General features: G+C 36.2%; 1 protein-coding gene and 1 pseudogene across 1 annotated transcript; both read right to left on the minus strand.

The window, feature by feature from the left end:
* Positions 1-12,722: 12,722 nt before the first annotated feature.
* Positions 12,723-13,933, minus strand: LOC149206700 (ethylene-responsive transcription factor ERF024-like; annotated as a pseudogene).
* Positions 13,934-46,853: 32,920 nt separating this feature from the next.
* On the minus strand, positions 46,854-48,213 carry LOC149206701 (dehydration-responsive element-binding protein 1F-like). The gene has a single exon (XM_089393780.1). It carries the CDS (start codon positions 48,192-48,194, stop codon positions 47,424-47,426), a length of 771 nt encoding a protein of 256 aa, XP_089249906.1. The 5' UTR covers positions 48,195-48,213; the 3' UTR covers positions 46,854-47,423.
* Positions 48,214-72,089: the final 23,876 nt, after the last annotated feature.

A 72,089-nucleotide genomic window follows, 5' to 3' on the forward strand; every position in this document is an offset into this window, starting at 1 on the left:
TTTTGCATGGTAATTTTACCCATCATAATGTCTGCAATTTTTCCAACTAGATGTATCCTTTTGGTGTCTCTGGTTCTTTTTATTGTTTTTTTCAAACTCATCTCCTTTATTGTCTTTGCTAGAATGGGAATCTCTTTAATGGCTGTTAACAAGGGAATCTTGATACAGACATTTTTCAATTCATCTAGAAAGCTATAGTCAGGCAACCAAATCTGCTTCTCCACTCTTTTATCAATTTGCAATCTTTCAGGAAAAGGAGGAATAGCTGAAGATGTGGGTTGCTCTACTAAGGGAGTTGATTCTTTTTCTTTTTCTTTAATGCTTGGGTTTTGAAGGGATACTTCAGAACCCTTATTGGCCTTGAGAGATTCTTCCTCAGAAATGCTTGGTTGTTGAGCACTTGTAGAAGGTTGGTCTAAGATTCTACCTGATCTGAGTTGGACCTCATTGAGAGGGACAACCATATAGGTAGGGAATGGTTGACCTTCCATAAGTGGTTGACCTTCCATCACATAAGCACTTTGAGGGTTCCTATTATTGGGGTTTGGTTGAGGTTGAGAGGGAAGTTGATTTGGCCTCTGCTGAGATTGTAACAAGAGTTGAGAGTTTTGATTTTGATTTTGTGGAAGAGGTTGTTGTTGTTGAGGGAATGGTAATGACAATTGTTGACCTTGATTTGGAAGTTGGGGAGCTTGCTGATTCTGAAAGGATTGAGGATATTGATAGAATTGGGCAAATCTCCCATAATGATTTTGCATTTGCATGCTTTGCAACCATGCTTGGAAAGGATTTTGTGGTTGTGACCAAGGTTGTTGCCAAGGATTCCAATTTGGTGGGGGCTGAAAATTCATAGAGTTATTAAACCCTTGATTTTGCTGCCCCTGCCAAGGTCTTCTTGCAACAAAACAAAGGGATTCAAGCGTACTTGGATCTTCTTGAAAGACTGCTTTGAGGCCAGGGATTGAAGGACATTCCTTGGTCTCATGGGTTTCTGAGCAAATTACACAGGTTTCCACAACTTGTGCTTCCAAGGGACATTCCCTTAAAGCATGCTTCTTTCTACACTTCGGGCAAAAGATGGTCATAGCCTCGGCTTCTGCTTTTTGTTTATTCTGAATCTTAAGGGTATCAATTTGTTCACTAAGACTCCCTAAGATGTCAGTTTTAAATTCATCTAGCATATTACCGATTTCAGCGCTACTCACTGATCCTGTTGCAGATTTATTTGCCCTAAGGAGAGAAGGATCTCTAGGCCCTTTTTGAGTTTTTGATTTGCCCCTTGAGAGATGGATACAAAGTTCTGCTATATCATTGAGAGAAAGTTGAGAAATATCCCCTTTCCCCATCATGTTTAAGATATCTATCCATTCATCCCTAATGGCTTTTAATAAGAGGGCTTTTAAGGTCTCTTCATCCAGGCTGCTCATCTTTGCTCTTTTTAAGTTATATTGAAACCTTTCAAGCAAATCTTCTAAGCTCTCATCTTCTTTTTGCATCATTTTAAAAACCTCATCCTTATGATTAGTAGGCATACAATAGTCCAAATACCTATCCAAAAAGGTCTGTTTCATTTCATCCCAGGTCCTAATGGATTGAGTAAGTAACCCCATGAACCATTTCAAAGCTTGATCTTTTAACGTTGATGGGAACAGTTTGAGTTTCTGAGTATCATCCAGATAGTCATAAGTTCGACACACAACTTCAAATTCAAACAAGAATGTTTCAGGGTCCTCAGTTCTTAATCCATGAAAATTTGGGAGGACGGATGGTGATATGTTTTTCATGGTGGCTCGAGAGTCCTCATCAACAATGGGAAACCCAAATGTGTTATCCCCATCTCTATTTCCTCCAATGGGACCTCTACCTCCTCCATTGTTATTGTTATTTCCTCCTCCTCCTCTACCTCTACCTCTACCGCCTCCTTCTTCCTCTGCCATGATGATTCTCCTAGGGATTTCAAAATCTTCTGGTTCTTCTACAAAGGGTGAATGAGAAGAGATTTCTCCTTCCTCTTCAGGTGAGTCTATTTCCTCAATTACAATTGGTTTTCTGGTCGGAGAAAGAGAAGAGTCTCTTCCTAGTTCAAACTCAATAGAAGGTATAGGAGAGTCAACTCTTGGCTCTTGAATTTCAGGACTAGGAGTTTCAGTTGGAGATAAGGGAGGTGTCTCTTGTCTATCTCTTGAAGCAGATGGACTTGTAAAAATTGAACTTCGAGCTCTAGCTAAAAACCTTCCCCTAGAATCTCTAGCTCTATGCATGTCAGTTTTTTATTTTATCTTCAAGTCAAGTTAATAGCTCTTTTTCTGATCTTCCAGTTCACTCTAGGTGCAAGAAGAGAGCATACTCAAGAGACTACTAAATTAATAACTTTCTCCTTTCTGATCCTCCAGATCACTCTAAAGTGCAAGAGGAGAGCATACTTAGATAGGCTATTAACTTCTTTCCTTGAAATTTTTTTATATTTTTTTTCTTCTAAGAATATGGCTACTTAATTTCACTTCCCCGGCAACGGCGCCAAAATGTTTAGTCAATTTAGTGTTATCTAAATTGCTAGTATTTATTGTCAACCCGGGGCTCGTAAGCTGATGAAGTGAGGGTGTACTATATGTACTTAAGTAACCTCTTAGAGTTTTTCTTATCGTTGGGGGTGTTGTTGTGGTTAATTATGTTCCTAAGATGGAGTGAGAATTTATAAACAAGTGAGTGATGGTGTGTGTGTAGAGTGAATCCTAAATGAGTGAAAGTGTGTGTTGAGTGATCTCTAACTATTTGCTTGAAAGGAAATGCTTGAAAAGAAGAAGTGAACTGAAATGACTTGAAATAAACTTGAAAGCAAATGACCACTACCAATGGCACTAGACACCGTTCAAGTTGCTGCTAATAAAAGAAAAGAGAGTCACTTTTAAAACCCAAGAATAAAGATTATCTCTCTATAACTCGATACTTCAAAGCACATGTACTGTGTAAAGCACGGAAAGAAAGTAGCTTAAGTGGAATTAGAAAAGTGAGAAAAATATGCTTGAAAGACTAATGATAATGATTTGCTATTTCTAATTCTCTACTTCAGCCATATGTACTATGGAAAGCATGATTAGAAAGTAGTGAGGAAATAGTCTAGGAAGCACTTTAAAATCAAAACTTCTACTTTAAAGACTAGTGGTAATGATTTACTCTTTCTAACTCGATGCTTCAAAGCACATGTACTGTGTAAAGCACGGATAGAAAGTAGTGAAAGAACAGTCCAAAAAGCACCCAAACTAGCTGCAAATTAGTGATATTTTGATCTTAAAAGATAATAGTTTATGATGAAGATCATTCATGTATGTTAACAGCTCTTTGAGAAATAAGATTAAAAATCAACTATAAAGACAAAGGCAGCACTTGAATTGTCAACTTCAAATACCATTAGCTGTAAAGCAAACACACACATGTAAAAATAAATCCCGGGCTAAAAGAAACCTGCAAAGAAATAACACTGATCAGCTTGAAAGAAAGGAAAACAAGTAAATGAAACTATACATGCTTAAGGAAATAAATAAGAAAATAACGAAATACTGCACATAAAATACTTTACAAAGGCTGAGATGAGCAGGGGCCCTCTGTTCATTCAGCCACAAGAAAACTCAGAGATCTGGAAACTTCAAAACGGTGCTATGTCTATTCCTCCATTTGCAAAAAGTATACAAAACAGAGTGCTGGAATAGCACTAGAAAACAGAGTTCACAAAGCTCTTAAATTCCATACAAGTTCAGAAAATTACAACTAATAAAAAGTTCCTTGAGCGTACGCAGACGCAGCAATTTATAGGAGTTTCTAAGATAGCCTACTCGTACAGCTAATTAACAGAAAAACAATAAACAGTCATGCGTATTTATGGTCCCTTGACACATCACGGCTGCGTGGACGAGTTTAGTGGTTCTGTCGTCATGGATAATAAATCCCATGTTGGATTGCGTCCCCTGCCACCTGTAGAACATGGACAAATCACCATTTAAGATGACGTGACCAAGCAGCTCTCAATCACCGTTTAAACAGCCTTGAGTTGACCGTAACTTAACCAGCTTTGACCATGGGTGAAGATGACGTGGATGGCTGGAACAATGGGACAGGAACCTCGAGCACGTTGATACCTGAGTGCCCATGTGGCTCATCTAGCAAACCGACACGTGGATCATTGTGTTTAACAAAAAGGCTGCAGGATCTTCAGATAGCTGCGGGATCATCAGATAGCTGCGGGATTCCTGCAAGTAAGTCAAAATCTAAACAAATAGTCATCCATTAGCAAAACTTGCTTGATCATGCTTATTGACACCTAATGTAATGATCTGAGAGGTTTCATGGTGAAAATGAGGCAAAAGTGAAGGAAAGATAAGGAAGAACTGAGGAAAATGGTAGACAAGTAGGTGTAGAATAGAGGCTCTACATGAACTGTTAGATCTGGTGGAGAGAGATCGACGGTTGACAGGAAAGGAGCATGTTTCCAAGTCGGGAAGTGTTGTGACCGTTGGATCTTGAATAGATCAACAGTGTAGAAGTACTGATGAATCTTTTGAAAGGTGGATCTCAAACTTTTTAAATTGTGGTTTGTGTTATCATCGGGTCTAGATTAGTGGAAGTTTAGCGGAATTCTACGACTTTTGGAGGGGTCTGTTAGCTTAGCGATCTAAAGTTGTCAGTGGATGATAGAGAGCCCTTTGGATTTTAACACTCCTTCCTGTTTAAAATTTTTTGGAAGTCTGTGAGAATTGGTTTGATCCTGGATTTTGTTTTTCTTGTTGATGGCATTCCCACAACAGGCTGGTTCTTGTTTGGGTCTTTGCACTTGCAAAGACGTGTAATATATGTAATGCATTTGTACGGTTAATAGAAGGCTCCATTCTTACTTGATCAAAAAAAAGAGGAAATTTTATACCACAAAAAAAATGTCATTTGATGCCTCAAAATGCTCCTGAAGGGTTTTAAACCCTAGTTTTCCAAACTAAGTCTTACTAGTCAAAATGGGCCTATGAGTTGATTCCTCCACTTTTCCACTTTGATAACATCAATATGGGTGGAACAAAATATAATGATCTAATCCATATCACTTGGAAAGCCCATGAAAATGTAAAGTAAATATGAGTACATGGTCCCATATTCAAATCTATGGTTTCTTACCCGTGGCCACATGCTAGCAAGAAGCATGGTTTACCTAGGGGTTATAGTGATAGTGGTCATAATCAACCCTTTTCATGCTAGTATGAGATTGGCCCAATTGTCGATCCCACTAGATAATTAAAAAAAAATAAAAACAATAAAGGCATCACAAAGCTATTAGTTTGAGTGATTCTTTGGTTATTATAAACTAGAGGATTCGAAGATATAGGATGCTTTTTTTGGTTTAGTTGTAATATTTGAACAATTTAAAACACTAGAAAATGTGTCCATGACCATCTCATTTGATCATATTGTTAGGCAACTTAATACTACTACTATAATTTTATTAAATATGGTCCTAAAGAAGAAGTTGGGTCTTTAATATCGTAGGAAACAAATGATGGGGTCACTCCACCTGAATTATTTTCTTTCTTTTATGATGATTAGGAAGCTTTTACATTATATTTATTGATGGATTCAAGTTATCCTTTGCCATGTTTATATATGGTTCATGGTTCCCAAAGATTGGTGATCGCTATGTCCACAAAATATTTTTACCGAGCAGATCTTCTCAAAAGGACCACTCCTTGTCAGCTCAACCATTGAGCCTGAACTTGATAGTGTTGAGAGAATTAAACCCAACCTTTGTCCTTTTTTGTTAGTACATGAATACATTTTGTATTAGTACATGGATAACTTCATTCAAATACTATGCAGAAATTGTATTTATGAATCACCATCTTAGTCATATGTATATATAATTATTTTTATAGGTTATGAGGTATTAGAATAAGTTATCTGTATATATAATGATTTTTATAGGTTATGAGGTATTAGAACAGGTGATCCAATTGCAAGTTTTTTAAATAAGTATTTTTTCAATAAATTGTGTAGATTTTTTGCGTAGAGTTATATAAAATGTATTTAAAGAATAACATTGAGAATATAATAAAATATATGCAATAAGTAATTTCCCATTTTTTATAGCTAAGAGGAGAAAAATAAATTTAATATTAAATTATTTTATTGTTAATTTATTTAAGGTTGTAATTATTTTTTAAATGTGATTATCTCTCAATTTCTTTATGCTCCAGTGAATGTCGTGAATGTTATATACAAAGAAGTGGAGATATTATAATTTAATATTAAATTATTTTAATGTTAGTTTATTGAAGGTTGTAATTATTTTTTAAATGTCGTGAATGTTATATACAAAGAAGTGGAGATATTATAATTTAATATTAAATTATTTTAATGAGTTTATTTAAGGTTGTAATTATTTTTTAAATGTGATTCTCTCTCAATTTCTTTATGCTTCATGCCCGAGTGAATGTCGTGAATGTTGTATACAAAGAAGTGGAGATATTTATTTGTCAGGGGAGTAAAGAAAAAATATTATTTAAATATAGCACGGAAAAATTAGAATTTGTTATAATAAGGTTGGGATTAATCTTAATATAAATTATTGATCAAAGTCTTACATTTATTTTCTTTATCTATTATGTCATTTCCCTCATTACACACTTTATCTCTTAATCTAGTATACACATTTCTTTAAATAACTTAATGATGAATTTAATTCAATTATTAAAGTTATTTTATACATGTACCTAACATACTAATAATATGTTTATCTACCATGATTGGCCTATCAGCACCACTCTACAACACACTACTATCCATGTGTAAGGGAAAGTGTGATACTCTCTCTTTTTCTTGTTTCTTTTTTATATATTAAGTATTTCTTACATGATTGAGTTGTTGATAGAACCATTAGATCTCCTAATATCTCAATCTAATACTTACATGCCATTTCTCACTTTTTTTATATCTCTGTGAAATCATAATGTTGTTATTGAGTGTGACTTCATTTCCTCCTTACCTTCATTCACATTCTTTTGCATACCTACTTGCTTGCATCAATACACCTACATGCAATGGCACACAAATAGTTCAATCCCACCCCTTTATAAGGGAAACTAGGCCTTCATGTAGCTTTATAGAACTAGCTTTCTTACATGATAATTTGTTGGGGAATTATAGCTTATTTCCTTTTCCACAGTTCTACAAACATCTCAATCGACCCCTTTCTCAATGTCACTTATTATAAGGAACTAGTTTTTCTTATCTCTTATTTTAGTTTGAATTTTTTTAATTATTACTATTATCCCCTTCTTTCCTTTAGATTATCATCTTCCATTGTCTTAGCTACTTATGAGGCCTTAATTTGTCTTTATGTTAATTCATAACTCTTCGATTTCACTATATCACTACTTTTTCGACCGAGAAAAATGTAATATATAAAATTTTCACATCACACATTTTATACGTATACACCCTTGCTATATGCATCATGGGGTAATTACAAATGTTGAAGAGAGAGAGAGAAAGAGAGAGAGAGAGAGGAACAAGTTATTTACTAGAAACTAGTTGTTAGGGAATGCTCCTATATTGTAAGCATCAAGCAATCAAGATGGAACTCAATAGCATTGTTAGTAATTATATGTATAGAAATAATAAACATCTTGTTTAGATCATTACAAAGATGACATGCCTTGGTGGTATCTAAATACCCCATGAAGATGCACTTTCAAGTCCTTGAATCGAGCTTTCTTCTTTGTTTCTTGGGAATCAAGGCATAAAAGGTGAAACAAAAGACCTTGAGATGCCTTACCAAAGGAATGTGACTATACCACATTTCAGGAGTCATATTTCTGAGAACATGAAATGGATATCTATTTTCCACATCTACTGTACAATAAAACCACAACATCCCAAAGCATTAACTTTATATTTTCCCAAGGACTTTTTACAACATGTTAACTTTACATTTTCCCAAGGATTTATTAAGTTTTAATAAGAAAATAAAGTAAATATAAGTGAAAGAGTTCAAAGAGAAGTAAATTCAATCAAAGAAAATGAGATCAAACTAAAAGAAAAAGAAACATGTGAGGAAAAGGATAAATGAAAGAAAAATTTGAAAAGTATCCCCCTTCAATATTGATTATGAGAAACTAGGCTCCAAGGAAATGAGGAGATAACATCAATATAAATCCAAAGAAGAAGAAAATGAAGAAGGAAGGGGTGATTTTTTTTTTAAAACCTGGGGGTCGTCAAGGCCTCAACATTGGTGCATGAGGATTATACACACACACAAACACATATATATGAACCATTTAATAAATTTTAAAGTGGGTTTAAGCAGAGGCATAAATAAGTTTTCAAAACTTATGGTAGTAAAATTTCTTTTGAAGTGTGTAATTAATAAAGGCATCCAAAAAACCCAATCCCTACATCTGTCCACAAAGAGCTCACATGGAAATCTTGTGAAAATGTAAAATAAATATCAGTACAAGGTATCATGTTCAAATACCCAATTTCTTACCCATCGCCACATGTTAAGCGTGGCATGGTTTAGTTAAGAATTTTAGTGGTAAAAACTAAAATTAACCTTTTGTCATATGAATATAAGACTAACCTAATTATCAATTCTAACATACATTAAAAAATTAAAAATAACTAAATTAATCACAAACTATTGGTTTTATTGATTCTTTGGTTGTCAAAAACTAAAGGATTAAAATATATAAGATGAATATATAAGATGAATATTTTGGGTTTAATTGTATTAATTGAACCACTTAAAATATTGCAAATTGTTTCCATAATTATCACGCTCAATCATATTATTAGTGGTTAATAGTACTACTAGAAATATATTAAAGGATGGTCCTAAGGATGTAGTTGACTCTCTAGTATTGTAGGAAATAAATGAGGGGATCACTCCACCTCTCTCCTTTTCTTCTTTTTATCATGATAAAGAATTTTTTGCATTATATTTATTAACAGATTCAAGCTCGCATTTGTCATTTTTGTATTAGTGCATGAATATCTTAATCATATTAAGTAGAAATTTTATTTATGAGTCACCAACTTAGTCATATGTATGTATAAGGATTATTATAGGTTATGAGCTATTACAATAGATGATGCAATTGCAAATTTTTTAAATAGGTATTTTTCAAGAATTTTGGTAAGTTTTCTATGGGAGTTATGTAAAATGTATTTAAAGGATAGTTTTAAGAATAAAAGAAAAGATGTAATTTCTTATTTTTATAAATAATAATTTATAAATGTTTTTATGAAGAAAAATAATTTTGATATTAAATAATTTTTATGTTAATTTATATTTAAGTTTGTGATTATTTTGTTAATGTGATTATTTTTCAATTTCTTTATGTATCAATGTATGTTATGAATGTTGTATAGGATGAAGTGAAGATAGTTTTTTTTCATGTGAGTAATGAACAAAGATTATTTTAATTTATCATGGAAAAATGATAATTTATTAAGCTAAGGTTGGGATTATTTTTAATTCCAACCATTGGTCATAGTCTTACACCTGTTCCCTTTATCTATTATGTCATTTCCATCATTACACAATTTATGTCCTAATCTAATATACACATTTCTTTATATAATTCAATGATGAAGTTAATACGCTTTTTCAAGCTATTTTAGACATGTACCTTCTATACCAATAACATTTTTATCTCCCATGATTGACCTATGAGCACCACTTTACAACAGACTGACATATATGTGGAATGGAATTAAAACCCTCTCACTTTTTGACATTTCTTTTTTATATATTAAGTATTCCTTGCATTATTGAGTTGCTGATAGGACCATTAGCTCTTCTAATATAACTTGGTCTCATACTTTCATGCCACTTCTCAACTTTTTCATATCTCTTTGCAAGCATGATGTTGTTATTGATTGTCACTTTGTTTCCTCCTTACCTTCATCTGCATTCTTTTTTTTTTATCTTCTTGGTTGAATGAATACACATGCATGCATTGGAGCTTAGACAGTTTAGTGTCATCCCTTTATAATAGAAACAAGGTCTTCATGTTGCTTGATATACCTAGCTTTGAGACATGATGATATGCTGGGGAATTATAGTTTATTGCAATTTTCAATTTAGAAACATCCCCATGAATCCCCTTTCTCAATGTCACTTATCAAATGTCACTAAATTTTTTGCCTTCTTATTCTAGTTTGAAATTATGTGATTATTAATACTAGCCCCTTATTTTATTTTCTTAACTACTTATGAGGCCTTATTTACGCTTCTTGTTTAGTCATAAATCCTTAACATTACCATATCACTACTCTTTCCATGGAGAGAAATGCAATATATAAAATTTGCACATCACAATTTTATACATATACACCCTTCCTACATGCATCATGGGGCAATTGCAAATGTTAAATCTCCCCCTTTGAGTGAATCTTCTATATATTTTTATTTTGTAGCATTTCCTAAGGATGTAGTTGGCTCTCTATTATTGTGATTAGTTATGTCCTTGTCACACTATGTGAGTAGTGATTTTGTTTCCTAATCCATTTTATATTGCAAATAAAATGTACTTTTCCACCTATCATAAATGGTTAATTTTTAAACACATGATATGGAATTCAAATATGATATATTGATATGAAGAAAGAGTTCCTTTTACCCTTGCTTGCTTATGACATTGGAGCATTTCCTAACAACTAGTTTCCTATAAATGGGTTGTTCCTCTCTTTCTCTCTCTCCATGTGTGTCTGTGTGTGATTTTATACATTCATTGATCAATGTATTATAATATTAGTCATGTACATTAGTCCCAGATTTTCTCTTGGATCTTACTCAATTTATCATGTCCATCTTCCTCCTTACTTAAGGAGATTTTGTAGTTTTTATGCATAATTCTTAGTTACTAGTTTGGATCTTTCCCTTTATATTTTGGGCTTGGACATTGCATCTCGGGGTGGTTTTAGAGTTCTTTCTCTTCTCAATTTTATCGATCTTCTTCCCAAATCCCCACCTAAAAGAAGGGATTTAGCATAAATTGCAAAAATCATATAATTTTTTATCTCAAATTAGTTCTCTATCCATTATTATCCTTGTTCAAGGAGGTGTTTTAGTTTATATTTATGTTTTTTCATTGGTTTAGGTCTTGCCTCTCAATTTTTGGCTTCGAGACTAGGTTGTACCATCATTGTAATGATTTCACTCTTCTTACCTTGTTTAGTATTCTTCTTAGATCCTCACCTAAAAGGAAGGATTCCAATTCAAAATGTAAAGTAGGAAGAGCATCCTTCTATTGGGAAAATGTGTTACATCTAATTTTATTGCATTTAATTATACATATTATCATGTTGTTAGCTTTGTTTTATTATGTATATGTGTTTGTGAATATTTAAAAACTTATTAGCATTTGTAGGAGTCCAAGTGTCTTTTACACATACCAAGGAGGCCCAAATCTACACAATTTTATTGCTTATTATGTGCCTTTTCCATGTAGCATTTTTTTTTTTCTATGTTCATATAATTAAGGGGTTTTAAGCAACTACATAATCAATTGACTCTCTTTATCCCATAAAGTAACTCTAGAATAAACCCCCCAATTCTTGATGAATTTTGTTTGCATTTAGGTTGAGCAAAAAAATGGAAATGTTACATATTCACTCTTGTATTCACAACTTTCATAATGAAATGAGTTTTGTATGAACGAATAAAATGTGTATCTCCAAGATCTCATAGCTACTCCATTGTACCAAGTCTTACCATCCTATTATATCTATAGTAACTAAGCCAACACTACTTTTCCAATGAGTTGGCATGTCCCCAATTATATCTTTGATCTCTTTGAGGAGATTTAAGTAAAATGTATTTATATTATTGAAAAGCAATCCTCTACCTTTTTCATTTAAATTGAAAACACTATCTTTATAAAAATGATCCAAATTCATTTAAATTATCAACTTTATTTCAAAATATTTTGTAATAATTTTGATATACTTAGAAACAAATAACAAAAATAATATATATATATATATATATATATAACCTAATATATGATATAATACCATTATCTTTGGGTCTAGAGTATGCCCTAAAGCTGCTTCTACTTGGCTAAGAGCTCCTCTTTATAAAAATGATCCAAATTCATTTAAATTATCAACTTTATTTCAAAATATTTTGTAATAATTTTGATATACTTAGAAACAAATAACAAAAATTATATATATATATATATATATATATATATATATATATATATATATATATATATATAACCTAATATATGATATAATATCATTATCTTTGGGCCTAGAGTATGCCCTAAAGCTGCTTCTACTTGGCTAAGAGCTCCTCTTCCTAGGACGTAAGGAAATAGGTTAAGGGCCCAAGACCCAGAGACATCTAGCAGGAGTGAAAGCCTACCCCCAAGCCTACCCCGTTATGGACCACCAACAAGTTATTCCAAGTGATCCGGTTTTCCTTGAATAACGGTGATGAGTCAACCTGCATTCACGATTAGTACCTAGAGATGATTGTCCTCATTGCTAATTTGATAACTGAATTATGATAAATTTTCCCATCTGTGAAAAAAATTACCATCTATATGTGTATAAAAACTACCTTTATCATTTTTTATTATTTTTTTCCGAGATGATATAAAACTTCCATCGACTTGGATAGTTTTTGGAATTCTACAACGTCGCACAGGGAAAATTGAAACACCTTCCATTTGGAATGTTAGGAAAAACTTGCGACATCCATTTATTAGATGGATGCAAAATAAAGTACATTTATGTAACTTTATACTTTGTAATTTGACTTATCTTTGCTTCAAGATTTACAAATGTTCACGATTTAGTCCTCTTTGTAATTTGACTTTATCTTATGCTTCCAGAGATGGAAACGTCTACGTTGTTAGAATGACAAGGGATAAGATGCATCAGTGTAGCTTTATACGAACTATCAGCGGTTTCCGTTTCAGAAGCCATACCAAAGAAAGCCTTCCTCCAAATTATGTTCGTCTTCATTAATACCACAGAGAGGAGGGGGAGAAAGCATAAGAGCTTCTGCCAAATTCGTAAATAAGTTAAGTGACTCAAACACCGCTACACGCTCACCGATGCCTTCTGTTGGGTTACAAACTGAGGAGGAATTACCAGAATCCGTTTGCCCTGATACCTCGGCACTTGCTGTCTCAAAGCCCGAGTTAATTGTTGTGCATAGTAATTGGTGCGACGAGGAAGCCGAGGGCTCATTACTTACTGGATGGTTTCTTGGACTTCTCCTTTCTTGTTTCTTGCGATTGAACACAACGGCTGCTTCTGCAGCGGCAGCCTGAATGTCCCTCGGAGACAAAGAAATCGGTCGTGGGAGGAAATCGATGAGCTCTGGGAAATTAAGCAACGCACGCTTCTTGCCCTTCAGGTGGAAAGCAGCGACATCGTGAGCTCGAGCAGCCATTTCTGGCGTATCGAAGGAGCCGAGCCAGATTCGCGTTTTCTTTTTCGGTTCGCGAATTTCAGACACCCATTTCCCCAACTACGACGACGCACGCCTCTGTACCCTGGATACTGCACCTTTAACGTTCTGTCCTGTGCCGGGGAAGTGGCAGCCCCCTTTTGCTTTCGAAACCTCTTCATCCCATCCTTAGTTGTCGATGCAGATTTGTTGCTTGCTCGTGTGTCATGAGATTGCTTATCCATATACAATTCTGGGGAAAAGTTTTAGCCGGTAGGACGCTACTACATAGGGGTATGATGGCTTGTGGAGTAATTGGGCATATGAGTATGGAATTGCAGGCGGGTATGATGTTTTGTGGGGTAAATGGACGTTTAAATATGGAATTGCAGGCGGTTGTTTGGCATCCATAACAGCTAGATTACAGAGGTTGTGATTGCAACTAAGGAAGCTCAGACTGAGTGGAGTAGAGGTATAGTCCTTGAATCGTTGTCTTATTACAGACACACCTTACGCGCTATATTGCAGCGTGGACTGTACATTCCAGTTAATTCCAGGGACTTCTTCTAACTTGTATGGTCTTATCTATTATGTATGTTATCGATCAAACCCAAACCGAACTCTGCTCGCTCATCCACTTGCAAAGCCCAAAACAAATCCTTCTTCGGCGAAACTGCTTCTTTCACTTCTATGGTCGTTTACTTTGTTAAAAAGGAAAAAAACAAGCGACTATATTAAATGGAGAATATGTCTTATACCAAAAAGTAATTAAAAAAATGGACAATATTAAATAGTTTTAATAATAAATTATTCATAATTCGTTTTAGAAATTAAGCTATCTTAATAGGTGTTTTGGTTGGATGGAGCTTTGTACCATCTTCATCCTAGCATTTCAATATGTGGAAGTTATTATATTAAGCTAATTTCAATTTAAAATTAATTAAATTATAAAAACTAAAAATTATTCATAATTTTAATGGAAACTATAAAAAAATGGACAATATTAAATGTAGAATATGTTTCATATCAAAAAGAGATAAAATAAAATAGTTTTTAATAATAAATTATTCATAATTCGTTTTAAAAATTAAAATATTTTAATGGGTGTTTTGGTTGGATGGAGCTTTGTACAACCTTCATCATAGCATTTCAATAGGTGGAAGTTATTATATTGAGCTAATTTCAATTTAAATTTAATCAAATTATAAAAAAATATAAAAATAAAATAAAAATTATTCATAATTTTAATGGAAATTATTAATAATATATTGTATTAGTTTAGATTCATTTTAAATCTACTAAGTATCTATAATAGATCTACCAAGCACCGAGATCCAGAGTTAGTTGGATCTAGTACTCATACATTTTATTGGGCAAAACAATGAATTGTCGGAACTTGGAACCCAAAAACTACCAATGATAAATTATTTATTTTATTTTATTATTATTTAGCTAAGTCAAAATATTTAAATAAAGTAACATAACATAACAAGAAATTATAACATCTCTTCCATAATGAGTGTCTCTTAACACCAGCCTAGATCCATCGTAACACCGGATCTATCAAGCACCGAGAGGGATCAAATCTCTCGAGGTGCAAACCTACTTTTTGAGTGCCAAAGTTGAGGAAAGGTCTCCACCTCGAGAGATTTGATCCCTCTCGACACTTGATAGATCCGGTGTTAAGATGGATCTAGGTTGGTTTCAGTCATGTGCGGTCATACAAAATCTGTTGAACATCTAATTATTTTGATCATTTTAAATATGCTAAATATGTCTAAGATTAATTTGGTCAATTTAATTTACATTTCTTAGTTTATTGAGATGAGAGGGACTGTTAGTAACTTGAATGATGAAAAATTATGAAATACAAGTTTTGAGTGCAAAGTGTCAATGTAACAATTTTGATAGATAGAAAATGTGAATACTAAGAATATAGTCAATTACAAACAATCTTCATTGCAATCAATCTAAAACTATTTTCTTCTACTATTCCTATTGTTACACCTATTATTTTTTCCATTTTCTCATATCGATCATATGAAAAGAGTTGTTGGAATCATAGACCATTCAAATATTTAACTCGAGCTATTGTAGTAAACCACATACCTTGCCTCTGTTGCTCTCCAATATTAATAGTAGTTTTCTCCAAAGTCAATCATTGTGACTTATGGAGTGTTAAAACCCAAATAGTTTTCAATGGTAGTTATTTTCTATTACCGTGTTTGAATGCAAAGTAATTAACAATGTTGAATGATGGAAAATTGGAATAATAAGAATGTACCCAATTATAAATAGTTTATAGTTTCAAGAAGCAAACATTTGGGGTAAGAAAACATTTTATTTAGGATGAAAATTCAAGTATTGTATTTATGGTTGAATAATATTTATGTGCTTACATTGAGAGAGTGTGTGTTTTTGGGGTGAGAAGGAGAGACAAGGTGAGATAGAGATATATATGGGGGGCAGAGGGAAGAAGAGAGAGGCAAAGACAGGGAGGGAGGAAGATATATATATATATATATATATATATATATATATATATATATATATATATATATATATGGAGAGAGAAGGGGAGGGGAGAGAGAGAGAGAGGGAGGGGAAAGGGAGAGAGGAAGAGAGAGATAGATAGATATAGAGAGAGAGTGTGTATGTTTAGGCGTTGAGATAGAGAGATAGAGAAGGAGAGACAATGAAAGATAGAAGGAGGTAGAGATGTGCTTACACTAAAATAAATGCACACTATTAATCTAATTACTTTGAAATTAATATACATCATACATCTTGTTGCACCAAATCAAAAATCAACATCTACACTAAAATCCATGCATCTAGTGCAAACAATCAAATAGGATTAGAAATCAACAACTATACTAAAATCAATCCATCTAGTGCAATAAATCAAATAGGATTAGAAATCAATATCTACACTGAAACCAATGCATCTAATGCAAGCAATCAAATATGAGTAGAAATCAACATCTACATTGAAATCAATGCATCTAGTGTAAGGTATTAAAAACTAGGATGAATGCCACTTGAAAGTTGTAGTCCTCGAATAGATATTTCTAAAAAGGTATTGTGCACATCAAATGGAGATCATATGTCGAAGTTATGACCCCGTGAAGTTGATGTACCAATTTACCTAAACAAGGCCATACTTTGGTGCTTCATCTCCTAGGGTTATGTTTTTGGATGTTTTTGGTTTTCCATTGTTTCTCAATAATAAATAGGCCTTTAAACCTCATTGTAACACAATTCAGAGGCATGTAGTCACCACATCTCTTCTAAGAGATACGCTACCATCGTTTGAGCCAATCTTATTTCCATTTTGTTTATAAACATATTTCTGTATTTGATATTAATGAAATGAAGTGTTATTTTTGTTGCATCTTTGTATTAATGGTTATATCTTTAATTTGTTGCATTCATGTTTAAATTCTTATCAATGGTATTAAAACAGTCTGCTCTTTCTCTCTTTTTCTTTGCATGTCCTCAAAAAGGTCGGGATATAAGGAGTTAGGGCTTGAATTGGTCGAACAATTGCAAGACCATCCTGGCAAATCCTGATGGCCTCCCATGGAAAAATAAAATAACAATGAGGGGGCAAGAGATCCTATCAAAATCTTGCTCAAAGAAGCCCTCGAGCAACAAAGGGATGTGATAATGGACAACTTTTCCCAGATCCTTTCACAGTTACCCAGGGGCGATGCATCTACTTCCAACAGCTACTCTAGAAGCACCATACCCTTTAAGGTACAATTTAACTTTGACATTCCCATATTTGAGGGTTAGATAGATGCGGATGTCATAGATAAATGGTTAAATCTGCTAGAAGGATATTTTTTTGTTCATGATTTTTCTAGTCAGGAAAAGATTAATTTTTCTCTTCTCAAAGCTTTCCCCCACATCAAGGACTGGTGGGAAACCTACTGCGAGCAAAAGGATGAAATTATGCCCTCACTATTTTCGACTGCACCCACTTGGGATTCATTCTGGGATGCCATCAAGGAGAAGTACTACCCTATCGGGAGCTATGAGGATAAATACATGAAGTGGACCACATTGCGACAAATAAGGTACCAAGATGTGTTGAAGTTTACCAATGTTTTTCTTACCCTTCACACGAAGTTGGGTATCAAGGATTCTAAGAAACATTTAGTACTCAAATACCACGGTTGCCTACACAGGTACATCCAAGATGAGATGGAGTTCCTGGACATCTCCTCACTCAGAATGGTGTACCAATACGCTGTCAAGATTGAGTAGAATATTAAACAAAAAAAAGTGAGACTTTGGATCTACGAATCCAAAGCAGGGGAAAGGCGCCCCCAAACTACAGAGAAAAGGGAAAATCCAAGGCGGGGTGACCCAAGGTAACCCGTTGAAGCCGCAAGTAAAGAACAACACCACGAAGACAAAGAAGGACACGGGAAAGTGGTGTGAGTTCCATAAAATCCCCACTCACAACACAAGTGAGTGTGAGGCCAAGCAGTCACTGGTGGCCGAGCTGAAGGCTTCAGAGTCCAATGCATGTTTCGACTTTGAGTCAAAACCCAAGAAGGTGAATGACAAAGGGAAGCAGATCATTGATGCAGAGCCCAGTGCCATGGTGGCCTCCACCAAGATCCAGAAGATTGAACCTGAACATCCAGAAGAGGGAAAGCACCTATTTCACTCACATATGTGTGTGAAGGGTTCTCTGCTGTAGTTAATTGTTGACAACGGAAGCCAAACGAACCTCATTTCAGTAGAGGTGGTGAGGTGGTTGGGCCTACCAAATACAACACATCTGCAGTTGTACACCATCAAGTGGCTTCACCAAGGACGATATCTTTGCGTCAGCCAACAGTGTCGCCTTCCCTACAACATCAATCCCTTCATGGATGAGGTACTGTATGATTTTGATCCTCTTGAAGTTTGTGATGTATTATTAGGAAAACCATACTTATGGAAGCAACATGTTGTATATGATTCTAGACCTCGCTCTCCTACTATTTATTTGGGTGCTAAGTTATACAGTATATCGAAGGTGGCTAGACCTACCGCCATCTCTTTGATCTCTGTTAACAAATTCTTTAAGGTCATCTCCCATATTGGGAAATTTGTTTTCTTTCTAAGTTTCTCTCAAAGTAAGGGGAAGTTTGTGGACATGTCCATGTCCCCTGGAAAGGGTTCCTCCAAGTAGCAAAAGCAGGTGGATTGTCAGGGAAGAATATAGGGACATCTTCTCCTCACCCACAGGGGTACCCTTGCATTGTCAGGTCAAGCATTCAATCGATCTGACTCCCAGAGAACCTATACCCAATAGATTGATATATCACCACTCCATTCTAGAGAATGAAGAGATCAAATAGAAAATCCAGGAGTTGTTGCAACAAGGGCACATACCACTAAGTTCCTTGCCTTGTGGGAGCCCAATTATACTGGTATAGAAGAAGGACGGAACCTGGAGGCTCTACATTGATTAGCGGGCATTAAAAAACCATTGTTAGGAACAAGTATCCAATCCCACAGATTGATGACCTGTTGGACCAACTCAAGGGGGCAAGTATTTCAAAAAGATCGATCTAAAGTATGGTTATCACAGGGTTCCAATAGAGCCCACAGATGTATGGAAGACTACCTTTAAATCCAAGGAAGGCCTTTTTGAATGGTCGGTTATGACCTTCGGGTTGAAAAATTCCCCTGCTACTTTTAAGAGGTTAATGGATGACACCTTGTGGCCCTTCACCAAATCGTTCGTGGTGGTTCATCTTGACGACATCCTCATCTTCAGCAAGAGTTGGGAAGAACACTTGCAACACATTCAGTAGGTCCTTCAAACCCTTCGACAACACAAAATGTGTACCAACTTGGAGAAATGCACCTTTGGCATGATCCAGGTCCAATACTTGGGGTACATCATAGATGAGCGTGGCGTGCATGTGGACCCGACCAAGATCCAAGTCAATTGGGTTTGGCCAACCTCGACCACTCTAACGGAGCTTCGTAGCTTTTTGGCCCTTGCAAATTTTTATCAGAGGTTCATGTTAGGATTCTCCCATATCAATTGACCTTTGAGTCAGATTACTAAAGGTTGGGTGAAAGAAAAAATTTCCTAGTCCGAGTCCCAATACAAGGCATTCATTGAGTTGAAGCGCTGCCTCTGCTCTACACTGATACTCACACTACCAGACCTGCAACAACCATTTGAAATCAAGACAGATGCCTCAGACTATGCTATTAGTGCAGTGCTCACCCACACGAGCATCCAATGGCCTATCATAGTGAGACACTTTGTGATAAAATTTGGAAGTGCCCCACCTATGATAAAGAAATGTATTCCATCATGTAGCCTTGCTAACAGTAGAAGCACTACATTCTGGGGAAGGAGACAATCATCCACATCGATCACAAACCTCTTCAGTTTATATAGACACAGGGGAAGTTGCAGAATGGTCGCCATCATAAGTGGTCTATATATCTGCAATAATTCCACTTGAACATTAAATACAAAAAGGGCAACACCAATCATGTTACGAATTATCCCAGTCGACTCCCAGTTGCAGTACTGACTACTATTCTCAACTCTTATGGTCATGAGACCTCTCGTTGGCCACAACTATACAAAAATGATCCAGAGTTTGCCTCCCCATATCGGATTCTAGTAGATGGGAAGAAAGTTCTTGATTTCCACCTCTAGGACGCATTATTATGCTACCTTGGCGACATTTGTGTTCCTTCAAGCGAGCATGCCAAACGTATTTGGGAGGTGCACTACAGTCGAATCGCAGGACACTTTGGGGTGGATAAAATTGTGGGTGTACTACAAAATTACTTCTATTGGCCCAAACTCCGGATGGATTTTGGGAAATATATCAGATCCTGCATTACCTATGCCATCGCTAACCCATTCATCAAGAAGCAAGGCATATACACTCATCTACCTGTTCCTAGCTAGCTATGGGAATCCATCTCCATGGACTATATGTTTGGCCTCCCTTCTACCAAACATGGTAATGGTTGTGTATTTGTTGTCATGGATAGAATTTCTAAGATGGCTATATTGGCGGCCTGCAAGAAGAGTATCACCGTGGAGGACACTGCCAAACTCTTATTTGAACGAGTATGAGTACATTTTTGTATCCCACAGACTATTATATTTGATCAGGATAGAAGGTTCCTAGGCACATTTTTGGCAAACCTATGGACACTATTGGACAACAAGCTCACCAAGTCGTAAATCTTCTTTTGATACAAGTTCAGTTAACAACAAAAATTTTGAAATTGGCAATCTAGTTTTGAAATTGGACAAAGCTCACGAAGAAAAAGGTAAACACACTAAGTTTCAAAAATTATGGCTAGGTCCATTTCATATCATTGACAAACTAGGTTCATCAACCTTCATCCTCCAAGATCTATAGGGAAACATGGATGCTCTTCCCGTTAATAGGCTAGTTTTGAAAAATTATTTTTCTTAAGGATACCTATCCTTCTGTAGATATTTAAATAACCACATGTATATACCGGTGTCTTTAGTCCTAGTTATGTTATGTAATACATTTTTTTCTTCAAATTCGGGTCTCTTATTATTTACATGAAATTTGAATGATTATATAAGAGATATTAGAAAGACTGATTATAACTTTGAAGTTTAGTATTTCATCTAACTCTGAAATATTTATATCCATTAAATTATGAATGTTTCATAACTTGAAAACTCTATAAAGTCTGGTTATCCTATGATTGGTCATGAAAAGGTTTTCTTTAAAAAGTAAAGGCTATTTTGAAATTTTAGCATCTTTTGGCTTCAATTTTCATCCATTACTCTTGAGTGAATATACCTCTCCATCCACTAATTTTAAAATTTTTATAGGGTAATTCAAAAATATATAGAACTTGAAAGATAAGAGGTCTCATCATGAGCCAACTTACCATGATCATGGGAAACCGATGATACTAACATTATCAATACTCGCCACCAAACCAAGATAATGGCTTATGGTTATATAACCGTAAGACAATAGGTTTGATCACAAGTCAACTTGTTCAATATCATTATAACCTATGAATGGCATTGTCATAATCTGGTTACCAAGCTAGGACAATGGCTTTCAAGCAAACTTAAAAAAATAAAAGAAAAGAAAATATTAAAAAACACCTAAGAAACTTACTATAAGTTGATGGGATACTGGTATATTTGTGGTTAAATGGTAACCCTATCGAGGCTATGGACGCCTGCTGACAAAAATGGCTCTACCAACGACAAATAGGTCTATCTTAAAATCTAAGCTTCTATAGTTCTTAAATTTATCTTTAAAACTAATTAAATGACCAACATGATAATAAATATTTTCATCAATAAACAAATTATGTGATAATTCACAAGATGATGAATTAATTTATTCAGATATTTTTTATCAATCAAAACTTCAATATTTTTATCTTTCTAAGTCTTCTTGTTTAATTGTTTAAAACTTCATTTATTTTTAACTAAGATCACGTATTCACCGAGTATGTCGCCAATTGTTGTACTACTCAACAACCCCCCCATTATAGTTAATAGTAGAACAAATAAAATATGGGGGACCCTTTTTAGGATAAAATCATTTAAGTTCCAATAAAATAAGATAGTATTAGTTGTATTTTTCCAAAAAAATGAATAAAATGATAAATCTGCCTTATCGGAACCTTTATCGGAGCTTAGGTCCATCATGTGTATTTGAAAACATTCGCTTATGTTTAAAATCCCTTATCGACAAAAACTTGATCGGGGTTTTACAAATATGATAACATGACCTTTTTTAAAAATCTACGAATTAAAACTTTCTTCGAATGAGTTTTCAAAAGTTTAAGCCTAAAAAGTAATAAACACACTCTTTTGCGAATGTAACAAAAAGACTAACCCCACAGGATTTCCATGTATGATATCAGGGATTTCAATATCAGAATTTTTAAAACGATGCTCATGTCACTCATCTCCAAAGCTCTGATCATCGATCTCCAATATCCTCCATCCGCCAATCTCCAATATGTGATAACCATTTGCCTCTGACCTCTGATCTCCGACATACTCTTCACTCCGATATCCGGATCCGACATGTGTTTTAACGTTGATTAATAAGAATTTCACATGTGCCTATTTAATAGGAACTTTTGAATGAGACCATCGATATCACATCGCCGAAACAAAGCTTCAATATTGTGGATCTAATGTAGTTATCAAAAAGAGTTGAATATGGTTTCACATCTGCTCCATATCAGAGATACCTATATCGCAAGTTTTTCATGTTGTCTCATTTTAAAATTTGCAATGAACCTTTCTCTGATACCATATGGTTCTTGCCACTTGTCACTTCCATACGGGGCCATTGTTATAATATTGAAAAGTATGTTTTCATTGGTTTTGCGGGAAGTTTGTTATGTTTTGATTTAAAATCGGTTTTCGTCTGAGTTTAATAAAAGAACTAATAAGATCTGTTTGGCTGAAATAGGGATGAACCCAGGGTCGATAAGGAGAAAGTAACAGTTCGATCCAAGGTTTCTAAAGACTCTCTGCCATGTACCATAATTTAATTCTAAACAAAAGAGATTGTTGTAATAGAGATTGAGAAAGGACAACACATGGGCAGAAAATAAATCCTTTGGCTAAAGAGCTCCTAAAATTGTTTCCAGATGTAAAATTAGTGACTAAAGTATGGGAGGAATCATCGAAAAAGAAGGCTAAGAGGATAAAATATCTATCAAAGATTGACTTGGAATGCCATTGGCATTTCCTAGTCAAACTGTATAATCAATGGATGATATTGAGACGTCTCTCCAACAACACTACTCATTTACTTTCAGCACTTAAAGATATGTTATTCACTACACAAATGCATATATGACTCCATCATCCGCTTGAATTAAAATCCAAACGACAGATATATATGAGATTCAACAGCGAACAGATAGTCAAGTTGCTACAACTACAATCGATTGTTGTCTTTTACTTTTATTATTTTTAGTATGGTTTTTTGAAATGACTTCATCATTCTATGGCACTTTGCTAGATTTGTGTTTTGATTACAAACTATAAATCCCCTTCATTGTTATGAAGGAAGGGTTTTGAATTTTTGTGAGAAAGCTTCTAGTTTTCACTACTGTATCTTGGAGGAATCTTAATAGAAAGAGGAACCACTACTATTTCACTTATGAGTAGAGTTAACGTTTATCAGGTACTATTATCTCATTAATAGTATGTTGTTTATGATTTAAATGGTTACTGTATTTGTCTTTATCATATACATGTTTGCAAGCAGTTAAGCTTTATTACTATTGATCATGTGCTTAATTGAAATATTTTAAGTATATGAATGAAAATGATATCTGATATTGATTTAATTATCTATTTAATTAAACTAGTTATCTTTATATATTTTAACCTCACAAAGGATTTGATGATCTATATTATCATGTTTAATGTGATATCTTTATAAGTCACATGTATAGAAAAAAGCTTTCTCATGATAGATAGTTTAAGTCTATGTATTTTTGTTTCTTAGTGTCATTCATATAATCAATCCCACACTTATATATCACATCCACTTTTTATCTTTTATTAAGGGAAACTGGTACCATAAACCCAGTCGAAGCCACTATTCCAAACAGAAAAGGAGTTATCCTCAGTTCCTGACCGGGTGGTTTCCCTCAATGTTGAGGTAGATGTTTTCAGACCTTCAACACGATGTGAGGAAGAAGATAACGATTCTTTACAATGGTCTTATTCAAAGCTCTAAAATCCACACACGTGCACTATGTACCATATTTCTTTGGAACCAAGACAATAGGAGACCCACAAGGAGATGTGTTAGGCCTGATGACCCATTTTTCAAGCATCTCTTGAATTTGCTTCCTGAAATCTATATTCTCCAAAACTGACATTCTATACATGCCAATGTTTGGAATTAGTGCATCTTGCTACAAATGAATCTCATGTTGGATTCCTATTTTAGGAGGAAACCCTTCAAGTTCCTAAACATGTTGTCATAAGTGTTAACAACTTCAACCAATTCATGATTGAGTTTAGAATCACATCATGTGAAAGCTTCAGATTCAGCAGTATCTTTAGCTTTAATCATCAACAACACAAAATTCTTACTAGCATTTACAAGCCTTTTCATTTGACTAGCACTTACAAGAGATAAGTTCATCTTCTTGTGATGTGATCTAACAATATACTCAGCTCCATCTTTAAAAATATGATATTTGTTCTCATGACGATAGAATATGGCTTTTCAGTCAAACAAGTATGGACTCCCTAAAACAATTCTGCATATGTCAAGTGGTACAACACCAAGCTCTACCTCATCTGTAAAGCTTGTAGTGATGGCGAATTTAAGTTTACATTTTCTTGTCACTTGTAATTTGGCATCATCACATACCAAACCCAAAGGGTAAGGTTTAGAATGAGGTGTAGTTTCTAGATTTAGTTTCTTGACAATTTCTTTAGAAATAAGATTGACTTGGGATCGACTATCAAGGATTGTATCAACTTTTGTATGTTATGTAATGACCCTGATTTGAAAAATATCACTTCTTTATTTATCATTTTGAGACTCAATAGGCTTACTAGAAGAACTAGTACTTGCATTAGAAGCTTTACCTTTCATTTGCATGGCTGTGATTTTGGTTTCATCCTCTAAATCAGAATGTAGATCTTGTTGAATTGTTGTAGCAATGTTTTGTTTCCCCTTGTTATTGAACTTCTTTGGTCTCATTTTTGGATGTAATTTCCAACAATTTTCTTCATCATGGCATTCTTTTGAACAATGTTTATAGGTAAGGTTTTCTCCTTCTTTCTTGACTGTAACATTTTTTTCCTTTGTCTTTAAACTTCCCCTTTCCTTTGTCTCCAAATTTGGAAGGTTTCTTGCTAGTATCTTGAGGAACATTCTTCCCTCTTGATTCTAAATGAGTTGCTTGAACAAATACTTCATCTAGATTGGTGGGATTAAATATAAGTATAGTATGTGTCAAATAACTATGTAATCCACCTATGTATTTAAGGAGAGTGTCTTTTGAAGACAAATCAACACACAATATTAAAGCTCTTCTTCTAAATTCTTGTGTGTAACTTTGGACACTCTAAATTTTAGCTTGTCTAAAATTTTTCCAATCCTTAATCATTTTTTTATATATAGCCTGATGGATAAAATTGCCTTCTTAATGCATCCATAAAATCATTCCAAGAAGAGATAATTTTACCACTTTTCTTCAAATCTTCTTGAGTTCTGGACTCCCACTAGATGAGGGTTGCACTTTCCAAATGAAGAGAAGCAAGTTGGATCTTTGTAACATCATCATCAATCTTTTGAATCTTGTAATAGACTTTAATTTGACAAACCCAATTATCCAAATTTTCAGCATTTACATCCCCATTGTACATAGGCAATTCAAACTTGACATCAAGCTTAAGTAAAGGAGACTTAGCATGTCCTTTTCGAGATCTAGGAGTGATCTAAAATTAAAATTGAAGGTTTCTTGAAAAAAATTGTGAGCTAGTTTATGTCTTGTGGGCAATGGATCGAAATTGCAAAATCACATAAACTTTAAAATTTTAGTTAATTTTTGCAGATTTAACCAGAGAAAAATAGACAACATGCAGCATCACAAAGCAACAATTTGATGACGGATTTCACCCCTTCTTGGCTACGTCTCCAAGTCTAACTTCCAATGTTGGCCCTTTATATCATACACTCAAAATGTCAATTAAATCAACATACAATTCTCAAATCACAAAAATAATGTTGTCATTGTGTTCAAAACACCCAAAAACCCCTATATAGGCTCTTGTTGGGCTCAAAAAGGCTAAAAAATGGCCAAGTTGGGCCTCCTCCATTTTTTAGATATATGTCTTACAAAATGACAAAACAGGAAAAACATGCAACGATTCTCCTTTTGGCGAAACTACCAAGTGAGAATTTGGCACAGGAGCAACAAAATTCCACTAAAAATGGTGCAATTTTTGAATCATTAATCGTGCCAATAAGGCTTACGTGTTGACTCTTTAGCCCTAGGATCAGTCATATGGGGCTCAAAGTGGCCAGGGGCATAGGCCATTGGCCACACACCCAATGGCTTCTGCGCTCCTAGTCGTGTGTGGGCCATGTGGCTGCAGGCTAGGTGCAACGTGCCAACCCTACTTCATAGCCTCCATTGGTGGTTACATGATGATTGTTGGAACCGGTGGTTGGGCTAATTGCCCGCCCCCTCCACCCCCTCTCCATCGCCCCCCCAACCCATAACATGGTTACACCATAAATAAAAATGGCCCATATAGTTATAATGAGTGTCTCTAGTGCTATAAAAATTTGGAGTTTGGTTGTTCAATGTGAGGTTGTGGGTTCAATTCTGGTCGGGTCAGCCACTAACCATAAAAAAATTGCACAAGTCCTAAGGGCCATGTGGTGCCCTCCCATTGGGCCACATGGTGCCTCCTGATTGGATGTACCTGAAACTTACCAACCAATGAAATTCTGCCAACCAGACCTGTATGGCTCTGCCACATGTTAGAATAGGATTGGCTTGCCTGACATCTATACTGCCTAGTCAGTAACCCAATAAACCTTGCAAGTTGATTTTTTAGTTATTTTCCAAAAACTTTAGAACACGATAACTTTCACATACGGTGTCGGATTGAGGAAATTCAAGCATCCTTGGAATGAAAATGATGAGATCTATGATTTCGTGCCAAATTTGAGCGATTTTGAGCACTTTGATTTTTTAGCATATTTTTTATCCCCTGGATCAAGGAGTATGTCTAGGTGTTGAAGGAGGTGAGGAAGGAGGTGAGGATGGAGATGAATATGGAGGTGATTGAGGAGGTTAGGGTGGAGGCTTGCTCCCATCACCACCATTACCTTTTGGATGATTTGAACTCTCTTCTTGCAACCTTGTTGTCCTCTCATTATACAACACTTTCACCATGTCAGACACATCATAGAAAGCCTTTCTGAAATCCCTCTCATCCTCAGACATAATACCCTATCCTTCTTCATATGCCATGACTGGTGGAGTTTTTGGATTTTGTGACCTACTTGAACCAATTTGAGGGTTTCGTTCTTCAAGCACTCCTTCTCCTCTTCTCCATATAGACCTTGTAATCATTCAAGAAACACACTTGCAAAAATTGTCAAACCTTCAAAACAACCACGCTCTGATACCAAACTAATATGTAATTAAAAATTGAAGGTTTTTTGAAAATGTATGCGAGGTAGTTTAGGTCTTTTGGGAAATGGATCAAATTTGAAAAAGCACATAAAATTTGTAATTTTAGTTAAATTTTGCAGATTTAAAAAGAGAAAAATAAACAACAAGCAGCATCATAAACAACAATTTGATGACGGAGTTCACCCCTTCTGGGCTACATCTCCGGGTCTAGATTCCAATGATGGCCCTTTAAATGATATGCTCAAAATGTCAATTAAATCAACATACAATGCTCAAATCAGAAAAATAAACTACCATTGTGTCCAAAACACCCAAAAACTCCTATGCAGGCTCTTCTTCGGCTCAAAAAGGCTTAAAAATGGAAAATTTAGGCCTCCTTGTTCACTTCCTAGTATTTTTTTTGCAAATTCACCAAACTGGCTAAACTGGAAACAAATTCCTCCTTTGGAGGATCCACCGGGCGACAAATTAGCATGGGTTCGGCATTGATTCCCGCCATTAATTGTGCAATTTATCGGACTATTAGTTGGCCCCCGCGCCCTATTCCTCTTCCCTCCTGTCGGCCACGTGGCATTCAATGTGGGGAGGGGCACGGGCCAGAGTCCATGTGCCCACTGCCTATAGCATTTGGTCGTGTGTTTCATAATATGGTTGTGGTTGGGGTGTGGGCAGGGTGCCACGTGCCCCGCCCCTTCGCATTCATTGCCAACAGTTACCTAGTGATTGTTGGAACTAGGTGCTACGGCTAACTCCCTGCCCCCTCTGCCTTACACTTGGTTATATCACAATACGTAAAACCTGGGGCTAGGCCGGCCAGGCAAGCCAGCTGGCTTGAACAACCCCTCCCCCCAAATAGTGGAACGATTAAACAATAAATATAATGCACCATATAGTTATAACAAGAGGCATTGTGGTGGAACAGTAAGTCGAACGGTTGTGTATTATGAGGTTGTGGGGTTGAACCGCATCAAGAATGATTGGCCCATAAAAAAAATTGCATGTCTTTCAAGGGCCACGTAGGACCCTCTCATAGGGCCATGTGTCGCCCTATGATTAGCCAAAACCAAAACTCAACAACCAATAGAAAACTGCCAATTGTCCCTATACAATCATGCCATGTGTCAACATGAGATTGATCCGCCTGACCACCATACTTGCATAGTCACCCTATTGAAATTAGTGCCACATCATTGTATGGCCTCCCTAGTCGGTTGCCTAGTCAACCCTGCAAGTTGACTTTTTAGTTGTTTTCCAAAAACTTCAAAACACGACAAATTTCACATACGGTGTCAGATTGAGACGATTCAAGCATTGTTGGAATCAGAAAGATGAGATATATGATTTGGCACTACTTTAAGGAGATTTTGAGCACTTTGATTTTTGAGTATATTTTTTATCTCCTGGATCAACATAACTCAAAAAATATGGAATTAGGAACATTCAAATATTTCTGCAATATGGGGCATAACCGAGGGGAATTACCATGAGAACAAAAATTTTTAGTATTCATTATAAGACATACCTTGTTGATATGGGAAGGAGTGATATTGAGTGTGTCCCTAGAAAGGAACAATTGAAGATACTTGCGCAAATCCTTCTAAAGGCCATTTCTATGGAGGAGGGGGTCCTAAAGGAACATTATAAGATCTTGCACCCCGCAACCTTAGACACTCTTAACATGGTGAACCTTGGTGTAGCAACCTGTGCACCAAACTTGATGACAGCCAGGTTTCTTAGTATTCATCTCCTTCAACTTCTAAGTCAAATAACAATTTGGTTCTGAAATTTAGTTAGAGAAAGATCGTTGGAATAGAGCCTAACTTAAAGTGGCCAGAATATCCTACCATAGCCTCAATTTTCATATCTTTCTCTAAGGATTCTATTAAATTGGCAATATTTTGTTGTCAAGGGTATTCTCGTTAATGGTAACAAAGCTTGAATGAAACAATTTTTCTGATGATCTAGATGGATAAGGTGGGTTATTTTCCTTACAACATCTTTTAACCTTTCCATGCACTCCCATGCAGATTCTCCTTCCTTTTGCTTGATATCGCACAACTTAGTCAAACCTTGTTGCTCGGACTGAGGTAGTTTAAATTCCTTAATAAACTCCTCTTTCAATACATCCAAAGTCAAATTTTGAGGGGGTTGTATAAACCTGATGTAACATTGAAGGGGTCTTCTTGTTAATGTAGTCTAGAATTCAACTAACTTAGTTGCATATGGAGTTGCTCTGGATCTCCAAGTGGCCTCACATAAGGACCATTTTTGTTTAACATCTTCATCTTCTTGTCCCCAAAACTTAAGGTATCAAGTGAAAGATCCCACTACATTACCAGCCATTGGAGTAGAACTAGGAAAAACTAAAATAAACCCTTTTGGACCATGTTGAAAAATATTGCTGCCAATTGCATTTACTCTGTTACTGTGAAAATTCAGAGTCTTAGAAAGCTTAAAGAGGAAACTTGGTAGATTTTGATAAAGCACAAGGGGAAGGGATGGAAGAGAACCAAACGTGTTATTATCTTGCAAAGTACTAATTTCATGGGAAGGGATGTCTTCTTGGAACAACTTATGCATCACAAAATGCATGTCTTCATCTATAGGGGTGCTATGGTTGGTCACCGCAATTTTCTAGTCTAGTGTTCGAGCTTCACCTTATTCTTGATGGGCATCATCACCACAACGTTTTTCTCTGAACTCACTTTCTCTAGCTTCCTTTCCTCTACTAGAACTCCCATATCCTCTGAATCCTTTCTTCTGCAACTCTGGGTTGTCCAACACTTACTTTATCTACTTCAATTCTTCTCATCTCTTTATCATTTCCATCATCCTTATCTCCATCCATTCCTCATATATACGATCCCTTTTTATTACCCTTAAATCTCTATAATTCCATCTTTCTTCCCCTTCCATCACAACTCTTTTCTATATTCCAAAACAGGTCATCTTCTCCCCCGAAATCCTCCCCCTAGCCCAATGGTTTTAAGCTACCATATTAGTTGAAGAGAAGGGTAGCAATCTTTCTTCCACCAATAAGATCTTGATCCACAAAGGGATTTTCTTCAACAATATTCCTCTCAACGCAAACCTGAAAACTGCTTATACTTTCAAGAAGGATTGATGGTTTTCTGCAAAAAAATCAATAATATACCCTTCCATTGTCGTTTTCACCCAGAAATCAACAGCTCTAGTAAGGTCATGATCTAGCCAGTGTAGTGTAACTAGATTTGATGAAGTCCAGTTCTGATAGGTTCATCCAGAAATTTGATTTCTTAAAGAATTATGCAACCCTCGCAACCAATGATATAGTTTTTTGGGGAATTCGAACCAAAATATTTCGTACTAATCACTACCAAACTCATAGAAAAATATCTCTTTGTGAAGCCAATCAAGATCCTTTTGTTGTAACTCTGCTTGTTGAAGAATGAAAGTGTCACACTTTTCCTCCCACCATGTCTTAATACTAATCTTTAAAATCCTACTCACCATTATAAAATAAACCCCAGTTAAATTTCAATGACCTAGAAATCGAACCATTTTTTGGCGAAAAATATTTCAAATACGAGGGTTCTGCTGGAGGGGCCAACAAGATGGCTCTGTTGTAATCTAACTCGTGCTGGAATTTTCAATCATCCACAAGGGAAGAAGGTCTCACATAAAGCATTACCAGGACTTCTAAGAATGTTAACAAGGACTGAATACATTTACCATTTATATAAGACAAGAACCATTAGAGAGAAAACTAGAGAGTCATTACATGTGAACTCATACATGAATTTAAAAAAAAATAAAAATCAAGCAGTAAATGATCACTTGCATAATACAATATATCTCCATACAAATTGTCTCCTTTTATTAACATTAGGCCAAACAAATATTTACAATCATAGATCCATAGAGTTACAACTATATTTGATACATCAATCCTGTCAGATCCTCAATTACAAATACATGAACATATGATCATAACATGAATATGAATTCCAACAACATGATGACCTCTTTCTTCATCCTCTTTGTGTTTTTGTGCATGTGTATCTCTATATTCTATGACTCACCTTAGAACTTCTTTTATATTTTTTTCCTGTTGACATTTTCAATCGATACACTACCTTGATACCATCAATCATAATTCACTCACTTTGACAGGATCAATCTATTTCTCATGACATTGTCAAACTTCACTCCATACCTTGATAAAATAAACTTAACTCATGCTCGCTTGATGTTGTCAAGCTTGTGTTCACACTCGCTTAACAATTCCCAAAATAAAGGCTCAATACATCTTTCATTTTTTAACTTCTCGTTTTCTTCTTTCTGTTACCTGTTTTCAATCAAAATTGACCAATCAAAACCCAACATCAAGTAAGAGTATAATTATTAATGTTTTATAATGTATTTAATTAAACCTGACCAAATATGTATATTCACTTATGTTTTTGTTATAGTCGACATTGTTTTTTTATTTAGAGTAATTTTTTTAATCATGTGTGAACTCCATTTTTCCATTTGAAAACAAAATTATCCCTATCTCAACAATTGAGAAAATGTAGGCCGCAACATTAAAATGAATGCCTAAGGAAAATTAGACATGCTCATATGTTGAAATATAAACTAAATGTTCTTCTAAAGCTTCCACATTTACCTATGAATTCAAAATGAATGCAAAAAGTACTTGACCGAGGATGAGCTTGCATTGGAATGTTAAACAATAATGAGAAATTAAAAGGAGAAGTGTATGTTGAGCAACCTTAAAGTTCTATAAATAAAGGGAAAAAACATTTATTGTGCAAGTTAAAGAAAGCATTATATGGCTATAAACAAGCTCCTAGAATTTGGTATAAAGAATACATGACTTTTCCATGGAAAAGGGGACTCATAAAAGTATGAACAATACTAAACATAAAGAAGATGATCTTGGAAACATTGTTCTTCTTTTTTGTAAAGATTTCTTTTGATTTCTATTACTGGTCGAAAGAAAACAATTTACATGGAAAAATTTTCCATAAAGCAAAACTTTATAAGATATCTAGATGACTTGGTAGGTCTAGCTGACCAAAATTTTCCATAAAAATATCATCTACCCATGACTGACTAATATTCGTGAGGACTGTAGTTGTTGACAATTTAGTTCACCTAGTTTATGAGTCCTAGCAAAAAAAATATAGCTTATATTACTTTACATATATATCTTCTACATACTGGAATTGAAAAAAAAAAGAAGTAAGGTATTTTACAAAAAACATAGACTTTGACTATGAGACTCATAAAGTAGTTGGAGAGTGGACTTTTTAGTTCAAGATAATTACCAGCGATGTTGTTGAACTATTGGCATTAGGAGATGTTGGAACTGGACCGTTGATAACTGTCAGCATTGCAAGTTGTTCATTGGATTCAATATTTGATTCTGAGAGCACATGACATTCAATTGTAGACAATCTCACCACTATATCATCCAAATCATATCGGATGTCCCGAAGGATTCTTGTATCTCCTCCTGACCTGTAAACAATTTGTAATTGTCAATTTTATTATATCTTATTACCATAGTAAGCAGAGTATTCATCTGACGATGATGAGTAATGGAATGAATAAAGTGCAGTCTTCTTTTACAAAACTTTCCTGAGTCAGGAACTCATTTTAGATTTTTTCCTCCAATCTCTGAGTCAGAAAAGTAGGCACATTTTCCAAGCTCCTTTGCCTCTAGCTGAAGTATTTCCTTCTGGACTTTGAGTGGAACTGCATCAAATAAACGCACCACTCATTCCCATTTAAATAAACATCGTCTTCTTGTCGAGGATGGACAAGGAGATCTACTACCCTTGCGGCTGGGAAAACACTGTTGAGGATCCATATAACTGATATGCCTGCAAAAAAAAAACAAGGATCATGGTAGAGAGATGCACTTCAAGTGAACTAGGATGGGAAGACCTCTATTGTAAATAAACCTCCAACACCAAAGGACAAAGAAGATGAAAAACTGGATGTGTTTGTAATATGAAGCCAAACAACCCCAAACTTATGTATAGATGAAAACCCTGGTGCCCCAAACATTTTGTTACCGAGTGTAAGAAGGAAGGAAATACCCAGTGTACTAAGGAAGACAAAAACCTAAGTAGATTGTTTGTGGAGCTTGAATAGTGATACTACTACAAGAAATTTGACCAAAGGCTCGAGCCACATCATGACTAAAACCAAATAGAAAATGTACCTTGATACCACACACCACAAAACAGAGCTAGGTGGTGAAAGGATATGCCAGCTTTTGGCATTATGATACAAGTGTTGTCCTTGATGGAAACTCACTCACAGGTCAATTCAGTTTTCGTAAAATGAAACTCACAGTACAAAAAATATATTCAGACGTTACAGGGCAATGGTACAAAAGAACAGGAAGATGGGACTAAGGTTTACTGATCAGAATAAAGAAAGTAAAGGAAAAAGTTGATACACGCTGGTCCACTTAGTAAAAACAACATATACACGTTGTTCCACATAACAAAAAGAGCATATACGTATACACACACTCCCAGAGAGAAACACCCTTACATGATTGGAAAACCTAGGTTTTGGTCCGCGGTATTGACCCTAGGTATTTGGTTAGAGGTATTTGGTCCATGGTTTTGACCCTAGGTTTTTGGTCCAAGGTATTGGTCCTAAGTAGTTTTGGTCCAAGGTATTGACAAAGGGCCTAAAGCTATATAAGGAGGAGAAGATCATAAGGCCAAGTTTCAAGTGTATGGGTTTCTAAGGAATACTTCTATCTGAAGTATATTTTATGTTGCAGGGGCTATGTTTGTGATTTGATCTAAAATACTTTTTGCACCTTGAATTCAATGTTGGATCAGGATCATGAGACCTAATTGACTTATTATTGGATGATTTGATATTGGTTGGGCTAGATCTAACTGTGTACAGCTGTTTAATTCTTTAAATGTTGTGATCTGGCTTTGTCTAAATTTCAGAAGTGCAACAAAGTTATGAGTTGATATTTTCAGATATGTACGCTGGTTCATCTCTTCAAAAGCGTGTGTACACGCATGTTATACTCTTCAAAATAGCGTGTACAAAAGAAAAGCTTCTTTTTCAGATCTCATTGATCTATCTGATCAAATTCTGTTGTTTTACTATTGTCTGTCAATGAAGTCTTCTTAGATCTGAATGTAAAACTGAATGCACAAGGAGGTTGGTATTTGATTGATTGATTGTATAAGTGAGAAGAAGTGATATCTATCGCTTCCTCTATAAAGCTCTATAAGTTGACAATAGATATTTAGTATATTGCTAGTTGGTATAGACTCGATTCAAAAGTTTATGTTTGCAGAAGTTTTGAAGGTATACGCAGGTTTGATTAATGGAAGTAGCGTATACACGTAGTTTGGATTCAGCCAAGTAGCATATACACTCTGATGCATGGTTTTTGAGGTTATAGCTGGTTCTGAGTGATGATGCAGGTTTATGGGTTCAGCACAGTGTTCTGTTGTCAGTGATATGACTGTTCAGATTAAATGAATGTTGGTTGATATAGTTTAAGTTTAAATTTTTTTGATGGGTCCAGTATGAAAATTGGATGAAACGTGGCCTTCAGATTGTGGTGTTGCGATCCAAGAGTATCCAGTCTGAAAATTCATGAAATGCGGTCCTTGGAGGAACAAAGAAGTTTGTAGCCTTCTGTAAGTCGGCACCTACATACTAGTAAACAAATTGGCTTGTACAAGAGCTAGGGGGTTGTAGCTCCCTTCCAGTAGAAGTTGGAAAACGAGAGAAGGTTGTAGCCTTCTGCAGGTGGGTGCTTGCGTATTGGTATGAGTCTGCACCAGTACAAGATTGTAAACAGACTTTCTTATTATTAAAAGAAGACAGAGATAATAACAACAGGTGGTTTTCACCCACATTGGGTTTCCACCTTAAATTTTGGTGTTCAGGTGTGTTGCTTATGTGTGATGCTTTATTATGCTTTTATTTCACTATCTAATAAGTTACTGATGTACTGATTTAAGATCAACACATGATAAATTGTCTAAATCACAAGTTCTCTGGATATATGTTGGTTTCTCTAATCACAGTTGTATGTACATGCTAGTTCACTTCATTGAAGTAGCGTATATAAATCTATTTGGGAAATAAAATTATTGATCTGATAATATTGATTCACCCCCTCTCAGTATTATTTCCAACAATTGGTATCAAAGCAGGTCCTTCAGAAGAAGCTTGATCACTTGAAGGAAGATATTTCAAGATGAATAATCACGAAGGCATGGGATCCATCAGACCACCAATATTCAATGGGAGCAACTTAATATATTGCAAAATAAGAACCAAATCCTATTTACAATCGCTTGGAACTGATGTTTGGGAAATTGTGGAAGGAGGATATCAATTTCCAGCAGCAATTCCTACAGACTCTACAGGTAAGAAGTTATATGAAACTAATGCCAAAGTTGTCAATACATTACTGGGAAGTCTGCTAGAATTAGAATTTGTTAAGGTCATGCAACTCAAGACAACTAAAGAAATATGGGACAAAATCATTCAGAGCTACGAAAGAGACTCTCGGGTAAAATGTGTTAAGCTTCAAACTCTCAGAATTCAGTATGAAACTCTTAAGATGCATAATGATGAGAGTGTAGCCAGTTACTTTTTATGTATAGATGAGATTGTTAATTGTATGAAGAATCTGGGTGAAGAAATAAAGTAAGTTACTTTAGTTGAGAAAATTTTGAGATTTTTGTCTTCTAAATTTGAGTCAAAAGTGTCTGCCATAGAAGAAAAACAGGATCTTCAAACTATCGTTGTGACTCAACTTCATGGAATCCTAACTGCCTTTGAAATGAGAAAAGGAGGTCCACCAGATATGAGAGAAGCCGCATTTAAAGCATCAGCAAAGGGAAAATAAAAGGAAGAGAACAATGAATTGGGACACATTTTTGAAGAAGAAGATGAGGTAAATTTTGTCAAGAAGATTCAACGGGGTTCTGAAAGGTTCAGAGGTAAGTTACCTTTCAAATGATTTTCTTGTGGTAGAGTCAGTCATTATGCTTCCAAATGTACTCATAAATATAAATATGGAAAAGGGAAGGAATATGCAAAAGGAAATAGAAATAGGTTGCGAATATAAGGAGTTACTATACGCATGAAGATAGTGATGGTTTATCTAATAGTGATGAAGATGAAACTGAACAAGATTATTGACTTCTTATGGCCTATGACAGTGATGAATTTTTGGATGCATTAGAAGAGGAATACTTTCATGAAGAAATCACTAAACTCAAAATCTGTTCAGAAGAAAAGAATATGATCATAGATACTTTGACACACCAACTTGTTGAAAGAGAAAAACACAATGAAAATCTAGAATGTGAAATTGTGGGTCCAAGAAAAGATATTGAGAAGACAAAATCTCTCAATCTTAGATTTACTAAAGGATCAGAAACTTTAAATGAAATTATAAAAGTTCAGCGTTCTCCTCTGATAAAGACAAGTCTTGGATATACTGAAGAATCATCTCAATCATAGAAGCCGTCAACCTCCACTAGAACCTATCTTGATGCAACAAAGACTACTGAATAGTATGTCAATCATTAGGGAAGGCCTAAAACTCATTATAAGGAAAATTATAGTCAATTTACTCCAAGGATGAATATCAATAGAAGCCACAACTAATAGGTAAACAATGTCAAAAGATTCGATGGTCGCGGAAACTTATTTAATGGGCAATGTTTTTCATGTCATAACATTGGGAACAAGCTTGCTCAATGCATTGCTTACAAAACCATCATGACTAGAGAAGCACGAAATCAAAGGAGTGTAACAGGAATCAAGAAAAGTTCCTATAATAACTTTTCTCCTCTTGAAAATGAAATAGAATGCTAGATTTGTAACAACTTTGGTCATGAAGAATCTAAATGTAGGAGAAGAACACTTCAAAAGGAGAAAATGCCATTAAATCCAAAGATATGGAGAAGGAAGGAATCTCAATCAAAAATATGTGGTATAGATTTGTATGTAGAAGGACAAGAAAATCAATGGTACATCGACAGTGGATGCTCCAAACGCATGACAAGTGATACAGAGAAACTTCACTCATATAATACTTTAGAAAAAGAAAAGAATGTCTCATTTGGGAATGAAACTCCAACTGTCATTAAAGGTAAAGGTTCTGTTTTCTTGAAAGAAAAGGTTAAAGTTGGAAATGTTATGTATGTAGATGGTTTAAAGCATAATCTATTGAGTGTCAGTCAAATGTGTGATCAAGGAAATGAAGTGGTGTTTCGATCAAACGGATGTGTTGTTCGTGAGCTTGATACAGGAAAGATTGTGATCAAAGGTACAAGAACTCCAAACAACTTATACATACTCAAAGGAGGACAACGACAATGCTATCTAAGCAAAACAGATGAAAACTGGCTGTGGCATAGAAGATTGGGACATCTAAGCTTTTCTTAAATAAGAAAATCATGCAGGCTCAAGGTAGTTCATGATCTTCCAGATATCAGCATCCCAGAAAATACCATATGCAAACCATGTCAAATCAGTAAGCAAACTAGAGTTCACTTCATTGAAAAGGAAGGGTCAACAAGTAAGCCTCTTGAACTTATCCATACTGATTTATGTGGACCAACAAGGAAAAAGTCACCTCGTGGAGAAGAATACTTTATTTTGTTTATTGATTATTTTTTCATAATGTGTTCGATAGGTCTTCTAAAGTATAAAGATGAAGCATTTGAAAAGTTTAAAGCCTTCAAAGCTTTGGTTGAAAATGAATCAGATCGAAAAATCAAATGTCTCAGATCTGATCGAGGGGGAGAATTCATATCAGATGAATTCTTTGACTTTTGTGAGCAACATGGAATAAAAAGGAAATTCTCCACCGCAAGAACTCCTCAGCAAAATGGTGTGGTAGAAAGGATGAACAGAACAATGCAACAAATGCCTTGAGCTATGCTAGATGAATCTAAAACTCCTGAAACCTTCTGGGGTGAAGCTACATTTGCTGCTGTGACTATTCTCAACAAAGCAAATGTTCAGGTAAATAGCACTCAAACTCCACATGAACTTTGGTATGGTAATCCTCCTACTGTAAAATACTTTAAAGTTTTTGGAAGCAAATGTTTTATCAAAAGGACTGATGAAAAACTTGGTAAGTTTGAACCCAGAGAAGACGAAGGTATTCTTCTTGGTTATTCTTCCAGAAGTAAAGGATACAAATGTTATAATAAAATACTTCGGAAAATTGTTGAAAGCATTGATGTTGTAGTTGATGAAGCATGCAGAAATCCAGAACAAATGAAATCAACAGAGGAATATGACAATGAGGAAGATGGGGATTTCTTTCCCGCATCAAATCAAAATGATATTGAAGAAGAAACCAATGAAGCACCAAAAGAAGATACAACAGATAGGGAAAAGACTCCATCCAGGTATGTTCATAAGAATCATCCAGAATCTCAAATTGTAGGAGAAAAAGGGTCTCGAGTACAAACAAGAAGAACTCTTACAGGAACCTCAAATTATCTAGCATTACTATCCTCCACAGAACCTTAGAATGTAAATGAAGCATGCAAAGATGAATGTTGGGTCAAGGCCATGGATGAAGAATTAGATCAAATTGAAAAGAATGATATTTGGGAGTTAGTTCCTAGACCCCATGATAAAAATATTATAGGAACAAAATGGATATTTAAGAATAAACTTAATGCAAATGGAGAAGTTAATAGAAACAAGGAAAAACTTGTTTGCAAAGGGTATGCCCAACAAGAAGGTATAGATTTTGAAGAAACTTTTGCACCTGTTGCCAAACTTGAAGCCATAAAGATGTTTCTTGCTCTTTCTAGTTTTCGAAAATTCAAAGTATATCAAATGGATGTAAAATCAACCTTTCTTAATGGAGATTTAGAAAAAGAAGTTTATGTTGAACAACTAGAAGGATTCATTCTTGGAAATGATGCAAAATTTGTATGCAGACTCAAAAAGGCTCTCTATGATCTGAAACAGGCTCTAAGGGCTTAGTATTACTGCCTTGAAAAATATATACAACAACAAGTCTTTACAAAAGGTTCCGCAGATAGCAATTTATACACAAAGATTGAAAATGATAAATTGCCAATTATTGTTGTTTATGTTGATGATATCATTTTTGACAGCAATGAATAATCCATGAGTCAGAATTTTGCTTCAGTAATGCAACAAGAATTTGAAATGTCATTACTTTGTGAACTTACTTATTTTCTTGGTCTACAAGTTCAGCAAAAAAAAGATGGTATCTTTATCTCACAAACCAAATATCTGAAGCAGATCTTGGAAAAGTATAGAATGAAAGATTCTAAACTAGTATGTACTCCAATGGTAATAGGATGTAGCCTCAGCTCTAATGATGAATCACCAGCAGTAAACCAACCATTTTATAGATCTATGATTGGAAGTCTGCTTTATCTAACAGGTACCAGACCTGACATCATGCAGCAGTAGGAATTGTTGGAAGGTTCCAAGCAAATCCAAAGGAATCACATCTCCAGGCAGTCAAAATAATTTTCAAATATCTTCAAGGAACTCAAGACTTTGGACTATGGTATCCTAAAGATAGAGACCTTACTCTTCATGCATATACAAATGTTGATTGTGTAGGAAGTGTTGATGATGGAAAGAGCACTAGTGGTGGTGCATTCTATATGGGTTCTCGGTTAGTATCTTGGTTCAGTAAGAAACAAAGTTCAATTGCTTTATCTACAGTTGAAGCAAAATATGTGGCTACTGCATCTTGCTGCACAAAATTACTTTGGATGATGCAAAATTTGCAAGACATTCAGATCACATATACTCCACCCATCTCCATTCTATGTGATAATACAAGTGCCATCAATATTTCAAAAAATCTAGTCATGCACTCTAAGACGAAGCACATACCCATCAAGTCCCATGTTCTACGAGAACAAGTGCTTGAACAAAAGGTCAAATTGGAGTATGTTCCCTCCAAAGAATAGGTTGTTGATATATTCACTCAACCACTTCCTAGAGAAACATTTGAATATCTCAGACAAAAGCTGGGAGTAGTTGTTGCATCATCCTGCTGTTAAATCCAGTTTTTCAGAGGAAGGTTATTATACGCGGGTTTCATGAATTATAGTCACATATACACGTGGGTTTCTGTGGCTGAAGGAACATATATGTTTTTATGACAGGAAAAACAGTGGGTCAGACTCTAATATGGGTGCTTTGTCTGATGTTGATGATTACATTTTAACGATATGTTTTGTTCATTAATTTTTATCTGACTGACAAAGATGCCTTGATTAATGAATTGTTAACAATGCACAGGTAGCACAAGTTTAGGGGGAGCATTAGCCTTCACACGCATTCTGCATTGTTGGCATTATGGTTGTTGAGTCCAACTATGGCTTCAGATATTTATAGCATTTTTTGCTTAAGTCATGTAAAAGTCTAGGGTGTGATATGACTTCTCATACATTTGAAGGAGTCCTATTAGACAAATGATGTAATTTGTATCCCCACTTTGCATGGGATGGACGATGTAATATTTATTGTATTTCTGTCGTGTATAAACAATTGGTATATTCCCACTTGGTTGGGTGGATGAGTCAAATTTGGTATATCCCCACTTGATTGGGAGATTGATGTATGTATGAGTCATTGGTGATAGGAAGGTCAAACTCACATAGTTGAGTTATAGAATCATGTTATTCTTTTGGAAAATATTTTTGCACTCTGCATGTGCTTAGGGGGGGCATGGATGGTTAGTGCATCACAACATGTACAATGATATCAAAACATGCACAAAGAGGGAGTTTAATCAGAGAATTCAACATGTGCCTAGGGGAGCATGATCATATTCAACTATTCAGATATGAAGAGTATTCTAGTTTTCCCTTTGCCCTTGATGTCAAAGGGGGAGAGAATTCTGGTGTTGCTTGTTATCTCTAACAGTTTCTACAGCTTGCAGAAATCAACACCATCATGGTTGCCATCAAGTCCAAAGGGGGAGATTGTTGGCATTATGATACAAGTGTTGTCCTTGATGGCAACTCACTCACAGGTCAATTCAGTTTTGGTAAAATGAGACTCACAATACAACAGGTATATTCAGAGGTTACAGGGCAATGGTATAGAAGAACAGGAAGATGGAACTAAGGTCTACTAATCAAAATAAAGAAGGTAAAGGAAAAAGTTGATACACGCTGGTCCACTTAGTCAAAACAACATATACACATTGTTCCACATAATAAAAAGAGTGTATACGTATACACGTAATGAGCCCCAGAAATGGGTAACTATATGGGCTCATTCAGCCTCCTAATTCGACTTAATCCACCATTATCATTATTTTATTGTGTGTTTTTTATTATATTTATGCTAATAGAGTGAATTGGGTTAGTCATTATGCCAACAAGTCTAATGTGTGCTTTATGCAGTTTTTTTGGTCAATTTTGAGACAAAATCAAAGGTTTAATGAGCACTTGGCAGCCAAATTCGTGGAAGAACAAGGGAGAGGATTTGTAGGAAGGTGTCCCCTTCATTTATGAACCCTTATCTCGAATTCTCCATCAAAAACTCGGAGCACAAGGGGCAGCCAAGCAAGTCAAGTAGGACTGTTGTTAACTGCAAGTTTTGGCAGTCGAGTCCCTAAAGTTTAGGAGGGCTGTTGGGGTCCTCAATTTGTATAAATAAGAAGGCTTAGGGCCTCATTTTAGTTAGTCAGTTTTTAGTCAGATTGTAGTCAGATGTTAGTTCGATTTTAGTCAGTAGGTTAGCTCTGCATTTCAGCACATTTTCAAGCTTTTTCTTGTAGACAGTTTTTGGGATGTAACTATTATTTCTTAATCAATAAAGATGAACCTAGCTTTGCACCAGCTCTAATCTTTCTTAGGAGGCTGTAGCTCTTGGGGTTGGGCCCAACCCAAGTGCCTAGTACCTCCTTTGTGTACTTTTATCGGTCTTTGTTGCATTCCTAGAATGATTTCTGTTACTTAGATTAAAATATTGATTTGTTATTTAGGTTGCTTTTGATGATTGAAATAGCTTTTCATGTTCAGGTTGATTTGATAGGTTGGTAACAGAAAAGATCTTCGAAAAAGGCCATCAAGCAACCCTTGATCTCACGTCTCCCTCCTCGGGGCCATGAGCCGAGACCAAGGTGTCCTTACTGCCACAAAAACGTTGTTCTTGCTTCTTCATGAAATTTCTAGTGTTAGATTCTCAGTTGTAAAAGTTGATACCAGTTGTGATTACATGCATAGATCTGTTCTTGCTTAGTTTTCATAGTTATCTTACATGATTTCCTACCAATAAAGTTTTGTTCATCATGATTGTTGGGTTTCTAGGTCAAATTAGGTCAAGATAGCTAGATCTTTGGTTTGCATAGTCTCTGTTTGATTAGTTTTGAGAAATAGTGTGCAAAGCATCTGTGATACTTCCCTATCTATCCTTCCTCCATCATCCCACCTGCTCCAACCTCTAATTCCATATTTCTTACCTTCATTCGCCACCCTTTTCTAACTTGACCTAATTTCCACATCTTTGTGCAACCTTGCTCCTTCCATTCTTGAACCAAATCCAACCACTTTCATCACTTCTTAGCTTCATTTACTAGGTCCTAGACCCCTTCACATCCTCATCCATCCTCCATCTCCACTTTCCCACCATTTCTCCACCATTAACCCTCCAAAATCCTCTCTCGACCCTTCCTGTAGAACATCCTGTAGAACCCTTACAGACTTCCTGTAGAAGATCACGTGGGAAGTTTCTCGAGCTCTAATCACTGTGAAACTCTCTAGAAGGGTGTTAGGGACCCCTTATGCCCTCTTCTCACCTCCCCAACCTCCTGCAAGCACCCTCACCATTTCCTTCCATCAATCAACCTCTGCACAGTCAAAACAGTTAAGCACATGCATAATAATTCTACAAGATTACTCAAAAATACAAAAATACATTCCTTTTCAGATTTCACTACAAGAGTAGCTTAGTCACATGCATTCTACATTTCTAAAAGTCAATGGCATCCATTTCCACTGCTTTCATCTCTTTTCCTGCACTGATAGGGTTAGTCTGTAGAACTAGGGTTTGCTAGGGTTTGCATTCCTTTTCCACTTTCAGCTTCTTTCTGTAAGTAGACTAGCTTCCTTTGAGTTAGCTTTCGTCCATCACTGTTAAAAGCTTCTTCTAAGAGCTCATAGAAGTTGGCTTAAGCTCCTAGCGGACTTGTACCAGCTGATCCAGTGACAGCCGCAGCAAAAGCTAATACTTGTGCATACAACACCATCGCTTCCAAGTTTGTTACGAACTACTGGGTTGATAAAAGTAAAGAAGGGAGCCTCAGGAGTTGCAGCATCATTGTTGCAATACTAGAGCCCACCAATACGCACTCCCACAGAAAGAAAAGCGCATACATGATTGGAAAACCTAGGTTTTGGTCCGAGGTATTTGGTCCGTAGTATTGACCCTAGGTATTTGGTCCAAGGTATTGGTCCTAAGTGGTTTTGGTCCAAGGTATTAACAAAGGGACTAAAGCTATATAAGGAGGAGAAGATCATAAGGCCAAGTGTGCAACTGTATGGATTTCTAAGGAATTAGGTATATAATAGACATTTCCCACCCATTTGATTCCTTAAATCAGATCTGGTCCTGATCGAATATAATCAGGTATCCGAGAAATAATATCAGGTATCATAAAGATCATATGTTGGAACGACATGCTTTTTTTTCCGTTCATTATACTTTGAGGATCAGTCGTAGTCTTCCGAACTTTACCGATGGTATCGACGAGTTTTCTACTTCATTCAAATGTGTAAAAGATCTTAGTCGCACTTAAAAGTCGAGTACTCTACTTTCTCTAATCACAGTTGCGTGTACACGCTAGTTTACTTCATTGAAGTAGCGTATATAAATCTGTTTGGGAAATAAAATTATTGATTTGATAATATTGATTCACCCCCTCTCAGTATTATTTCCAACACCAGCAAGTTCTAAATGTTGGAGATCTTCCAAGGGTAAAATTGCAACCAACTCAAAAGTCGAGCTAGACCCCAAATTGTGAAGGAAGAGGACAAAAAACATTTTCCTCTGTTTCTAATGAATAATGTGACCAGCAAACAAAAGTTAAGTGAAATGACATAGACTCGAAAACAGAGGGAACTCCTTTGGTTCCTTCCACCATGATTGAAACTGAATTGTAAAACCGGAAAGAAAAATACACAAACTATACCTCCTTCCCAAGAAGGAGAAGGCTCATATATGACCACCTTACCACACTAGTGTCAACACCCTGTAGTCATGAGAATGCTTATATAAGGAGTGAGCGACATGAAAGGGAGTGCATGGAAACAGGGATGAGGAGATGAGTTTGTCTTCATCTCTAGCTCGATAGTTCTTGAGATCCCATGTTTCTCATTGTCACAACATTCCTTCATTATTTTTCCATAAATGAAATTCCTCCCTCTGTCAGTATTGATGTTGCGATCCACCAATCTGCCATAGGATGGGTAGCATAAGTGTAGAATTACACGAGGCATGCTACCAACTGAAGCTTGTGCACAATGTAGTAATTCAACCTCCACCACCTGTGGGAAGTAAATGCTATACCTTTGGTTTCTAAATTCCTCGTCCAATGATCCCCCAGCGTGCCACATAAAGAGCATGTGGCTCCCAGTCTGTTGCCTAGCACACCCATTGAGGGTCGCAACCCTTCAACCCAAAGAAATTGCTTGCATGCTAATCATTTATATCCACTGATAATAAGCCTTCGTAATATCCTATTGCCTGTTAGCTCATATGCCGACTGTGTTCTCTGAGGAATTCTCATCGTGTAATTTTCCAGTGATATCACCCCACAGGAGATTGGAAACATTCTGTTAATCTCATGTATGTTGATGACCTATACTTAACAAAAATATTACAAATTTGATAAATAATGTCAATATGATTTATTGCAAGAAATTAAAAATCCTAAATAAATACGTTAGTGCTTAGGCGTTGAGATATAGAGAAGAAGGAAGAACCATAATTACTCATAATGAATGTCCAAGTGAAAGGTTCAGCATGCATAAATGTAAATCCATATCTAATCCATTAGTATAAAGTTAAAAAGTCTAGCATTAGTAATTATACAAAGGAGGTGAATGCCACTTTCTATAGATATCTGGTGGGAGTTTGAATTGCTACAACTAGATAAGACAAAACATAATAAATCCATGTGCTTGGTCAATTGAGGGCTGGCCATGTAAAAATCAATGGAAAGCAGCAAGTAAGGTTCTTGGATACCTAAAGGAAATATAGATTTTGGTATTGAGCCTATTAATATTCTATTACGGAATTAACGTGTTCTATTATGGAGTTGACATGTTGCTTAAATTTTAAATTTTGATTGGGCCGGTTGTCCATTGGTTAAAAAGCCACGGCATAGTATGCATTCACATTTGAATAAGCATTGTTGCTTGCTGCATTAAGAAGCCACTTACTGTAAGTTCTATTCCGTTTAAATTGAAAACAAAATATTATGCGGTATTATTTGTGATCGGATAAACATTGTTGCTTGGTGCATTAAGAAGCAGCTTAGTTTGAGTTTTTTTCCATTGAAGTTGAAAACATCATCTGGGAAGACAAAGTTAGAAAATCAAGGAGGGCCTACATTTACAGTTGTAAAAACCAAACCACTATGAAACTAATAAGAAACCCTGTCTACTATCCTGGATCAAAACTTTATCATTTTGTAAAAGAAGTGTTGCAGTGAAAGGAACCTGATTCGATGTATTGTGACAAATGAAAATCTAGTTGATATTTTCACTGAACCTTTCAGCGAGGTTTAGTTTGAGCTGCACTGATAGTTGTTACAAAGAAGACATAATTTTCTAAGGATCATGAGAATTAATGAAGTGAAGTGTTTTTAAATGCAATAATTTTTAATTTAAAAGTTATGGGATTAATTCTCTTCACATTTTTGGGGTAGGTTTTATTAATAAATTTATTGGAAGTGATCTTTTTGGCTAGATCTGCTCAAATATTTCGTTAGAAAAACAAATTTCTTTTAATTTAAATATATTAATAATTAGTGACTCAGCCATGGAGCCGTCACATGGCCAGAAGCACCTACTGTTTGAGCTTTATCACAAAATTATCACAAGTAACCAAATATATCTCTTTGAAATTGAAAATAAGTAAATAGAAAAACAAACCCAAGTGGGAACACTTACCATTTAAACTTTACCACTATCTCTTGAAAAGATATTGAAAGTAATTACATGCGAGAACAAACCCTGTTTCCAGACACTCAAACTACCAACCAAAAATACATTAGTGAAGATATTGATCTTTATATTTTAAGATCAATAGGTTGACTGTTATTAGGGACTCTCCTAGTTAATTAATAGAGATTTACTGATTCTACCTCTTGGATGCTTGTTACTTATCCCAGGCTGTTTGGTCCTTAGAAAAGCAGATCTTCCCCTTTCAACGAGTTTGGTATTTGAATGCAGGGCCACAGAGCTGTTATAAAGTGGGCTTGATATGTATAAATACATACAGATGAAATAAAAAGAACCAGAGTAAAAGCAGAGAAAGTTATTCTTCCAATATTTTATGAAGATTTCTGTGCATATCTCTCCAGATTTGTTCATAGTTTATGTATGTATCTGCATTTTTTCAGTAATTCTTCACAAATTTTAGACACAGGAACATGGCTGGAAAGGGCATGTAATCAGCCAATGATTAGTAAAGGACTAGACATGTAGCAGAGTCTCTAATTTTAAACAAACTAGGGTAGGTTTCTCTTTCAACAATGAGACCAAAGAAATTCTTCCTCCAAATTGCGCTCCTCTTCCTGAATACTAAACAGAGGAGGAGGAGAAAGCAGAAGGGCTTCCGCCAAATCAGTTAATAAGTTAAAGGACTCGAACAAGTCTTCCTCCATCACTGCACACTCAGAGTCACCAACACTTTCTGTTGGTGTACAAACCGATGACGACTTACTGGAATCCAATTGCCCTGATCGCTCGACAGTTTGTGTCTCTGAGTGTGAGCTAATTCCTGTACACAGTTGATGTGAGGAGGGGAGCTCATTACTTACTGGAGGGTTTCTAGGGCTTCCTCGTATCCGTTTATTGGAGTCGCTCGACCATTCAGAATTCCCTGCACTTGTAAGATGGAATGCAACAGCTGCTTCTGCAGCGGCATCCTGAATGTGGCGCGGTTTCAAAGAAATTGGGTGCGGAATGTGATCAATTAGCTCCGGGAAATTAAGCAAAGCGTGTTTCTTTCCCTTCAAGTAGACCTCAGCGACGTCGTAGGCTCGAGCCGCCATTTCTGGTGTATCGAAGGAGCCGAGACAAGTTCTGGTTTTCCTTTTGGGTTCCTTTATTTCAGACACCCATTTCCCCCAACTACGACGGCGAACGCCTCTATATGCTGGATATTGTACCTTCAATGTTCTCTCCGGTGGCGGCGAAGGAGCAGTCTCGTCTTGGGTTCGAATCCTCTTGACCCCACCTTTAGTTATCGATCCAGATTTGCTGCCTGCCCCTGTGTCCGTTGACGAAGACCCCATAGTCTTGGGCGGAGAAAAGGCTTCCTTTTTTTTTCAGTGGAAAAATCAAGATGTATTATATTAAGGAGATATAATAATCATCATTACAGATGTCTCAGAGGAGACATTGCTAATGTGTGAGCTAAGGAGAAAAGGCTTCCTTATCTAAAGATTTTTGTACAAAAACTTAAACTGCCAGGGTTCTGCAACATAGGGATGTGATGTTTGTGGACGAACAGGGTGTTTAAGTATAGGATTGAAGGCGGGAGTGTGACATCCATAACAGCTGGATTACAGAGGTTTCGATTGCAACTTGGGAAGCTCAAGCTGAAGCTCAGTGAGTAGACAATAAAAAAGGTTGAATATATTTCCTCTGACAAGTCCATGGGTTGATTAAATCTCGTGGTGGAATTACAGACGCAATACGCGCTATAACAGCCTAGCCTGCAGTTCAACATCCCAAACCAAAGAACTACGCCATCGATCGTCAGTTTCCCGAACTTTTAACCTTTTCCGCGAAGCTTCCCGGTCTCACCAGTTGTCTACACAGCATTTTCCACTTTCCATTTGTGGAAATGGTCCTAGATCCAGTTAGGCAAGCAACTTCAACCAGTTATTAGAACCTGGTCAATTATTTCCCAGTTTGGCCCTAGGAGATAGGTAAATTGAACTATTGTCATGGGGACTCGAGCCAAGGGAATTATGTTATTGGTCATGTTTTCTTTCCCTTTTTTCCTACTTCGTGACTTTTTATTTATTTTTGGGTTTTCTTGTCTTTTTTTTTTTCCAAGGAAAAAAAACGGTAATCTTTTATTAAAAAAATTTAATGAAAAGTTACACTAGCAGATGCAATGAAGCATTCCGTAAGAAGCCACCTGGGCTCGAGTATGAAGCATTCCGTAAGAAGCCACCTGGGCTCGAGTGCTTTCGCACCCAACACAGACGTGCAAAGAATAAGAACTGGAGAAGAGAAGATAAAAGAAAAAGAAATAGAAATTTCAAGTTTTTCTCCCCTTCTTCTTTTCGACCTTACGCCACTCTCCTTGAGTGGGCTCGGTCGAGGCAATGACTACCTGGTTTCCAGCATTCTGAGAACCTGTTTCTTTGTCTGAGTCTGATGTGTCTGAGTGATGATACCGTTTTGTGCCTCCCATGCTTTGGTCCACACTTGTCATCTGAACCTGTGAAACCTTGTTGTCTGGTGGGCTTTCCTTCTGGTTCTCTGCTTCATCTTCCTCTATAGTGGTATCATCCTCTTCTGCTTCTGTTTCTTCTTCTTCTTTTCTCCGTTGGGCTTTCATTTCTGCTGCTTTCTTCCTTACGACGTCATCTATGTTCTGCCATCCTTTTGGCTTCCTTTGGTGCGGCTTGCTTTTGTTTTGACTTTTGCATGCATTAAACAGATGTCCTGTTTGTTGACATCCCCTGCATCTGAACGCTGTATTCTCATAATCCAGAGTTTGTTTCCACTGAGAGTTGTTGAAGTTTAGAATGATGCTATTGGGTAGTCCTTGGCTGAGATCTACCTCAACACATATCCTGGCAAAAGTGAAAATTCCTTTTATGTGTCTCTCTGAATCAATCTTTAGCATTCTTCCCAGGGCATTCCCTATCGCTAATAAGGCCTTGTAGTGCCAAAAATGTATCAGAAGGTTATGCAGCCTTACCCATACAGGCATCCTTGATACCACCATGGTATTGGCATCAAACTCCCGGAACCATGGGGTAATAAACAATCCCGCATTGCCCCAGAACCATGACCCTTCATTAAGGATTTTTTCCTTTTCTTCTTCCGCGTGAAAAGTTACTATGAAAAAGCCCTTTGAACATAGCTTTATTTGACAATTTTTAGTCCAGACCGTGTAGATCCATTGGTACAAGGCATCTGTTCTCGGCCAGAAGCCATTAAATCTACAGATAACAGCGTTTTTATGTAGATCTGAGAATATGTGTTCTACCTCTGGTAAATCCAGCGAGATGGTTGGGCTTTCTGGCGCTTGATCCACAATGTATTGTCCTGGGGATGTATTATCGGTTGTAGCTTCTTTCATCTTTTGGGCTTCTTTCCCTTTGGCTGCATCGCGGTAGGTACCTGTAGATTTTGAGGTATCTCCCTTAGATCCGCCTCGCAGTCGAAAATTGAGGGTAATAGTTGAATCCTTTGTCACCCTGTAGTGCTGAAGTGTGAGTTGGTCCTGCAAACAGTGCCCTGAAAAAATTAGTATTTGTAGTGCAGTTGGAACCCCTATTTTTTCCTGGATCTCTTTTTTTAGCTCCGAAACCCTCATCCGATCCCAGATCTGCATACTAATATGTCTGCCTTCTGTTGATCTGATAAAAATTTGATCCAGATCCGTTGTGTCTGCTTTGTACTCTGGATCTGGCCAGTTTTTGTTTTGCTTCTGTCTGGGATCTGCAGATCGAGACCGCGGCGTGCCAAAAAAGAGCTTAGGAGCTGGCCTGCACCTCTTTTCATAATCACCATCCATTTCCCCATACCTGAGCATGAACTGCTGCAACGATGCGGCATAAGCCCAGATCTGCGCTGCTGGGGGCATAGAAATCTTGTAACGCCGTGGAGCCAGGGCCCTACTCCCATCCTCAGTTTGATCTACAGCTTTGTCTTTGGGAAAACGTCCTCGGTCGACAGATCGAAACCCCAGGGTCCCTAAATGACCCATGAAAGCTAGCAAATGCCTCTTCATTTCATATTCGCAATCAGATTGTCCATGCCTGTTCGATGGCGTATCAAGGCGCGTCAGGGTGAGAACCATTTGTTTTGGGGCCGAACAAAGAATTTCTGATGCCGCCGTGGAGAAATATATCTGCACCCTGAAAAAGGAGAGGCGCATTTTGCTGTGATTCGAAGCGTGAAGATCCATTCCATCTGCCAGTTCGATCCAGGACCCAAAGGGGCCTCCGGACTCAGATCCATCGACCAGACCTCTATCCGATCTGAGGCAGGTCAGAACTTTTGGATTCGCGGTGGCGCTGAGAACGCTTGCTGAAACCCTAACCAGATACACCTCCATCGCTCCCGTCGCCTTCCTATCCTTGACCGGGTTTTCTTGTCTTTTACTTTTATTTTTTATTTTAAAAATTTCTTATAAATTTTTTTTAAGTCTAGTTAGTTGTTGTATCCAGTGTGCTTTACAAGTAGTATAAATATTTGTTTGTAAAAATTAATTAAAATTAGTGTAGAGGATTTAATATGAGTAGTGAAGGATCAATTTTTTTTACTTGCGAATTTGTTTGTAAAAATTAATTAAAATTAGTGTAGAGGATTTAATATGAGTAGTGAAGGATCAATTTTTTTACTTGCGAATTTTTTAGAGTGTAAAATATAATGTGCTATTTTTTATTGTTTAAATTGTATTTTTGAATGTTAATTAAAGTATATAAAATTAATTTTTTTGTAAAATATATAATTCCGTTGAACTTTAGATGAATGAAAGTTTTTTTATTATCCACAGAATATGCTTCATCTAAACCTGTCATCTACAGTTCAGATTTGAAGAGTGCAAATTCATCTGAACATGTCAACTACAGTTCAGATTTGAAGAGTGCAAAGAGTTACAAACTGGAAAAAATATTTTAATAAAAAATAGGTTACGTGTTAGCTTTAACGCTCACCGTGTCGTTTCCTTCCTGCAACTGTGTCTACTATTCCTACTCCTGCCTCGGATGGAAAGACATAAAAACAAACCGTATAACCATATAACTATGGAAAAAATCGCCATGGTTTCCTAATGACATTTGAATTATGGTGATTTTGGTCTATATTCGTTTCATTGCATTAATTATTTATGTATTTTGCAATTCATAATCTATTTAAGGGTTTATTAAGTAGAAGTTAGGAGGAACTTTATAATAAAAATACATTTGTTGACTTTAGTAAAAAGAAAACATAATGCACGACTCTATGTGGGAACCACGGGAGGAACCAAAAAAACAAGTTTCCTAACCAACAGAGAATCAAGAAACTGTGATTTGTACTCCTTTCTGGGGAACGGAAAAGAGGAGCGAGGAAGGAAAAACGAACATAGGATTAAGAGAGGGAACTCAAGGGAGAGGGGAGGAAGAAAGGAAGATGTTTGGAAAAACTCTAAAGCTGGACTAAGAGTCAGTGGAAAACACTCCGAGGCAGTTTGGTTGTGATTAGAAAAGATTCTAGGTTGGAATAAGGAAAGTCTCGAGGCCAGTGAATCAACTGCTTCAAAAGAAGACTCTTCTGGAGGAAGAGCACGAGGGGAGGTTTAGGACTTAATAACATGTCCTCGTTGACTGGGAAGAAAATGTCTCACTTGTAAATTTTAGAATTTCGACCAACAGATAAGTGTTTGTAGAGTTATTTAGTAGTGTGTAGACAGTGAAATTAGCACTCAATAATTTCTATATAATAGAATTCTAATGCAATAATCAGGAAATCAATTCTGGTAAAAGAGAAAGACCGGAGAACGAATATTATTGTGTGCTTTGTTTCTTTTAAGGAAAACTTTGTTAGCTTTTATGTAGAAAGAAAGTTTACAAAACAAGGTTAAAAATAGAGTCTTAGTTTCTTATTCAAAGAACAAAAAAGAAAACAAAATTGCCATTAGAAAAGGTGTATTTATTGATTGAGTAATAAAAGAATATTTATTATGAACATGTGCTATGTTAACTACTAATGTGGAAAAAAGAGAAATTAAATACACAATATACATATTAAATTTGTTTGTGTTGTGCTCCTTGTTAATGGCGGTGTTGATCCAACGCTCCTGTTTGTTTCGTGGCATGTGCTTAAATCTAGCGATGTGTCTGTTTACTAACACCTGCGGGTTTTGGTGTAACGACAATCGTGACTCTAACAAGTGGTATCAGAGCCAAAGGTCTCGAGTTCGAAACACACCTGGCTCGCGTTGAGGGGGGAGATTGTTGTGCTCCCCGTTAATGGCGGTGTTGATCCAATGCTCCTGTGTGTTTCATGGCATGTGCTTAAATCTAGTGATGTGTTTGTTTACTAACACCTGTGGGTTTTGGTGTAACGACAATCGTGACTCTAACAGTTTGTTTGTGCTAATCTCAATAACAGGTCAAATTGCTTAGGAAGCTCGTGAACTCATACATAGTCTCCTAGGCAGGGCAAGTACCAGACTAACCTTCTTAGAGTTTCAGAAAACAGATGACTCAACAGAAGACCCTTATATAAATTTCTTATGTTGTTAAAGAAGCATAATCACAACATAGGGTTTATAAAATTAAACCTGGCTATGGAAGGCCGAGCAAATCAGGTGGTTTGATATAGAACCAAAACAAAATAAAATCCTTTGGATTTACCTCTCAGGGTTACCAGAGGAGGTAACAGAGAGGCGGTTTTGGAAGGACACAAATTTCTCATATGCACCAGGAACTTACCCACAACATTGCAACTCCCTATGTTAATTATACACAGACTGGCAGAGAATGGTAATCGAGCAAGAAACTAAACTATCATTAATCAAAGATAAGAACTCTATATATGAAATTATGAACTACGAGAACATTAAAGTAAGAAAATCTTACGAAGGTAACCACAGAATCAAAGCATGGCGAAATTCCATCAACATCATAAAATTATACATACGTAATTATAATTTTTATGCAATGAAAATACAATGACTACATTCTAGTTAAGAGTCACTACAGTAGAGTTGTGAAGTGTCCTTCAATATAAAAGTAATTGAATCAAGTCTCCAGTAACAATTTTCAAACCAACCCTGTTGTTATCATTATGACGAGGGTTGTTAAGGAAAAAGAAGAGAACTATAAAATCATTTAACGCCATAGGGTTTAAACCTAGTAGCGGCAAAAAAACCATAATAATTTCATTAATTTACAACCAGTAGCCAAAGCAACACCTGGAATCAAGAGTCGTGAGGTGAACCCACCGTTGGCAGTGTGAACCCACCATTTGCGACCTAAGCTAGCTCCAAAAAATAGTCTTCCTATATACAAATAACACATGCCATGATTAAAGCCTGTAAATCTGTAACTTATTTTATGGCTTGAACAGAAAGACAGGAGGAGAGATACCTGGGAAGAGAAATTAACCCCGTCCACTACCAAGCTCGTGAATAGAACCGCCTAACATTGAAGTGTTGCCACTAACATGTGTACTGGAAAATAAGACAAAAAATAAGTAAGTCGGCCCTTGGCAGGAAAACCCAAAACACAGTTCAGTAAATTCAAAGGTATAAACCTGTATTGGAAGGAAAACATACCCTGTAAGCGAACTAGAGAACGATAAGTTGCTTGATACGAGGACACAGTGCCATGGTAGCTGTGAGTAAACTGGAAAGGTGAACGAAGGAAGTCGTTGTAGCATAGTAACCCTGTCACGACCACATGAAGTTGCACAACGAAAACCCTTCCTCACCAACATTGAGACTAAGAGACTGGGGTGGGGGTTTGGGTGAGCGGTTACAAGAAGGCAACCCCAATTTTTGATAGTCGTGCAATCATGGAGCACTTTCATCAAAGGTGGCAAAGCGTCCAGGTGGAGTTGTAGAAGAGTCTGGAACCTAGGGCACAACCAGTATCTAGAGCAGCACCTAGAATCAAGAGTCATGAGGTGAACCCACCATTGGCAGCGTGAACCTACCATTTGGCACCCAAGCTAGCTCCAAAAATTAGTTTTCCTATAGATGAACAACACACACCATGATTAAAGCCTGTAAATCTGTAACTTATTTTATGGCTTGAACATAAAGACAGGAGGGGAGATACTTGGGAGGAAAAATTAACCCCCTCTACTAACAAGCTCATGAAAAGAACCAGATAACATTGAAGTGCTGCCACTAACCCACGTACTGAAAAAGAAGACAAAAAATAAGTAAGTCGACCCTCGGCGAGAAAACCCAAAACGTAGTTCAGTAAATTCAAAGGTATAAACTTGTATTGGAAGGAAAACATACCCTGCAAGCGAACTAGAGAACAATAAGTTGCTTGCTATAAGGAGGCAATGTCAAGTAGCTACGAGTAAACCAGAAAAGTGAATGGAGGAAGTCGTTGTAGCATAGTAACTTTCTCGTGGCCACATGAAGTTGCAGAGTGAAAACCCTTCTTCACCAACATCGAGACTACGAGACTAGGGTGAGGGTTTGGGCAAGCGGTTACTAGAAGGAAACCCCAAGTGCTGACAGTCGTGCGATCAGGGAGCACTTGCATCAACGATGGCGAAGCGTCCAAGTGGAGCCATTACTCCTAGCCTTCCACAACCTACAATCTTGAATCCACAACAATTGGAGGAAAAAAGAGCAAAAGGGCTTTGTTACAATTGTGATAGAAAATATACTAAAGGTCATAAGTGTGCTAAGAATAAATTATTCTACATATATTGTGAAGAGGAGGAAGAAAAGGAATGAGAAACATCAAAAGAGGAGGATATACACCAAGAACCAACTCCAGATAAAGAAGAAATGGATCCGACCATATCTTGTAATGCATTGGCAGGAATTACCACTCCTAAAAATCTCAAGATAGAAGGATATATGAAGAAGAAAAATGTAATGGTGCTGATTCATTCGGGTAGTATCCATAATTTTATTCATTGTAAGATAGCCAAGGAATTGAATTTCTTCCTATATCCAACACCAGAGTGTCAAGTGATGGTAGAAAATGGAGGAAATATAAATTTCTCTGGAAAGTTCCATAATATCAAGCTAACCATGGGGGAATATGTATTGAATAGTCCAATGCTTTCCATTCCAATGGGTGGTGATGATATTGTATTAGGAGTAACTTTCAATTTTCAAGAACTTTTATTGAAATTTTTTTGGGAAGGAAAGGAAGTTGAATTAAGGGGTATCACAGGGAAACCAGGAAAGATAATCAACTCTAATGGAATGAAAAGCTTCTTAATAAATAAAAACAAGGCGTAATTGCACAATTATGATCACTAGGGGTTTAAACATTGAAATCATGTGTTTCTCCAGATCTCCAAAAAGTCTTGGACAATCATTCCAAGGTGTTTGAGACTCCCAAAGGTATCCCACCTATTCGTGATCATGATCATGAGATTCACTTGATTCCAAGAAGTGTTCCTCCAAACATTAATCCTTACAACTATCCTTATGCCAAAAAAAGTGAAATTGAATGTATGGTTGGAGAAATGATAGAGGTTGGTATAATTCAACCTATCCAAAGTTATTTATCTGCTCCAATAGTATTGGTGCACAAGAAATATGGATCATGGTGTATGTGCCTAGATTATAGGGAGCTCAGCAAGCTCACTATTAAGGATAAATTTCCCATTCCTATCATTGATGAATTGTTTGATGAATTACATGGAGCAATTTACTTCACTAAGTTGGATCTTCATTCAATATATCATCAAATTAGAATGAAGATTGAAGACATTCCGAAAACAACACTCAGAACAAATGAGGGTCATTATGAATTTTTGGTCATGCCTTTTGGTCTTACTAATGCTCCTTCTACATTTCCATATTTGATGAATTCCATTTTCAAAGCCTTCCTTAGAAATTTGTGTTAGTATTTTTTGTTGATATACTAATATACAAGAAGTCTTGGAATGATCATGCTCAACATGTTGACAGGGTGCTCAAACCATTGGAGGAGAAACAATTATATGAAAAACATCCAAATGTTTATTTGGAGTACAGGAGGTGGAATATTTGGGTCATATTGTATCTCATGATGGTGTTAAGGTAGACCCTAACAAAATTAAAGTCATTAAGGAATGGAAAATCCCCACAACCATAAAGCATCTTCGAGGATTTCTCGAGTTGACAAGGTATTATCACAAGTTTGTTAAGAATTATGGGAGAATAGCGGCACCTATAACATCATTATTGAGGAAAGATGCATTTTCTTGGAATCCAAAAGAAACGAAGGCCTTTGAACATCTTAAAGAGGCAATGCTCCAAGCACTAGTCTTAGCTACGTCATACTTCACCAAAACTTTAATTATGGAATGTGATGCTTCAAGAAATGGAATTGGTGTTGTTTTAATGGAAGAAGGAAGACCCATTGCTTTTGAAAGTTATCCAATCAAAGGAAGGTATTTACACAAACCTATTTATGAGAAGGAAATGTTGGCAATACTACATGCACTAAAGCAATGGCAACCTTACCTAATGGGAAGACACTTCAAGGTAAAAAAAATCATGATAGTCTTAAATACTTTTTGGAACAAAGATTATCTTTAGAAGAGTAGAAAAATGGGTGAAAAAGATGTTGGGTTATGAATTTGAAATCATCTACAAAAAAGGGAAGAAAAATGTTGTTGTAGATGTACTCTCAAGAAAGGATGAGGAAGTGGAAGCATTTATTTTTTCCATTTCTATTATCCAACCTGAGTTGATAACCGAAGCAAGGGATGAATGGAAGAATGATGAAGAGGTTTGGTCACTCATTCAAAATTTTTAGCAAGATCCTAGTACATTTGATACATTTAGCTGGAAAAATGATTCATTATGATACAAATACCACTTATATCTTTGTACGAATTCCCAACTCAAACAAAAGATTATTTTGGAATTGCACACCTCTCCCTTAGGAGGACACTAAGGATTTTTAAAAACTTACCATATGGTCAAGAAGGAATTTTTTTGGGATGGCCTTAAATCTGATATTCAAAAGTTTGTGGTAGAATGCTTGGTTTGCCAACAAAATAAAGTTGAGACAATTAAGACCCCAGGTATGTTACAACCTTTAGCCATTCCATGTCAGCATTGGGAGGAGGTCTCAATGGATTTTATCATAGGTTTACCCAAGTCTAAAGGAAAGAGTGTCATCATGGTGGTAGTTGATAGACTTACTAAGTATGCACACTTTTTTGCATTATCTCATCCTTTTAAATCCAGTACAGTTGCTACTGCATTTATGGAAACAATTCAAAAGCTTCATGGAAATCCAAAGATTATAGTAAGTGACAAAGATCCCATTTTCACTGGAAATTTTTGGACGAAATTATTTTCTTGTCTTGGTACTCAATTAACTCATAGCTCATCTTATCATCCTCAATATGATGGGAAAACTGAGAGAGTGAACACATTTTTGGAAGGATATCTTCGTTGTATGATAAACAAACACAATGGGGCAAGTGGTTACCTCTAGCTGAATGGTGGTATAAAATTTTCTTCCATACTGCAACAAAAATGACCCCATTTATGGCACTTTATGGATATCATCCACCATCCATCACATCATATTTAAGAGAAAATTCTAAGCTTCAAGCAGTGGAAGATCGCATCGAGCATTAAAAAGGTCTTTGACTCTTAAAGGATAACCTAACTTTGGTGCAGAATCAAATGAAACAACAGGCATATCAGCGTCGTAGTGAAATACATTTCGATGTAGGTGACTGGGTATTTTTACGGCTACAACCATACAAACAAATGTCTATCAAGCAAGCTAAGAAATATAATAAATTATCACCCAAGTACTATGGTCCTTACAAGGTGTTGCAAACGATTGGTACTATGGCATACAAATTAGAGCTTCCTGCATCTTCCCGAGTACACCTAGTTTTCCATGTTTTATGCTTAAAAAACGTTATCGATGACAAGTTTCCAGTTCAAACAGTGTTTCCAGAACTTGATGAAGAAAGAAAAATCATATTTGAGCTAGAAGAAGTCATAGAAACAAAAACCAGACAGCTATAAAATCGAACAATTTCAAAGTATCTCATTAAGTGGAAGAAATTACCTATTGAAGATTCCACATGGGAGGATGACAAATTTATATAGGATCATCCAAAACTACTCAAGTGTTGAGGACAACAATTTTTTAAAGGATAGGGGCATGTTAGGCCCCTATAATACTAGTGTATCCCACTTATTATTATTGTTGTGCCCCATAGAATCCCACTATTGTTATTGTTGTGCCCTTACAATATTATTGTTATGTAGGCTCTAATTATATTGTGACCCCTTAAACTCTTATATATACAAAGGAGGTATTGTCATTTGTATCATCCAAGAATTTTTCATTTATGTAATGTAAAGGAGGCTTCCCCCTTGAGGAGGATAATTTTTAAGTCGTTGATCTATCTATTTGTGAGCTAGTTGCATAACACTTGGCTATATTAAAATGAATAAAATTATGGGTACTACCCAAATCAATCAACACTATTACCTTTTTTCTTCTTGTATGTCCTTCTATATTGAGAGTTTGAGAATTGGTAATTCCTGCCAATGAATTAAAAGATATGGTCATATTCATTTCTTCTTTCTCTAGGGTTGGTTCCTCGTATATATCCTCTTCTTTTGAAGTTTCTTGTTCATTTTCATCCTCCTCTTCACAATCTATGTAAAATAATTTATTCTCATCACACTTATGACCTTCAGTGTATTTTCTATCATAACTGTAAGAAATCCCTTTTGCTATTTTTTCTTCCAATTGTCGTGTTGTCAACCTTGTAGGTTGTGGAAGGCTAGGAGCAACAACACTTCCATCTTTATAGTTGTGAGTGGTAGGCTTCCTTTTTGCCATAATTTTTCTTTCAATTTTTCTTGCCAACCTGAATTCCTTCTCCGATGAATCAGGTTCCCAAAGGCGAACCTCATGTTGGATGTTACCCTTTAAAATCCCTATGAATACATCAATCCTATGCTCCTTTGGAATATCATTTACCCTTATATTCAATTTTTGGAAGTCCTCAATGTACTCCGCCATTGAACCCTTTTGTTTGATATTTATTAATTGGCTACTTTTGTTTGATATTTATCAATTGGCTAAAGAAGGTATTTTTGTTTGTATCCTCATAATGTGCGACCATTTCCTCTGTAAAATTGACCAAGTGAAAAGTGGTTTATGAGAAAAAAATCCATCAATACCATACAAACTGATTGAGTTCTAAATATAAAGTTGCAATACATACATTTTGTGTGTGTTGCACATTATGGAAGTCAAAATATTGCTCCATCTGTAACATACATGTTACCGGATCCTTGCCATAAAACTTCCTCATATCAATATTTGGAATATGGTGGGTCTTTAATCCAACGTTAGAATCTATGAAATCATGATTAACATTTATTTTGTTCTCATCATGAGTTTCATCTAATACCTTTTCACCATTAGGAAGCATTTCTTGTAGTAACTTTGTCAAACCTTCCATCTATGCTTTTAAACCATTCTTCAAATAGTCTATGTATGATTTTAAGTCATTCTTTAAACCATCCACTTAGCTTCCATTTTATTTTTTGTTACTCTTTGTGAGAGTGAAATTTGTTGCACTTGGTCTCGTAATTTTGATATATCATGTTGCATTTCTTCATCTTCTTCATGTGTCATAGTATAGCTTTCTAGTTTCTTACTAGGTGTATCCATTTTATTGCTTCAAGTTATTTTGGAATCAAACAATGATATTTATGCTTGACTATGCCCCTTGAATCACTTCAAACTAATTTTTCAAACAAAACTTATGCAAATTTTAAAAAACACACACCATTTTCCTACTTTGTAGGAGATCTATATTGCATCTGTTGTATCTATGTAATTTCCGATCTCCAAGGTGTGAAATTATGTCCTATGGTAGCCCTATCAGTCTTCTTTCCAACCCAACAAGTCAGACTGAGATTGGAGTCTTAAAGAAAGACTTATGTCTGATCTCCCACAATGACTTGATTATAGATTTATTCAGTAGAGCGAACTTATACGATGTGCCATGTGTCATTGTTTTGACCTTTGGCCCTGAAATTTATACAAGAACAACTACAGTTCGTGCAATTGCATCCACTTTTTACAGAATTTAATTCTGATGCATGAAACAAAATTTATGACAATTTTCCCTTCGTCACCTCTTTGAGATTGAATTTTGGAACCTACAAAAACTCTAACTGCATCAGATCATATGCCCGAAAATATAGCAATTCAAGATCTGAAATTTTAACACAGATTTCACCAAAATTTATTCTCCATGTGGTAAAAAATTCAGCGTCTTAAGCCTCGTAAAAAGACATTATAGTGAAAATTCCAAGATGACATGTTTGAAGAAGCGAAACCCTAGAATCCAAAGCTCAGATACCAAATGTTATGCAACCAACTCACAAAAAGATAGATCAATGACTTAAAAATTATCCTATTCAAGGGGGAAACCTCCTTTACATTAAATAAATGAACAATTCTTGGATGATTCAAATGAAAAACCCTCCTTTATATATAGGATTCGAAGGGGTTATAATATAATCAGAGCCTACATAACAATAATAATGTAAGGGCACAATAATAACAATAGTGGGATTCTATGGGGCATAATAATAATAGTATGGGGACTACATGGGCACAAAAATAATAATAAGGAGGCTACACTACCAATAACAATAAGGGGCTACATTAGTATTGTAGGGATCTAATAGACAATCTTTAGTTGCATGAGTATTGGCGTGGCAATGTGAACAACATGGTATTTTCGGTACCAGATAATACCTTGCAACATGTCCCTTATCATAACAATTATAACATCTAACTTCGCCCCTTCCACCACTTCTTATCCCTCTATAACCTATGCCTCCTCTTCCATAAGTGGACGTATTCACTCAGACTACAGTGTGATCTAATCGATCGACTAAAGCATCCATGGTTGTGCACTAGTCAATATGATGTGTGAGAAACCCATGAAACTCATAGAAAATATAGTTAGGTACATTTTAATACTTTTTTAATATAGCACATAATTAAGGGTAATGGTCATAAGAGAAAAAAATCTCATAATACTCACTCGAGGATCCCCTTGTTGGTTCGGAAATGCATGATAATGGGTATGTCCTTGAAAAGGAACTCTCAATGACACTTGAACAACTCCCCTTGAAGGTCTTTTGTGCAAAGGAGGGGGTCCTAGCAAAATTTTAGAGGGTCCCACCCCTCATAACCTCAGGCATTTTGTAACATAAGGTCCTTCTACATAACAATTTGTACACCAAACCTAAGGACCATTTTTTTTGTAGTATTCACCTCTTTCAATCTCTCAGTAAGAATAACAATTTGATTTTGCAAGTCATTCAAAGTTGGATAATGGAAGTAGAACTGGGTCTAAAATGACTAGGATATCCCACCGTATCTTCAATCTTTATTTCTTGTTCTAAAGCTCCCTGCAAGTTATTAATCTTCTATTGTCTTAAAGGTATCCTTTTCAAAGGAAACAAAGCTTGAATGAACGATTTCTTCTAATAATTAGGATGGATGGTATGAGTTAAATTCCCCATAGCATATTTAAATGTTTGATACACTCCCATGCAGACTCCCCTTCTCTCTCCTTAATATCTCATAATTTTGTCAGAACTTGCTACTCTATCTGAGGTAGTTTGAATTCTTTGATGAACTCCTCCCTTAGTGCATCTACAGTTAGATTTTGAATATTAGGTGTGACATTTGTGTACCACTTAAGAGCTCAAACCCATAAAGTGGTTTAAAATTCAACTAGATTGGTCACATCCAGAGTTCCTCTAGACCTCCAGATGGCTTCACACAAGTATTAGTGTTGCTCCATGCCTTCATCACCACAAACAGGGAATTCAAAGTATCAAGCGAAGGAACTAACCACATTTCCTGCCATTGGAACAAACGTAGTGTATAAATTAGACCGTATATTTGCAACTTCTCATGAAGTTTTAATCTAAATCACAAGACACATATCTACACTACTGCTTTGCGGACGTTATTTCACAATTTAGAACAAAAATTTCAGACATGCAAGAAGAAATAACACACATGCAACAATTATTTTCCTTCGGGGAAAGAAATATGTTAAAAACCCCAATGCTTTCTTTCATTAACTAGAGTAATACAAATGCATTACAATTGCTTTTCTCAATTGAGCACAACCTACAAGTGCATAACCTATCTATCTTCTCACAAAAGCCCTCTGACCTAGACTTAGCCAATTTGTGTCTCTTCTTGAGCCCCTACTTCCTTGCGTTTTTCTTTGAGGATTTAGGCCCCTATTAATTAGGAAATTCCTCAAATTGATTGCCCAGTTCCCAAGTATGGTCCACCTATCTTCATGCAACATATGTACACTCAACTAGTTTATAATTGTTGGTTAATGTCCTTTGAAACTCCACCACAACTGGGCAATTCAAATTCTTTGCATCCATGAGCTAATTATTAGTTGATTGATCAATTCACTAGATGATCTATGAGTTAGACTGATGTCCTACTACTTAAATGACCACCCACTAATTCTATTAACAACTAGAACTAGTTTGACTGATTACAATTGAAATTAACTCAACCTAGGCTCCTAACATTTAGGAATCACTACAAACAACTGGAATTGATGCCCTTAACTCAAATTAACTTAGCTAGGCTCTTATTTTCTAAGAATCAAATCAAGTAAATTGAACTTAAACTCATTAACTTTAATTGAGTGTTCTTCATTGAGTGACAAGAGACATGTCACCTTAGTTAACTCCTCCAAGTTATCTGTTGATATCGAATTTCGAATTTCATCAATTTGATTAAGGAAAAATCAAAATTGAGACTTTCTTGTTGCATTTTCAACAATCCCTCTCAGCGATAAAGGGATTATCAACCGCCCCTATCCTACACCTATGGAATGTAGTGCGTGAAACACCTCTCACTGTTGTTGTTGCTACTGTAACATCTACAACTGAGAAGCATTCAAAAAATAACTGAATAAACTATGTCTACAATTGTCTACTGGGAAAATAGTGTTGTTGTTGAATCTACTATTGAGCCTCTTGCTATGCTATCAACACTCCTATGTACTCCTCGATATATCACTGACACTAATACTCCTACTACCGAATACTGTGGGCCCCCGTAGCAAGGTAATGATGCATGATGAGAACGCCTTAATCAATCCAAACCAATTTTCTGCAACTCTTGGACTAAGGATCTACATCGCTCCACATCACTCCTGGAGGTACAACTGAATGTGCTTCGTCTACCCACTTGGATCGAATTTTCCCCTTAATGGAGGTCTTTGCTTTAGTGGATGTCTCCACACTTGTTCCTCTCTGCCTCTCCATTTGTGGCTACTCCATGACTTCTTGAGGCTTCTTCTAAGACTGCATGTTGAGAGGTCTAACATGCTCCCTCTCAAGCACTATCTCTACCTTGCTCCTCAAGGCTATGCATGCATATTCTACCTCAATTGCATAAAGATTCTTGACTCAAACAATAATCTGTTTCACCTCCCCCATGGCTATGTGTCTCAGGAATTACTTTCCTTTGCTGAAGATCACATCCTAACCACGATGTTCCATCACTACTACAAAGATGAGATTTTTCTTTAGTTCAGGAATGAACATGACATTGTTGAGTCTGAGAGAGGAGCCAAAATCCATTTGAAAGGTTACTGTACCAATCCCAGTTGCATTGTACCTTTTGTCATCTCCAAAATCAATGTTCAACTAGAGATATTTCTCCTCCAAGTCACTGAAAAATTCTCTATTCCCTGTCATGTGGAATGAGACACCACTGTCAAAGTACCACACGCTTCCCATCATTGTGCTAGACATGCATGCAGTGAGAGTAAATTCAAGCTTGAATTGTGAAACAAAGCTTTACTTGTTGCTGCTAACGCAGGCTCCTTCTTTCATTCCTTCATGTGGGACACTTTGTTGCATAGTGCCCAAATCCATGACAATTTAAACACTTGATTTTTGACAAGTCTTTCTTCTTTCCCTCTTAGTTGGAATTAGCCTCACTTTGGGATTTCTTCCCCTTGGCTTTCTTCCCCTTGGCCTTCATTCCTTTGCTGACTATTGCAAATTCCTCTTCCTTTTCTTTGGATGAGGTCCCATCTCTGTTATTTTGCCTTATTTCCTGCCACACCAGGTCGAACCATAGGCATTCCCAATTTGGTAGTTTCTCCCTCCCAATCATCGAATATTAGTATTTTTTCCAGCTCTTGGGAAGAACTAGAAGGGATAGGCTTAACAAATCATCTTCTGCTACAGTAACACCAACTTGACCAAGTTCATCACGACAATGTGTGAACCTGCTCACGTACTACAAAATAGTCTCATTCTTCTGCATCTTGACATTTCAAAGTTTATCCTTGAGTGCCAAATTCCTATGGTCATTACTATTTTGGAACATATATGTCAATGCTTTCCACATTGCACATGGAGTTTCTTTCTAGGGGATATTTGAGAAAATATGGTCTCATACTCCCTCCAATATGATTATCCTTGCCTTGGCTACACACTTCTTCCATTTTCCTACATCCTAAGCATCAATTGCTGCTAGTTTTGGAATATCATTATCAATGAATTCCTTCAATCCATCATCTTCCAACACTGCATCCATACAGTCCTTCCAAGAAACAAAATTCTATCTCCCCTCAAAGGCATACTTGAGTCTTAGTCCATAGAAACTCAAGTCTTAGTCCATAGAAATCCATCCTTCTAGCTCTAAAGAATTGATCCTAAAATTCAATCCTCTTGCAATAGCAACTTCGAATTTATGCTTTACTATGAATCCTGCTCTGATACCATTTAGAAATTAAACTATATATTTGTAATTGTTCATGAAGTATTAATCTAAATCACAAGAAACAAATGTACACTACTACTCTACAGACATTATTTCATATTTTAGAAGAAAAATTTCAGACATGCAAGAAGAAATAACACACATGCAACAAGTATTTTCCTTTGGGGAAAGAAATCTGCTAAAAACCCCAATTCTTTCTTGCATTAATCAAGGGATTAGAGATGTATTACAATTTCTTTGCTCAATTGAGCACAACCTGCAAGTGCATAACCTATCTCTCTACTCACAAAAGGCCTCTAACCCAAACTTAGCCAATTTCTGCCTCTACTTGAGCCCCTACTTCCTTGCATTTTTTCCTTGAGGAATTAGGCCCCTATTAATTAGGAAAATCATCAAATTGATTACACAATTCGCAATTATGGTCCACCTAACCTCATGCAACATATGTACACTCAACTAGTTTACAATTGATGATTAACTACCTTGGAAACTCGACCACAACTTGGATTTTTGAATCCTTTCCATGCATGAGCTAATTATTAGTTGCTTGATTAGTTTTCTAGATGATATTTGATTTAGACTAATGTACTACTACTTAATTGGCCACCAACTAGTTCTATTAATTGTTAGAACTAGTTTAACTAATTACAACTGAAATTAACTCAACCTAGGATCCTAAAATCTAGGAATCACTGCAAACAACTGAACTTCATGTCCTTAACTCAAATTAACTGAGCTATACTCCTATTTTTAGGAACCAACTCAACCAAACTAAACTTTAACTCATTAACTCAAATTCATTGTTCTTAACTGAGTAACAAGAGTCATGTCACCTTAGTTAACTCCTCCAAGCTATCTGTGGATATGGAATTTCGAATTTCCTCAATTTGATTAAGGAAAAATCAAAATTGAGACTTTCTTGTTGCATTTTTAACAAGTATAAGGTATCAAAACAAATCCTTGCGAATAGGTTGGGAAATGTTACTTAAATCTTGTTGACGACCACTAGAATAATTGTTATCTCTATTTACCTTGCAAAACTTCAATGCTTTAATGAGTTTATGAAGGAACCTTATCATATTATAATAAAGCACCAAAGGAAGGGATGTAGGAGGATTGTGTAAGTTGCTACCTTGCAGAAAATTGATTTTGGGTAAGGATCATCCTCATAAAATATCTTTCACATCACGAAAGGTATCTTTTGATTTGCAAGGGTACTAGGATTAGTCTCTATAATCTTTGGGCCTAACGTCGAGGTTTCACCTTATTCTTGATAAGCATTAGCACCTTGAATTTTTTGTCCTTCTTCACTTCATCTAGCTCCTCTTCCTCCACTAGATCTCACATATCCTTTCAATTCTCCCTTCCACATCTTAGGGTTGGCTAAAACTTCTCCTTTTTGCTTCAACTCCCTTCATATTCTATGAATCTCTTGCATCTTTCACTCCCTCCATTCATTAGATATATGCACATTCCTCATTACCCTAAAATATTGTGTATTCAACATCTCCTCTCCATCCATCACAACTCTTTCTCAGATTCTATAACTGGTCATTATCTCCCCAATATCTCCCTGTAATATGAAGGTTTTCAGTTTCCATGTTAGATGGAGGAAACAATAGCAATATTTCTTCTACCATCAAAAGCTTAATCCATAAAGGGATCTCCTTCAACTGTCATCCTCTTAACCCAAATTTGAATATTTCTTTTTCTTTGGAAAATGATTGGTGATTCTATACAATAAACTCAATGATGTATCCCTCCAAAGTAGTTTGCAACCAAAAATAAATTGCTATAGTAATCTTGTGATCTAGTTGATGAAAGGAAACTAGATCATCTGTAGTTAAAGTTCGGTAAATCTGACTAGCGCTCTGATCTTTCAAATAGTATCGAAACCTGCTCAACCATTGGTCAAATTCCCAGGGGACTCAGCCAAAAAATCTCATATTGGTCATAGGCAGGTTCAACAAAAAGGATATCATCACGAACCTAGTCTAAATTATTTTTCTGTAGTTGTGCTTGCTGATAGATAAAAGAATCACGCTTCTCTTCCCACCATTCTTGAATGACTCTCTTAAGGATTCTATTCACCATGATATAAAACAGAAATTAGTTTTCGATTCCCAACAATGGAACCATTTGTTGGCAAAAAATTTATCACAAAGACTAGGGTTTTGATTTTGGGGGCCAAAAGGATTTCCGTTGTAGGCTAGCATAGCACTAGCATTTTCGATCTTTGACAAGGAAGGAAGTAGCACTAGAAGCACTGTCAGGAATTGGGTGTAATGGTTTGAGTTTAGATGGTGAAAGAATGCATTCTACCAATTAAATATATATTAATAGGCATTAACTATTACAGATTGATTAAATAACCTTTGCGAAAGAAATGAATAAAGCAAATTACACAGTAACTTGACACAAAATTCAAAATTTTAAAATAGACACACAATCATGCACATATACACAAACATTGCATAATGAATCTCCATTCATTATTATTATTTTATCATTATCAAGTGAGATCATCATTAAAAATATCTCAGCTAAATATTTCAAATATAATTCCCAAAACTCCTCATTACAAACACAAAATTACAATAGAAAAGTATGAGTTAGAATTTCATTAGCATGTCGACCTCTCTCTACTATCTCCCTTACGTAGCTTGCCTTGCATGTATTTATATAGTTTTGACCTATTGATCTCTTCAAGTTTAACTCATGCTCACTTAATGGAGTCGACTCCAACCACTTTGATGATATCAATCCACTTCACACTTGCTTGGTCCACACTCGCTTGATTCCTTAAATCTGTAAAGACTCAATCTTTCTTTTGTGTGCACTTGGTGAATTCCAAAGTAACCACTTTGTCTACTTCTTTTCAATTGGTTTTTTCATTGATAACTTTTGGCCAAATTAACCATTCTTTTTCTGGCTTTCTCTTCCTATTTTCCATAGCCATATTCTAACCAAAACTATCCAAAAAATAAAGGACACAACAATTGGATGTGAATTGGTGACAACTTTTGTACGAGGAAATGAATGTGTTGTAGTGCTTTTTCTTTAGTCTAGATAGCTCTAAGGACTAGGAATGGTCTTGCTTGTGTGTGTGGCACATAGAGCATGGAAAAGGGGAGGGTTTGGGGACTACAGAGATCAAAGAAGGACTCCTTTATGCCATGTAGACCTACATGGAATTTTTGTGAACATGAGTGTGATCAAAGATGAAAAGGTTTATCACTGAGTTTTCCTATGTGCGTATTTGTAAGGGAAAATGGCCTTTACTTACAGTGTTAAAATCTCGTCTAAATTTAAGTGTGTGAAATACTCCATCTAAACCTTGGGTGAATATATGTGAGTGAACTCAAAGGAAAGAGTGAGTCACTGTGGTTCTTATTTCTAGGAACGTTTGATAAACCCCTCTGGTGCTTGTTGTAGGTACAGTTGATAAACCACCTTGGTGCTTATTATTAGAGGGTACTTGATAAACCAAATAGATAGTGGACTCCATACTTGATAAACCTCGAGAGATTTGATCCCTCTCGACACTTGATAGATCCGGTGTTAAGATGGATCTAGGCTGGTTTCAGTTATGTGCGGTCATACAAAATCTGTTGAACATCTAATTATTTTGATCATTTTAATATGCTAAATATGTCTAAGATTTTTGGTCAATTTAATTTAAAATTTTCTTAGTTACCTCAGTTTATTGAGATGAGAGAGACTGTTAGTAACTTGAATGATGAAAAATTACGAAATACAAATTTTGAGTGCAAAGTGTCAATGTAACAATTTTGATAGATAGAAAATGTGAATACTAAGGATATAGTCAATTACAAACAATCTTCATTGCAATCAATCTGAAACTATTTTCTTCTACTAATCCTATAGTCACACCTATTAGTTTTTCCATTTTCTCATATCGATCATATGAAAAGAGTTGTTGGAATCATAGACCATTCCAATATTTAACTCGAGCTACTGTAGTAAACAACATACCTTGTCTCTGTTGCTCTCCAATATTAATAGTAGTTTTCTCCAAAGTCAATCATTGTGACTCATGGAGTGTTAAAACCCAAATAGTTTTCAATGGTAGTTATTTTCTATTACTGTGTTTGAATGCAAAGTAATTAACAATGTTGAATGATGGAAAATGGGAATAATAAGAATGTACCCAATTATAAATAGTTTATAGTTTCAAGAAGCAAACATTTGGGGGAAGAAAACATTTTAGTTAGGATGAAAATTCAAGTATTGTATTTATGGTTGAATAATATTTATGTGCTTACATTGAGAGAGTGTGTGTGTTTTTGAGGTGAGAAGGAGAGACAAGGGGAGATAGAGATATATATGGGGGGGGAGAGGGAAGAAGAGAGAGGCAAAGACAGGGAGGGAGGAAGATATATATATATGGAGAGAGAATGGGAGGAGAGAGAGAGAGAGGGAGGGGAAAGGGAGAGAGGAAGAGAGAGATAGATAGATATAGAGAGAGAGTGTGTATGTTTAGGCGCTGAGATAGAGAGATAGAGAAGGAGAGACAATGAAAGATAGAAGGAGGTAGAGATGTGCTTACACTAAAATAAATGCACACTATTAATCTAATTACTTTGAAATTAATGTACATCATACATCTTGTTGCATCAAATCAAAAATCAACATCTACACTAAAATCAATGCATCTAGTGCAAACAATCAAATAGGATTAGAAATCAACAACTATACTGAAATCAATGCATCTAGTGCAATAAATCAAATAGGATTAGAAATCAATATCTACACTGAAACCAATGCATCTAATGCAAGCAATCAAATATGAGTAGAAATCAACATCTACATTGAAATCAATGCATCTAGTGTAAGGTATTAAAAACTAGGATGAATGCCGCTCGAAAGTTGTAGTCCTCGAATAGATATTTTTAAAGAGGTATTGTGCACATCAAACATAGATCATATGTCGAAGTTATGACCTCGGGAAGTTGATGTACCAATTTACCTAAACAAGGCCCATACTTTGGTGCTTCATCTCCTAGGGTTATGTTTTTGGATGTTTTTGGTTTTCCATTGTTTCTCAATAATAAATAGGCCTTTGAGCCTCATTTTAACACAATTCAGAGGCATGTAGTCGCCACATCTCTTCTAAGAGATACGCTACCATCGTTTGAGCCAATCTTATTTCCATTTTGTTTATAAACATATTTCTGTGTTTGATATTAATGAAATGAAGTGTTATTTTTGTTGCATCTTTGTTAATGGTTATATCTGTAATTTGTTGCATTCATGTTTAAATTCTTATCAGTGGTATTAAAACAGTCTGCTCTTTCTCTCTTTTTCTTTGCATGTCCTTAAAAAGGTCGGGATATAAGGAGTTAGGGTTTGAACTGGTCGAACAATTGCAAGACCATCCTGGCAAATCCCGATGGCCTCCCATGGCAAAATAAAATAACAATGAGGGGGCAAGAGATCCTATCAAAATCTTGCTCGAAGAAGCCCTCGAGCAACAAAGGAATGTGATAATGTACAAATTTTCCCAGATCCTTTCGCGATTACCTAGGGGCGATGCATCTACTTCCAATAGCTACTCTGGAAGCACCACACCCTTTAAGGTACAATTTAACTTTGACATTCCCATATTTGAGGGTTAGATAGATGCGGACGTCATAGATAAATGGTTAAATCTGCTAGAAGGATTTTTTTTGTTCATGATTTTTCTAGTCAGGAAAAGATTACTTTTTCTCTTCTCAAAGCTTCCCCCCACATCAAGGACTGGTGGGAAACCTACTGCGAGCAGAAGGATGAAAGTACGCCCTTACTATTTTCCGTTGCACCCACTTGGGATTCGTTCCAGGATGCCATCAAGGAGAAGTACTACCCTATCAGGAGCTATGAGGACAAATAAATGAAGTGGACCACACTGCGACAAAGAAGGTACCAAGATGTGCTAAAATTTACCAATGTTTTTGTTACCCTTCGCACGAAGTTGGGTATCAAGGATTCTAAGAAACATTTAGTACTCAAATACCACGGTTGCCTACACAGGTACATCCAAGATGAGATGGAGTTCCTGGACATCTCCTCGCTTGGAATGGCGTACCAATACGCTGTTAAGATTGAGCAGAAGCTTAAACAAAAAAAGCGAGACTTTGGATCTATGAATCCGAAGCAGGGGAAAGGCGCCCCCAAACTGTAGAGAAAAGGGAAAATCCAAGGTGGGGTGACCTAGGGTAACCCGTCGAAGCCGCAAGTAAAGAAAAACACCACGAAGACAAAGAAGAACACGGAAAAGTGGTGTGAGTTCCATAAAATCCCCACTCACAACACAAGTGTTTGTGAGGCTAAGCAGTAACTGGTGGCCGAGCTAAAGGCTTCAGAGTCCAATGCATGTTTCGACTTTGAGTCAAAACCCAAGAAGGTGAATGACAAAGGGAAGCAAATCATTGACGTAGATCCTAGTGCCATGGTGGCCTCCACCAA

Source organism: Pinus tabuliformis, chromosome 1_2 (assembly GCF_031772625.1).
Source record: "Pinus tabuliformis cultivar Carrire ecotype Pingquan chromosome 1_2, CPIR1, whole genome shotgun sequence".
Classification (NCBI taxonomy): domain Eukaryota; kingdom Viridiplantae; phylum Streptophyta; class Pinopsida; order Pinales; family Pinaceae; genus Pinus; species Pinus tabuliformis.

Excerpts from the sequence above, each read along its gene's own strand:
- LOC149206701 (XM_089393780.1), bottom strand. The coding sequence starts at position 48,194 with ATGGGGTCTTCGTCAACGGACACAGGGGCAGGCAGCAAATCTGGATCG.